The sequence below is a fragment of the Sorex fumeus genome, unplaced genomic scaffold (assembly GCF_029834395.1).
Source record: "Sorex fumeus unplaced genomic scaffold, SorFum_2.1 ptg000098l, whole genome shotgun sequence".
Taxonomy (NCBI): Eukaryota; Metazoa; Chordata; class Mammalia; order Eulipotyphla; family Soricidae; genus Sorex; species Sorex fumeus.
Genome location: NW_026606155.1, coordinates 18,538,161 through 18,608,985, shown reverse-complemented (window position 1 = coordinate 18,608,985; position 70,825 = coordinate 18,538,161). Strand labels below are relative to the sequence as shown.

General features: G+C 45.9%; 3 protein-coding genes and 1 pseudogene across 3 annotated transcripts; 1 reads left to right on the top strand and 3 right to left on the bottom strand.

Moving 5' to 3' along the window:
* Window positions 1-6,053: 6,053 nt before the first annotated feature.
* Window positions 6,054-6,153, bottom strand: LOC130042183 (uncharacterized; annotated as a pseudogene).
* An 11,007-nt stretch (window positions 6,154-17,160) lies between these two features.
* ALKBH1 (alkB homolog 1, histone H2A dioxygenase) lies at window positions 17,161-32,835 on the bottom strand. Its single transcript, XM_056134060.1, has 6 exons — window positions 32,628-32,835; window positions 31,116-31,224; window positions 28,201-28,363; window positions 21,712-21,802; window positions 19,233-19,426; window positions 17,161-17,605 (listed from the first exon to the last, which is right to left on the bottom strand). The coding sequence occupies exons 1-6, from the start codon at window positions 32,808-32,810 to the stop codon at window positions 17,176-17,178; spliced, it is 1,170 nt and encodes a 389-aa protein (XP_055990035.1). The 5' UTR covers window positions 32,811-32,835; the 3' UTR covers window positions 17,161-17,175.
* A 36-nt stretch (window positions 32,836-32,871) lies between these two features.
* SLIRP (SRA stem-loop interacting RNA binding protein) lies at window positions 32,872-41,277 on the top strand. Its single transcript, XM_056133382.1, has 4 exons — window positions 32,872-33,010; window positions 35,352-35,410; window positions 39,923-40,030; window positions 41,181-41,277. The coding sequence occupies exons 1-4, from the start codon at window positions 32,914-32,916 to the stop codon at window positions 41,250-41,252; spliced, it is 336 nt and encodes a 111-aa protein (XP_055989357.1). The 5' UTR covers window positions 32,872-32,913; the 3' UTR covers window positions 41,253-41,277.
* Window positions 41,278-41,356: 79 nt separating this feature from the next.
* On the bottom strand, window positions 41,357-69,592 carry SNW1 (SNW domain containing 1). The gene is made up of 14 exons (XM_056133381.1): window positions 69,555-69,592; window positions 63,516-63,669; window positions 59,252-59,413; window positions 53,888-53,983; window positions 53,692-53,798; window positions 52,092-52,196; window positions 51,162-51,231; window positions 50,341-50,406; window positions 48,554-48,670; window positions 47,474-47,615; window positions 46,380-46,476; window positions 43,148-43,265; window positions 42,045-42,208; window positions 41,357-41,961 (listed from the first exon to the last, which is right to left on the bottom strand). The coding sequence occupies exons 1-14, from the start codon at window positions 69,566-69,568 to the stop codon at window positions 41,763-41,765; spliced, it is 1,611 nt and encodes a 536-aa protein (XP_055989356.1). The 5' UTR covers window positions 69,569-69,592; the 3' UTR covers window positions 41,357-41,762.
* Window positions 69,593-70,825: the final 1,233 nt, after the last annotated feature.

Here is a 70,825-nt window from a genome sequence, read left to right as displayed (position 1 = left end):
AGGGCACTGCCAAGTGTCTGCCATCCCTGGATACTGCCAAGACAGCAACAAAGGAAAGGGAAAGGGTGGGAGGGGGGACGGACAAAGCACGTGGAATGGGCTCTGAGTGGGTCAGTCAGAGCAAGAAGAACAAACAAGAGGTTTGCTTTTCTGCTGGGGACACGGGGCTGGGGTCATGCTTCTGGCAAGTGGGGGAGATGGAGATTCTCGCACCGGGGCATCAGGGGTCAGGGAAGGGGTTGCCCTTCGGGGGAGCTCCCGGGCAGACCGGGACGTGTGCTGAACTCTGGGGAGGGTGCAGGGGTCAAGGAGGGCACCGCGTCCACACACCCAGCCCAGGCCACATGCCCAGCTCCTCTTCACCTGTGACGTGACCCGGTGGCTGTCCGGGCCTCTGGGGTGACCGAGAGCACTGAGGGGCCTCTGAGCCGGCCACGGGTCCCGGATGTGCTCAGGACACATCCACTGTCCCTGAGAAGCCAGGATCTCCCCAGGGGGGCTGCAGAAGGGCAGAAGGGAGCCTGGCTTGAGGCTGTGTGGGAAACTGCTCAATTGACAAAAGCCGGGTCTGGGGGGGGGGGGGTGAGGGAGAGACAGAGACAGAGGGAGACAGAGACAGAGAAAGAGAGAAAAGAGAGAGAGGAGAGGGAAAGACAGGGAGACACAGAGAGGGGGAGAGAGACAGAGACAGAAACAACAAAAAAAGAGAGACAGAAAAACAGAGAGGGGGGGGGAGAGAGACAGAGAGACCGAGAGGAGAGATACAGAGAAAGAGAGAGAGAAGAAGAGAGAGACAGAGAGAGGAGGAGGAGAGAGAGAGAGAATGAGAGAGGGATACAGAGAGAGAAAGAGAGACAGAGACAGCCAGAGAGATAGAGAAAGAGAGACGAGAGGGGGAGAGAACGCGGCCTCCGCGTGGCCCTGGGATGGAAACCAAACATAATCTGACTTCACAGTGGAGCAAGCCCTTGTGAAGCAGCCCAGGACTTGGACTCGCGTCTTTTCCTGGAAGCCCCCCCCCCGGGGAAGGTGAAATACTCTGTTTTGTTGTCGAGGTTTCCAGGCGATGACCGCAGGCTCAGGTCCCAGTGGAGGAGAGCAGTTTCTGGAAGCCACATGCGCTGGGGAGAGCTGCCAGGATGCCGCGCCTGCTGTTCCCGGACCGGCCACTAGAGGGCGTCCGGGGCTCAGAAGTGGAGCTGGGGGTCCCCACGGAGGAGAAGGGTAGGTGGCTGCACCCCCACTCTCACAGCAGCCCCTCACATAGGCTATAGGGATGCTCCGTGCTTAGACACGGGTGCCGTCGAGCTCGGTAGACAAGAGGGACCCCGGGTGCGTGGGAACTGTCACCTCCAGGACCCCACAGCCCCTCCTTCCCTCTCCCACCCCGAGACCCTCTTTCTCTTCCCCGACCAGGACCCTTAGCCTGTACCACGTCTGTCCCCGCTCCCGCCCAGGAGCCCGCATTACACTCTGGCCCGGGGAGCAGACCAGGCCTCGCCAGCCCCCAGAGGGCCCTGCGGGCTCCGGGAGGCCCTTCCCGGGCTTGTGGCTCTGATACTGCAGGTGGGGGCCCGGGACTCAGTGGGGATGGCGGTGAGTCCTCTATCAACCACGTCTGTCCCCGAATCTGGGACCTGCTGCCCCAAGGTCAATGTTGGAGAGGCAAGAGCTGGTTTCGAGATGGATCAGAAAAGCGGGCTTAGGGAGCTGGAGTGATAGCACACAGCAGGTAGGGTGTTTGCTTTACATGCGACTGACCGGGGTTCGATCCCCAGCATCCCATATGGTCCCCCGAGCACCGCCAGGAGTAATTCCTGAGTGCAGAGCCAGGAATAACCCCTGTGCATCGCTGGGTGTGACCCAAGATCTTAAAAAAAAACAAAGAAAAGAAAAAAGAAAAGTAGGTTTATCCAGGTGCTGGTGCCAGGAGAAGGTGAGAGAATCAGGGGGCTGGGGGTTAGTTAGCAAAGGTTGGAGAAGGAGGAGCAGGACACGCAACAGTCCTGTTCCAAAGGGTCCTATTGCCCCTAAGTTCCTGGGAGGGTGCCCAGCTGTCTGGGCTGGTGTGTGTGTGTGTGTGTGTGTGTGTGTATAGTGGAGCCCGTTACTGCTGGGTTGTTGGTGATTTGCTGAGGGTTGTCGTGAGTATGGTTGTCTGAGATGGAAGCGAGACCGTGGACACGATGGGGTCCTACACAAGGATTTCTGCCAAACATGCATGTGTGTGTCTGTGTGGTTCTAGGTGCGTGTGATCGTGACCATCTGGACGACTGCATGTAGGTGATTCTGAGTGTGTTATCTTGGCTGGGTGGATGTGGATGATTGGATGTGTGACTGTGTGATTGTGCGTGTGTGTGTGTGTGTGTGTGCGTGTGCGCGCCCGTGTGAGCTGCTGACAAGTTCCCTGTGCCCGTGTGCGGATGTGGCCCCACCTAGGATATGTGCTGTTAAATGAAGCAAGGCATCGCCATGGCAACCCAGCTCCCTGCTCCCAGCCAGATGCCAAGCCCTTAAATTATATTTTTCTGGCTGAAAGCGCCTCGATTGCCTCTGGTCTCCAAAGCAAGGGACTGTGGGGTACCAGATGCCTCTCCCTCATCTCCAGCCCTTTGACAGAGCCTGGGGTGGGGGGGCGGACAGGATGCTGGGGCACTGATGGCTTCTTTGGAGGACAGAGTAGCCTCGGGGAGGGGCGGGGCGGGGAGAGGCAGTGGGGCCACTTCTCTTACCTCCTGGTGCCGTGATCTGGGCTTCACAATCTCCAGCTTCTTGCTGGAGAAAGGAGAAGCATACAGTGAATGTTAATGGCGATGCCTCCATGCAGCTCGCCTTCCCTCCCAGACACTGTCCCTCTGCTGGGGGCGCACCGGGACACAGCCTGGCCCTCCCTGACACAGCTGACTCTGTGAGGCCCGAGCTGCAAGCAGGAGAAGCAGCTCGATTCTTCTTCCAGCTGTGTGGGTCTGAGTGAATTACGTAAACGCAGCCAGCCGGGGAGAGGCTGGGCTGAAGGGGGCGTTGCTGGGCAGGCCTGCATGAGTCAGAGCAGTTAAGGAGAGTTCCAGCCAGGCAGAGGGGCTGTGAGAGGTGATGCAGAAGGGAACGGCGGAGGCGGTGGGCCCCCCCGGGGTCCCCGAGGCCTGGCTCACCACGAGTGCGGCTGCCTGGGCCTCCCTGGCCGGCTTTGTGTGACTCAACAGGATTGTGTCTTGTGTTCTAAGGCACAGAAGCACTTGACTAGGGATTGGCCGGTGATGCCAGGAGGGCCGTGGCCAGCTCAGGATGGGCACTGAAGTCCGGGGAAGAGGCTGCAAGCCATGCAGGTGTCCCCGTGCCCTCCCCCTATGGCTAAGGCCTTTACCAAGGACTTCCAGGAGGGACAAGGTCACAGGCAGAGATAAGAAATAAGGTTGTCTTCAGGCCCGAGAGAGTACAGGAGCTAAGGTGCTGGGTTTGTATGCTATAAACGCTGGGTCTGTCCCCAGAAGCACATATAGTTCCCCCAGCACAGAGGAGTTACTCTTGGGGGAGGAAGGAAGGAAGGAAAGAAGGATGGAAGGAAGAGGAAAGGAAGGAAGAGGGAAGAAAGGAAGGGAAGGAAAGAGGGAGGGAGGGAGGGAGGGAGGGAGAAGGACGAGAGAAGGAAGGAAAAAAGGAAGGAAGAAAGGGAGGGAAGTGGGAAAGAAGGAAGGAGCTGGAGAGATAGTCCAGTGGGCAGGATATCTCCGAATGCAACATCTATGTGCACCTAGGTCGAGAAGTCAACATGACAAATGACCTGGCACCCGAGCTGTGCAGAAGTAAGAGAGGGGCTTGGAACACCTTCAAGAGCATCGAAGAAATAGCTAAGAGGACGAAGAACCTCCAGCTCCGGGCACATCTCTTTGATTCCACTGTTCTTCCTGCATTAACATATGCCTCAGAGACCTGGGCCCTACGCAAACAGGATGAGAACGCTATTCAGGTCTCCCAAAGAAGAATTGAAAGAGCTATGCTTGGAATATCACATTTCACTAAATGAGAGAAAGAATCCGGAGTTCCGACCTCCGTCGACGATCAAGAATCAGGGACGCTGTCTCATTTGCCAAGGTGTCAAAAATCAGATGGGCTGGTCACGTAATGAGATTTAAAGACGACCGCTGGACTAGAGCTGTTACCGACTGAATTCCACGGGATGTCAAAAGACCGCGTGGGCGCCCACCTACTAGATGGTCAGACTTCTTCATCAAGATCATGAACGATCGGTTTGAGACTCTTTGTGTTCCTAGAGAGAACAGACGCCATTGGGCTACACTAGCACGCGACAGCGACAAATGGAGACGTTACTGGCGCCCGCTTGAGCAAATTGCCGATTAACGGGAAGTCAAGTGATCAAGTGATCAAGTGATGGCCATCTCAGGTTTGGTCCTTGGCACCCCATATGGTCCCCTGAGCCCCACCAGGAGTGATCCCTGAGCACAGAGCCAGGAGTAAGCCCTGAGCAAAGCTGGGTGTAGTCCAAAAATGAAAAGAAAAAAAGGAGGGAGGGAGGAAGGAAGGAAGGAAGGAAGGAAGGAAGGAAGGAAGGAAAGAAGGAAGGAGGGAAGGAAGGAAATTGTCTGGGCGCTGTGTCACCGTGCAGCGGTTCTGTCCCAGGCAGGAAGCCAGGTGTCCTAAGCAAAGACTTGCCCTCAGTGAACTTCTTTAAACACCCTGGAGCAAGAGCTCCAACAGTGCTGCTCATCCAAGGTAAATGCAATTGTGCAAAACCATGAAGGTTCCAAGGCCCTCAGGGGTCAGGGGCTGGAACTCAGGGCCCTGGGACACACCCTGGGATCACTCTCCAGCCTTCACAAGAAGTGAAATCAAATTAAGTAAGGTTGTCTAAGGGACTGGAGTCATAGTCCAGCAACTAAGACATTTGTCTTGCAGGCCGCCAACCCGGGTTCCATCCCCGGCATCCCAGATGTTCCCTTGAGACCACCAGCGGAGCCAGGAGGAAACCGTGAGCAACACTGAGTGTGACCAGATTGATTGCTTGCTTGCTTGATTAATTTCTTAAGTCTTCTGAGGCGTCCAGATGCTTTCTTTCTCACAGGCCTGCTGAAGTAACAGGGCTAACATACGCTTTTCTTACTCGTCAATTTTTTCGCTGCTGGTGGTATTTCTGGTTTTCTGGCCACATCCTACTGTCCTCAGGGCTTACTCCTGGCCCCATACTCAGGGATCGACCACTCCTGGCGGTGCTCAGGGGCCCATGTCCATCCGGGTCAGCGCCTACCCACGGTACTCTCTCTCGAGCCCACTGGTCATTTTCACGCAGGGGTCCCTCCCGCTGGGCCTTGCCCTTGGCCCGACGCTGCATACCCCCATCTCCCCTTCCCCCTGCAGATGAATCTTCCTGGCTGGAAACTGCTCACATCCCTGCATCTCCGGGCTCCCTAACTGCAGACCTGCCAGGAACGGAAGCACCGAGCGTGCCGGGAGCAGGGGTGCTGAGGAGTCACGAGGCATTCAACCTGCCGCCTCACGCTAGCTAGTGACATAGGCCAGTTGGCCCCTGGTGGCCACCTCTCCCCTGCCCCCAACATTGCCCACCTGATTGCCCACTGGTGTTTCCCTCTCTTGCCTCAGGCCCGAGGGCAGAAACGCCACGCCTGTCACAGTCCCGCCTCAGCAGGCCTGCAGGTCCCTCCCAGAGGCGCTGGCTGTCCTGCTGGGTGATCAGACAGGAAGGGCAGGTGCCCGGGGGATGGCATCAGCGCAGACGCTGAGTTCACCCCTCTGAGGAATTCTCCACGCACGCTGGGCTGTCTTCATGGCTAGAGGCCCAGAAGAGCTGTTTTCTTGCTCTTAAGCCTGGTCTTATTTTTTCCCTTTATTTTTTAATTTTTTTGGTTTTTTTTGGGGGGGGTCTCACCCGACGATGCTGAGGAGTTACCTCTGGCTCTGTACTCAGGAATTACTCCTGGCGGTGCTCGGGGGACCATATGGGATGCTGGGAATCGAACCCGGGTTGGCCGCGTGCAAGGCAAATGCCCTACCCGCTGTGCTATTGCTCCAGCCCCCCTTTATTTTTTTAAAACTTTTTTATTGAATCCTTGCGCATGGACCACGCTAATCTTCTGTGTATTGTTCCAATTTTAGTATATGTGCTGCCAAAGTGAGCACATATTGAATCAGACTGGAGCCATAGCACAGGGGGTAGGGCGTTTCTCTTGCACGTGGCCGAACAGGTCAACCTGAGTTCTATTCCTCCGCCCCTCTCTGAGAGCCCGGCAAGCTACCAAGAGTATCTCGCCCGCACAGCAAAGCCTGGCAAGCTACCCGTGATGTGTTCGATATGCCAAACACAGTAACAAGTCTCACAATGGAGACGTTACTGGTGCCCGCTCGAGCAAATCGATAAACAATGGGAGGACAGTGCTACAGTGCTTTATTGAATCACTGTGAGGTAGACCCTTACAAAGCTATTCAGGATTGGATTTGTCATACAGTATTTCAACACCCATCCCTCCATCAGTGTATATTTCCCAGCACCAATGTCCCCAGTTTCCCTCCCATCACCCCTCACCCCCTGCCTGCCTCTATGGCAGGTGCTTTTCTTCTCTCTCTCTGTCTCTCTCTTCTCTCTCCCCCACCTCTCCTTTCGGGTATTGTAGTTTGCAATATTGATACTGAAAAGTTCTCAAGAAAATCCCTTTACCTACCTTTAACCTTCAGCTCTTGTCCAGTGTGACCATTCCCAGCTATTATTGTCATACTGTTCTCTTCTCTATCTTACCTGCCCTCAGCCCCCCACACACTTGGGGTTAGTTCCAACCATCGACCAGTCCTCCTAACCCCTGTTTTCCCTGGCCATGGATATTAGTCTTCTACTGTCACTGTCACTGTCCTCCCGTTGTTCATCGATTTGCTCGAGCGGGCCCAGTGATGTCTCCATTGTGACAATTGTTACTGTGTTTGGCATATCGAATACATCACGGGGAGCTTGCCAGGTTTTGCCGTGTGGGCGAGATACTCTCAGTAGCTTGCTGGGCTCTCCGAGAGGAGAGGAGAAATCAAACCCAGGTTGGCCAGGCCGGCCATGTGCAAGGCAAATGCCCTACCTGCTGTTCTATCGCTCCAGCCCAGTCTTATATATATTTTATATACCACAAATGAGTGCAGTCAGTTTATATCTGCTCCTGTCCTTTTGACTCATTTCACTCAGCATGATACTCTCCATGTCCATCCATTTATAGGCAAATTTTATGACTTCATCTCTCCTAACAGCTGCATAGTATTCCAGTGTGTTGCTGTCCTGGCTCTTTTTTATTTTTACTTATTTTATTTATTTATTTGCTTTTTGGGTCACACCTGGCGATGCACAGGAGTTACTCCTGGCTCATGCACTCAGGAATTACTCCTGGTGGTGCTCAGGCGACCATATGGGATGCTGGGAATCGAACTCTGGTCAGCCATGTGCAAGGCAAACTCCCTACCCCCTGTGCTATCACTCCAGCCCCTTGGCCCTTTTTTAAAAGCCAAGTTGGGAAATGCAGAGGTAGCCAGTGGGAGCCCGAGGGGATCAGCACCTGGGCGGACACCATCTGAAGGTCTCTCTGCCCTGGGGACAGGACACGATGATTAACAGGCTCAGGAACCAGAGAAAGCACCAGGCACTGCATGCAAGAGGCGCAGGTTCCACCCCCAGCACCTCCTGTTCCCCTGAGGAGCACCAAGAGCAAAGAGCGGGAGTAGCACCAAGGGAGGCATCCGAACACCAAATGGATGTGAAGCATCCTGGGTGTGTGTGTGTGGGGGGGACTAAAGGCTGGATCACATGTTTCACGGCAGGAGACCAGGTTCTGATTCCCCAGCACTCTATGGAACCCCCCAAGTGCTGCCTCCTGTGGCCACCCCCATAAATAAAAGCCACATGTCCTCATCTAGTGAATTCTGCTGAGTCACAGTGCCAGGCTGGGGCGATAGCACAACCGTAGGGCATTTGCCTTGCACACAGCCAACCTGGTCGACCTGAGTTCGATTCCTTCACCCCTCTCGGAGAGTCCAGCAAGCTCCCAAGAGTATCTCGCCCGCCCGGCAAAGCCTGGCAAGCTCCCCATGACGTATTCAATATGCCAAGCACAGTATCAACAAGTCTCACAATGTTACTGGGCCTGCTGGAGCAAATCGATGAACGACGGGAGGACAGTGACAGTGTTACAGTGCCAGGGAAGCGGACTGAACAGGAAGGCTGGGATGGAAATTCTCAAGGGCGCAGCCAGGGAAAGGGCAGGAGGAGAGGGCGCCGTCCAGCAGAGAGGGGTCCCAGTGCTCAGGGGCACAGCCAGGAGGCCAGTGCGGCTTGAAGAGAGTGGGGAGGGGGTTGAGAGGAGAGGGGGTGGGGGGCAGGGGCTTGCAGGCACTGATAAGCCTGAGGTTGAGAGCACAGAAGCTGTCTAGAGCCCAATGCTGAGAAGACCCTGATGGGTTTGTTTGTATGGGGGGGTGGGGAGGACAACTGAGCAGGAGGGTTGGGGGTCTCTGTGCCCCACTGAGGGATGGAGGAGCTTGGGTTGGGAGAACAGAAGGCTGGCTTTGGTTCTGGATACTTCCATTCCATATGTTCTGGAGTTTGAGAAGCTGCGGCAAGTGTAGGAGTCAAGGGACTGTTGTGTCCACACTGGCCAGATGGTGGTCACCAGCGGACACCTCAGAGCTGCCATCTGCATTTTCCCAGCACCCCGTCAGGGCGGCATTTGCAGCTTTACTGGCAGTTGGTGTGTTTTCTTCCCGACCTTTCCCGTAGGCAGGCATTTGATTTCCTGACCGGAAGTCCTGTCTGCGTGGGCACTGCACAGACCAATGATGCTCTTGTCTGTGGCCTCCTTTGGCACTCTCCCCTGTGGCTCTCAGGTTCGTGTCTCTGAGAAGCAGAGTGTCCCTGGGTCGGGCGTCATTACCGATGAGATAGCTGGAGTTCAGGAAGCTTCATGGGGGCTCTGATAAGTGACTTTTTCCAGGTCCCACAGTCAAGCACTGCGGCTGTCGGAGAGATGGAATTTTCCAGGACTCAGAAGTGCCCTAAGGGGCACAAAGCTCAGGCTTTGCATGCCAGAGTTCGAATTCAAAGCCTAGCACCTATTGGGTGGGGTCCCCGCGGCCCCCAAGATTGTGATTTCCTGATAATCCCTCTCGTGTACTCCACTGTATGGTGTTACCTCATTAAGAGATCTGCTCTGTGGGGCTGGAGACAGTAAAGCAGGTGGGGTGCTTGCTTTGCAGACACCCATCAGGGTTCCTTCCCGACACCCCTTATGGTCCCCAGCCAGGAGTAAGCCCTGAGCACAGCTGAATGGGGCCCCAAACAACAAGAAATCTGTTTGGCCATAAGCCCTATCGAGGGCCAACACACTCCATCTGCATGAGGGTCCAGGTTGGGGGTTGGGCGGGAGGGTCAGAGGGAACTGGAGCTTGTGATGCACTGGCTCCTTCCTTGGTACCACATGGCTCCCTGAGCATGGAGCCTTGTGGGGCCTGGCCACTCCAAACCAACAACAGTAACAATCTCTGAGCTAGCTTGGCACAGAAGAATGATCAGTAAAGATGTCTGGGCCAGAATATTTCTTCATAGTTGGAAGCCTGCGTCATGAGCTGGGGGAGATGAAAGCTAGGATAGAGAAGGAATCACTAAGTCAATGATGGTTGGAGGGATCGCTTGGGATGGGAGATGTGGCTGGAAGTAGACAAAGGACCAAACGTGATATCCTCTCAGTATCTGTATTGCAAACCATAATGCCCACAAGTAAAGAGAGAGTAGCACTGTCTGTAGCACTGTCCTCCCATTGTTCATCGATTTGCTTGAGTGGGCACCAGTAACGTCTCATAACAAATTGTGAGACTTGTTGTAACTGTTTTTGGCATATTGAATACTTCATGGGGAGCTTGTCAGGCTTTGCTGTCCAGGTGAGATACTCTCGGTAGCTTGTCGGGCTCTCCGAGAGGAGTGGAGGACTCGAACCCGGGTCAGCCGCGTGCAAGGCAAATGCCCTACCCACTGTGCTATCGCTCCAGCCCAGAGAGTATGGGGGAAACTGTCTGCCATAGAGGCAGGGGAGGGTTAGAAAGGATAGGGGGATACTAGGGACATTGGTGGTGGAGAATGTGCACTAGTGGAAGGATGGGTGTTCGATCACTGTATGACTGAAACTCAATCATGAAAGTGTTGTCAATATGACGCCCGCCATGGCCAGGCCACCGGACTCCGTGCTAGGCTGTTTCACCCGGGGCACCCCAGAAGGGGTGGGTGAGGGCCCTCCCTGCCTCAAGGGACCCAGCCCTGGCAGCTGAAAACCTCCAGAACCCAACCACCGCCACGCTTAAGGCCACTCCCCACACACTCGGGCCAAACCTCATGTATGAGTGAATGGATTCCTGAACTGCATAGCCGCGACATATCATAAGATGGTTTTCCGTAACAGACAATGCAAAATATATTAGTTTGGTTGTGCTTTGGGACAGGGATTGGGGCTTGGAATGGAAATATCCTAAATTTGGTGGTGGGAAGGTGTAATGGTGGTGGGATTGGTGTTTGAATATTAACTGTAATCAAATATTTTGAACCACCTATGCTTGGGGTATCAAGTTTCACTCAAATGAGAGAAAGAATCTGGAGTTCTGACCTCCATCGACGATCAAGAATCAGGGACGCTGTCTCATTTGCCAAGGTGTCAAAAATCAGATGGGCTGGACACATAATGAGATTTGGAGAGGACTGCTGGACTAGAGCTGTTACCGACTGGATTCCACGGGATGTCAAAAGACCGCGTGGCCGCCCACCTACCAGATGGTCAGACTTCTTCATCAAGATCCTGAACAATCGTTTTGAGGCTCTTCGTGTTCCTAGAACGAACAGATGCCATTGGGCTACACTAGCATGTGACAGGGGACAAATGGAGACATTACTGGCGCCCGCTCGAGCAAATCTACGATTAACAGGAAGTCAAGTGACCAAATGATCACCTTATAAAATAAAAATTTTTTTTAAAATTAAAGTTTTGTAACTATATCTCACAATGATTCAATTAAAAAAAAGGAATAATAAAAAAAATTAAAGACAACTGGCCCAACCTAAGAAACAACTCAGGAGAAAGAGGTGGGGTGCTTCTTTCCTCCAGCCCCTTCATGCTGAGACCAGTTCCGTTCACCAACCCCCTTTCTGCCTCATTACCATGCTGATTTGCCTTGTAGCAATCTACCTAGGAGATCAGGCTTTCATATAATTTTTTTCCCCACTCTAATAAACCAAGCTTTTAGATAGAAGGGAAACAGGGATAAAACCAGCTAATCTTAGTGAAAAAGGAATTGAGAAAATGAGAACATAATAAGCCAAGTCTTGTTGAATCTGTTCTATTCAGCAAAACAGTCCTGTCTCACTGCGGGTCTGGGATCCTTCCAGAAAAACCTAGCGTCAGGGTGGGGGAACCCCAGATGAGAGTCTGCACCAGCATAATATTTGGTAAGGCCAGTTTGAGAGACAGCACAGTGAGTAAGGAGCTTGCCTTGCACGAGGTCAATCTAGGTCTGGTCCCCTGTGCCCCATAGGGTCCTCCGAGCCTCTCAGGGGTGACCCCTGAGCCCAGAGCATAAGCCCTGAGCCCAGCCTGGTGTGACTCAAAAACCCAAACTGAAAGGCAATGAGGAGCAAGGCCACAGAGTCAGGCCAAGAAGGGCGGACACTTGGACCCAGAGTGATAGCACAGTGGGTAGGGCATTTGCCTTGCACGTGGCAGACCTGGGTTCAATTCCCAGCATCCCATATGGTCACCCAGAACCACCAGGAGTAATTTCTGAGTGCAGAGCCAGGAGTAACCCCTGTGCATCACCAGGTATGACTCAAAAAGAAAAAAAAGAGGTGGACACTGAGGCACACACGCAGGGGAGGGGACAACTGACAAAGTGGCCATGGGGCTCTGTGTGGGCCTCCCCTGCCCGCTTCCAGAAAGATCACCAAGGCCCTCTTCAAAGGAGCAGTTTCTGCAGCTGTGGGAAAGGGGAGCGGCACCAGGACAGTCGCCCCAGCGTTTCCTGCATACGGACAGGCCGTGCAGACGGAATCCCCGAGGGCTGCTTGGCATCCTGCTTCCAGGCCCGCTTTCTCACTAACACTTGCTTTCCTTCTTTTCGAATACCTGGAACACAACTGACGGGGGCACAGGACGCTTTATTATAAAAACCCACTCCCCATCCCCCATCCCACCCTGCCTCGATGGGTGTTTGATCATTGTACAATTGAAACCCAAGCACAAAAATTTGTAAATCTACAACTGTACCTCATGTTGTTTCACTCACAAAAATTAAAAAAAAGTAAATGATGGAGAATGGGCACTGGTGGAGGGATGGTACTGGATCATTGTGTAACTGAAACCCAAGCACAAAAATTTGTAAGTCTACACCTGTACCTCATGGTGTTTCACGAATAAAAATTAAAAAAAAAAAAGTTCTGTAACTAAACTACAAAAAAACAAAACAAAACAAAACCATCTGGTCAAAAAAGTCCCCTGCTTATGCCAGTCCTGTGTGCCCAGATCTGCATTCTGGCAAATTTCAGGTAGAGATAGAAGTATTAGGAGAAAGAGAATTTACTCACTGGAAGTGTTCATGGGTTCCGAGTGGTGGTGTGAGCTGCATGTATGGTAAGGCCTAAACCCCTGCACTGTTTCTGACCCCTGAAAGTAGATCACTTCTTCTTCTTTTTTTTTTTTTTCAGTCATACCGGCAATGCTCATGGGTTACTCCTGGCTCTGCACTCAGGAATCACTCCTGGCAGTGCTGGCAGACCATATGGCATGCCGGGGATCGAACCCAGGTCGCCCACATGCAAGGCAAACACCCTACCTGCTGTACTATCTCTCCGACCCCGGTAGATCACTTCTGAGAGGAAACTGTGTCGCCAACCAGGTCCGCAGGATGTGAGCTATCCAATATATCACTGTGCTTAGAATTTCCAGCCCAAGAGCAGAATTTGAGGGACCCAATTTTCTAAGGCACATTTGTGACTCGACACCATACTGAGTATCTATCTACTTGGGCATTTTAATTTCTTCCTTTAGTGTAAAAATAACAAGGGAAAAAAGAGAAACAAAGTCCCTTCTTCTGATTTCAGGTTTCTTTCTTGGGGTTGCCTTTCCTTGCTGTTTTTGGGTTTTGGGCTACAGCTAGCAGTGCTCAGGGATCACTCCTGACAGTGCTCAAGGGACCATATGGGATACGAGGGATTGAACTCAATTTGGCCACATGAAAGGCAAATGCCTTACCCACTGTACTATCTCTCTGTCCCTATCCTTCCCATTTAGTTGCAGGCAAATTTTTCCCATAAAAGATCCAATCAATATCTCTCGGCTCTACAGGCAATTCTTAAACTCTCATTTTAGCATCAGAGTAGCTACAGATAATCTAAATAAGAGTGCACTGTATTCTAATAAAACTATATAAATATGAAATTTAAAGTGGGGACAAGGAACTAGCTTGAAGGGCTGGAGTATGTGCCTGGCACGCCAATGGCCCAGCATTTGATCCCTGCACTGCACGGTCCCCCCAGAACCACTGGGTGTGGTCCTGGTGGTCCCCAACACCTCTGAGTAAGTCTCCTCAAAAATTATTTTTGTTTTTGAGTCACATGCTGCAGAGCTTGGGGGGACCCATGGTGCCAGGGACTGAGCCTGGCCTCTTGGTGCAGAGTCCATCGGGCTCTCCAGCCTTTGGGGTTCATTTTTGTTGTTTTTGGGCCACATCTGGTGGGCTCAGGGGACCATGTGGGAGTCTACAGTTGGACGCATGCAAGGTAAGCACCTTACTTGCTGTTCTATAACTCCAGGTTCCCCCTTCATTCTTGGGGTCGTGCTGGGATTGAATCTCACACATGCAAGCCAGGTGGTCACCGACACCCTCTGGCCTTTCCTCTTCCGGGTCTCCTCGTCTTCTTCAGTTTCCTCTTGCCCAGAATTAAATCTAGGGCTCCCACGTGAGAACATTTGCTCCAAGTCCAGAAATTTTTACTTTTACATCCTTCTCATGTGCCACAAATATGTGCTTTGTTTCTGAGTCATTCTCATCCCCACACAACTTCCTTTGATTTTTCTCACTTAGAAATGTAAGGATGAGTCTGAGTATGTGGGCAGGACAAAACAGGAGGTAGGTAGGTTTCCCATGCCTACTTCAGCTAACTTAGGGCAATGATCATGGAAATGGAGGAAAATTGGCATTTTTACTTTTTTCCCCCCTAAATTACATAATTTCCTGATTACTGTCAAAGCAGAGTTACATTCCGTGTATCTGTAATTATGTCTCACAAAAAAGAATTGTGGAAACAGTTCTGCTCGCCCTCCCCGAGGAAGCCTCTGCAGGCAGAGAAACCTGCTCTTCTCACAGGGGACTCCACTTTGTGAGTGTGATGGATCAATGTGTCGCCACCTTCGAATGTGAACCGTTTATGCTGGAGGTATAGCTTTCCTGACAGCAGGCTGCTTCATGACACAGCAGCGCAGGATGGGCATTTAGTTTTATTTTTTGGGCGGGGCATCCCTGATGATGCTCAGGGGTTACTCCTGGCTCTGACTCAGGAATTGTTCCTGGTGATCAGGGGACCATATAGGATAGAACCTGGGTCAGCCATGTGCAAAGCAAATTTCCTACCTGCTGTTATTATCATTCTGGCTCCACATTTTAAGACTTTTTTTTTTTTTGAAAGAGACTGGGGCAGCTTGGGGTTAATAGCTTCCTGGACTGAGACCCCAAGGACTGTCCTGAGCTTACTCTATTTATTGATTAGAACCATTAAACATCAGAACTACAGACACTGTTTAGTTGGATTAGACTTTTCCATTATCTGAGGGTGTTGGTCAAATGTAAACACATAGTAAAGTATAAAAATAAACATGGGGTTAACAACATAAAAGCCTTCCTTCAGGGGAAATTCTTCAGGGAGATCCACCCAGGGATGTCATCATTCCAGATTCTGGTCCTCAACATCTCCCCCTTCTTATTTTGTTGTTCTGTGACTGGACGGCTTCCAAGCCTTGACTGGGTTGCGTTGGCTCCTCTGGATATCCTTGGGCAGAGGGAACGTTATGATTCACTCTAGTTGATCCTCAGTGGTGAATCTACTGAATGTCCACTGATTTTAAGATTTTTATTATTAAAATTTTCCTACCATGCACTAATTTTATTTTTTAAACCATTTTTTGGTGGGGAAGGGGTTGGGGCGATACCAGGTAGTGCTCAGGGATTGAACCAGGGTGAGCTGAAGTGGCAGATGGCAAGGCAAGTGCTGTAACTCCTGTACTATCTTTTTGGGGTTCACACTCAGAGTTCCTCCTGGCTCTGCACTAAGAAATTCTCCAGGTGATGCTCAAACCTGGCAGGCTACCGAATGTAACCTGCCCACATGGCAGAGTCTGGCAAACTCCCCGTGGTGTACCCAATATGCCAAATACCAGTAACAACGATGGGTCTCATTCTACTAATCCTGAAAGAGCCTTGAATATGGCACTTTTTAAAATCTCAGGGATAGGGTGAAGGAGACATTACTGGTGCCTGCTCGAGGCAATCGACGAACAACAGGATGATCGTGACCGTGCTCAGTCACATGGGATGCTGAGAACAGAATCCAAGTGGGATTCCTGTAAGGAGTATCCCACTGTATTAACTCTCTGGCCCTCATGCACTAATTTTAGAACGCAGTTATATATAAAGAATAAATTCTGGGCCTGGGGAGTTAGTATAGGGGCTAAGACACTTGCCTTGCATATAGCCTACCCGGGTTTCATCCCCAGCATTACACACAGTCCCATAAACATCACCAAGAGTGACCCCTAAGCACAGAGCCAGGAGTAAGCCCTGAACAGCATCAGGTGTGGTCCAAAAATTGAACAAAAAATTCAAGAACAAATTTGTTAGCACCAAATCCTGAGGACATATAAACTCCATATAAAATGCTGGTAAAGGGAAAAAAACAAACATGGGGCCGGAGAGATAACAGACTAGATCACATGCTAGTGCGCAGGAGGCCCAGGTTTGGTTCCTGGCACCACCTGGTCCCCTGAGGACTGCCAGAAGTGATTTCTAGGAAGAGCAGACTTGAGCACTGCTGGGTGTGCCCTCAAAGCAAAAACAAGAGAAAGAAAAGGAAGTTGGCAGGAGAAAAGCGAATGCTAATCAAGAGGCAGGCTATCAACTTTGCCCAGCCAGGCCTCCACCACAACAAATATATTAAAGTCACGAAATACTGGCACCGTACTTTCCTAGAATGGAAGCCCGGATTCCCACTGACACCTGAAATATCAGCATCCTTTTAAGAACATGGCAGTAACGATCTTTATTTCATGAAGGAGGACACTGAGGTCCAGAGAAATGCAAAGTCATTTAGCTCAGAGTACTGGAAGTTAGTGAGGATATAAAGATTAAAATTCGAAAGTTTCAAGCCTTTTCCAGACCCTTCACCATCACAAACAACAGGACGGTGCAGGGATCGGAATAGATAGCAAAGAATATCCTCTGTGAGACAGCCACAGAGAACGCTCAGAACAATCCAGCAAATACAAATAGGAAAGGAGTCCCAGCTAAGCAGGCCTCAAAGACAGATACGGATCTTTAATTTAAAATCAAATTGGTTTATTCACGGAGAAAAGAGTCACAGAACATCCTCAGGACTTCTTCAAGTCCAACAGTTACAGCTGCATTTAAAAGCCCACAGGGAGAGTCGAGAGACCCCGGCAGCCGAGCTGCTGCTATTCCCCTTTCCCTGGGTTGAGACAGTCACCTTCCAGGCAACAGCTGGGATGAAGTTCTTTGCGATGAGATTTCCAGTTCTGTTGTCTTAATCTGCACCGCATTCTCTGAAGCCAGGAAAGGAGACCAAAGAGTCTGATGTTGATGGGACCAATGGAGAGGCTGTGGTTGCTTCTTGGCACGGGGACACACAGAGTGCATTACTAGTCACAGCGGGGGTCTGATAGGCCCCATTAGGAACGCCTGAGCCATCTACAAGGACTCATGGACATGGAGTCTGGCTCCTGTTTCCCGCAGAGACTGCGGCCAGGCCCGGCGAGCTGTGGGGGAGGCCTCCCTGCGCTCAGTGATACGCTTCTGGCTCGGGACTCTGACGGTCTCCCGGGACACCTGTGAGTCGCAGAGCGCCGTGTCCCCGTCTCAGCTGCCGGGGTCTAGCCTGGCTCGTTTCACCGGGCTCTCCTGATCACGCGGGTGGAGGGGCCCTTCGGCGGCGAGCTCTCCTCTGGGCTGCGCCGTGGGCTCCGGGGGGAAGCTCTGGTCTGGGGCCAGCACCTGGCGGACGGTCATGTTCACCCGCGCCGTCCTCAGGTAAGCGGCACACACCCGCCGGTCGTCCTCGGAGCAGGGCTCCACCAGCGCGTCTGCGGGCAGGCCGGAGGGCAGGGGCGCTTCCAGGCAGGGAGGCAGGCTGGCGCTCTCGGGGCTCGGGAGGACGCGGGGGACCGCGTGGTTCAACAGGCGGCTGAAGCCCGACATGACCATGATGTCCCCACTGTGCATGAACATGGCCGTGGGGGCTTCGTCTCTCTTCAGGCCTCCCAGGAGGAAGATGGCCGATTGTCCGAAGCTGCGAGAACACAAGGCAAGCAATGAGAACGCGAAGGTTCTGGAGCTGACCACTGGAGGACGCCTGTGACAACTGCGCCCCGGATGTCCCCTTCCCCTCACTCGAATTCATTGTGCTCAAATCCTGTTTTATGGTTTTTTGCCATGCTGAGATGAAGTCCAGAACCCCACATGAGACGGGGGCCTTACCACCGCGCTACAGCCCTGGCTCCAATTTTCTGGGTTTTTTAATTTTGCAGGGGTGGGGAGTACTGGGGGGGAGTGGGGACCACATCTGATGTGGTCAAGGGCTACTCCTGGGTCTATGCTCAGGGACCATACATAGGGCTGGGGGTCAAACTAGGGTTAATCGCATGCAGGGCAAGTGCCAGGCCTTGTGCACTGCCCCTCCCCCCACTGCACCAATCTTCTATTTAAAACTGTGCTAAAACCATTAAGGGGGGGAGAGAGAGAGAGGGAGAAGAGGAGAGGGAGAGAGAGGAAGGGAGAGGGAGACAGAAGAAAAGTGTTTCCCATAGAGTCAGGTGGGGAGAGATGGGGGGCAGGAGGGAAACTGGGACCACTGGTGGTGGGAAAAGTACACTGGTGAAGGGACAGGTGTTGGAACATTATAAGACTGAAACCCAATCGTGGTCAACTTTGTAAATGTGTATATCACTGTGATTCAGTAGCACTGTAGAACTGTCCTCCCGTTGTTCATCGATTTGCTCAAGTGGGCCCAGTAACGTCTTCATTGTGAGACTTCTTACTGTGTTTGGCATATTAAATACATCACGCCACGGGGAGCTTGTCAGGCTGTGCCGTGCGGGCGAGATACTCTCAGTAGCTTGCCGGGCTCTCTGAGAGGGGCAGAGGAATCAAACCCAGCTCAGATGGGCTGGCTGCGTACAAGGCAAATGCCCTACCGCTGTGCTATCGCTCCAGCCCCAAACCAAACCAAAAACAACAAAGCTGCATTCAGGGGCCTGAGAGATAACATAGCTGGTGGTTGGGCACTTGTTCAGTCTCTGGCATCCCATATGGTCCCCAAAGCCAACCAGGAATAAACCATGAGCACTGCTGGGTGTGGCCCAAAAACAAAACAAAACTCCACAAGCCAGAGTGATAGTACAATGGGAAGGGCGTTTGTCTTGCACACGGGTCAACTAGGGTTTAATCCCCGACATCCCATAAGATCCCTTGAGCACCACTAGGAGTAATTCCTGAGTGCAGAGCCAGGAGTAACCCCCGAGAATTGCTGGGTGTGACCCCCCGCAAAGAAAGCAAAACCCAAACCAAACCAAACACCAATCCCCTTGCCGCCCCCCAACCCAGTTACATTTAGAGAGACAAGGAGAGTGAACTACTCAGACTTTGTCCTGCTCTTGCCATTATCCAAAAGGGTTTGTCACTTCGCCTCCCTCTTTCCTAAGAATGATTTCTCTTTGCCAAAGCATAATCCACGGGCTTAAGCAAAAATGTTTCCCGTCATGTGCAAGGGTGTTTAAGCGATAGAGCCAACACCACTGAAAATAATGTCTAGGAAGACACTCAGCAGCAGAAGAGCAGAGTCCAACCGACCACTCATAAAAGTGCTCTGGGGAAGGAAAGGGAGCTGGACAAAGCTGCCCCAGGCAGAGACGGCTCACCTGAACGACAGCAGGGGTTTGGAGTGATCAAGTTCCGATCTGTCAACATGGATCCCCAGCGTGGAGTCCAGCCGGTAGTAGTTCAGGATCCCTGCCTCGGCGCGGAAACCCTGAAATCCACAGGCCGCGGCGACTTGCTCTGAGAGGAAAGCCAGGTCAGAAGGGAAAGGTGTATAATGATCTGCTGAGTATTGCTTCGGTAAAAGTAGGGAAAATAAGAAAAATAAACAATGATCTCAGGAACACTTGAAACGGTGGCATAAGAAAAACAACTGCTGTAAAATCCTCTGCCTCGTGTGTCCTACGAACAAAGCAACGCTTCTGTGTTCATTCCGAACACATCTGCTAATCTAACGGGCTGTTCAACACTTCACCCCCGTGTGGCAGGGCTCCCCCAGACCATCAGGCTGCACGGGAAGCAGCCCTCTCTGGGCGGCAGGCCCTCGAAACTGTTAGGGGGTGTTGAAGGGAGACATGGCAACTCGACGTGACTCAGTGCCCTCTCTGGGAGGCTGGCTCTCGAAACTGTTAGGAGGGGTCGAAGGGAAACACGGCAACTCGATGTGCCTCTTTAGATTGAAGAACCTGCAGATTTTCTCTTCAATATTTAGTCAGTCCTTCAGCTGATCAACCACCCACAGCCACTGCTTTAGTGTATATTGATTCTGCTTGAATGAAGGAATTAATTCCCTTTTGGGCTCTCAACTCTATTCTTGTTATTAGCGTTGTTGACTTTTTTAGGGCCACACCAGCTGTGCTCAGGGATCACTCCTAGAAGGAACTGAGGAAGCATAAATGTTGCCGGGGCTGAACCCAGGTTGGCTGCACGCAAGGCAGGGGCACCCTACCTGCCATCCCACTGCTCTCTTGGCATTTTGGGGCCACACTTGGCAGTGCTGGGGGACCATCTGTGGGCTGCAGCTACCAGCTAACCTTTGTACTACCTCTTTGGCCTTGTCTATGTACTATCTTAATTTTGTTTCATTCTCTGATTATACATTCGAATTTTTTGGGTGGTGTGAGAGAGGGGGTTGGTTGGGTCACACCTGCTAGTGCTCAGGGCTTATACGTAAGGCTGTACATTGGGAAAACACAAGTGGTAGTGGGGATTGAACCAGGACAGTCTTATGTAAGGCAAGCAAGCCCCCAAATTCCTGTACTATTTCTCTGACCCCAGAGTCGTCCACCCCCCTCGCCCCAATACACACACACACACACACACACACACACACACACACACACAGCAGGAATCCTGGCAGGGATCAGGGAACCGGAGTGCTAAGGATTGAATCTGGATTGATCAACTGCAAGGGAAGGCCCTGCCCTTAGAGTTCTTGGTCATTTTCAGTCTCCATTTTCTTTATTTCCTTTTTGTGGTTGTATTTTTTTGGTTTCGGCCTACAATAGGCTGTGCTCAGGGCTTACTTCTGGGTCTGCTGTGCTCAGGGATTTTTCCTGGCAGGCCCTGGGCAGGCTGACATATGGGGTGCTGGGGATCAAACCAAGGTTGGCTGAGTACATACCTCCCCCATTTGTACTGTTCTTGCCCCATTATACAATTCCTTTTTTTTTTTTTCTTTGGTTTTGTTTTGGGCCACATCTGATGTGCTCAGAGTTTACTCTTGGTTCTGTTCTTACAAGTCACTAGTGGTGGCTCAGGGTACCATATGGGATGCCGGAGAGCAAACCCAGGCTGGCCATGTGCAAGGCAAGTGCCTCACATGCTGGACTATTGCTCTGGCCTTCCTGTCTCCACTTAGTGAATGAAACTAACTTGTTGGGGCCTACCTGGTAACACTCAGGGCTCACCCTTGGCCTGGAAGGCCATATGCAGTGCAAGGGATTAAATAAGTGCTGGCAGAATGCAAAGCAACATCTTAAACCTCATACTATCTCTCCAGCACCAGAGAAACTAAGGTTTTTTATTTTTATTTTTTTGAATAACAGTTCAGCAGCTACTCCGGGCAGTGTTCAGCCCCTAGCTGCAGACCATTCTTTCTCTTTCCTTGCTTGCTTAGACCTCACAAGGCTGAGAAAGACGTACCTAGGTCTTGAACATTCTTTTCTGAGTCAAGGGAAGAGAGTATCAGAAGTGTGAGAGGCTTTATTTACTCCTGGCAAATTATTCTGTAGAAAATAAATGCTCAACACTAACCCCTAGTAGAAATAAAAATAATAATGGAGAACTGTTCTGGAATGCAGTGAAAGAAGAGCTACGGCCTAGAAATTCACCTACTGTGAGGAAGCACTGAACTGAGGACATCTGGGGGAAATAATACAACCTGAGGGCAAACAAAGAAGAAAAATGTTCACAATAGATTAGCCAGACCTCTTGAGATAAAGGGTCAAGAGGACTTCAGGGGAAACAGATGAGATACTCCCACAAACATATATTTTAAAACTTAGCTTGGAAGAACTCCAACTATGTGGGATCAAGAAGCATAAAAATGGGGAAGAATGTTTAACAGAATCCAGATACCTTACTGTCCCAGTTATAATGGTAGCCTAGGGTCACCCACCGCAACTTCTCTATCAAACTTCGGGGTCTTCGTTTATTCATGTCCTTATTGCTGCAGAGATGGAAGAAAAGAGAGGATCAATTAATTTCAAATGGCAACAATCCCATTCACAGACCCTGGAGTCTAAACTTGATATTCCACAGTATATGCTGTTACCTCAATCTTGATAGAGAAAATCAACAACTTAATAAAATGATCAAGGATGCATTACTATCTGGGACAGGAGCAATAGTACAGCAAGTAGGGCGCTTGCTTTGTATGTAGCTGACCTGGATTTGATCTCTGCAGCACCCCAGGTGGTCCCTCTGAGTCCTACCAGGAGTGAGCACAGAGCCAGGAGCCCATTCAGCCCCGAGCACCACCAGGTTTGCCCCCCCCCCCAAAACAAAAACAAAGAATATAATCATTAAAAGCATGTTAGCACTTCAAATCTCTCGTCCTTGGCTCTAAATCCTTTGTTGAATGGGATCAATTTTAAGTGGCAAATTTCCAGCAGCTCAATAATGATAAAACAAGAATGACAACAGAAATGTCTTTACCTATCTATGGGAAATGGAACTGAGAACACTACGGGCAATGGAAAATTGGCTAATAGACTATGTTCAATTTGGCTGTTACAGCGAAGTCTGATTAATCACAGCAATAACTAGGTCCAGAATGATAGCAGTTTCCCAGAATTGCAGGTTGGAGGGAATAAAAGTTTGGCAAAATATAGTCTACAATTAAAAATGACTGGTCTAATATGAATTCTTTAACCCTGTGTAACAGAGCTTGGATAATTGAGGCTTAGCTCACAATCAAGGATCAACTGTAATTGATTTGGTTTCTGAAATCTTGCTTCAGCCACAGGAGGTTGCCTTAAAACAGAGGCATTTTCTCTGCAGTTCCAGCGCGTCTGATCGAGCAGACTGATTTACTACTCTCTAAATAGAAAGCTTACTGAACTGAATTCTAAAATACCTAAAAATATGAGGAGACTGGGCCTAATTACTTTTTCTTTGTAATCTGCATCATTAATCAAAAAAGATATTCTGGTCCAAGAACCAATGCTACTTTAAAAAAAAAGAACAAAAAGATAAAAATTAAAGATTAGACTGTTTAGAGTTTATATTCTGATGGGCGCTAATACATCACGTACGAGAAGTGGGGAGAAAATTCATGGCAGTATATACTAGCATTCAACAGAACAGAGAGACACTGCGAGGGTCTCTAGAATTCAGAAAAAGGAAAGCCCACGGTCCAGTTAGCTACAGCCTCACAGCAGTGTTGGAAGGGGGGATGGCCCTCCGAATGCAGGCTGGCATCCGACGGGGTGCAGGCAGGGGGTACTCGGCCCACGCGGAAGCAGAGGGCTGCTAAGAGGTCACCACACTGTGAATGGTGTGACAGAGATTGTCTTAAAGATTCATTTTTTAAATTTATTATTATTATTATTTTCTGGCTTTTTGGGCCACACTAGCAATGCTCAGGGGTTACTCCTGCTCTGCATTCAGAAGTTACTGGAGGTGCTGGAGGACCACATGGGATGCCGGCGATCAAACCCGGGTTGGCCTCGTGCAAGGCAAATGCCCTACCGGCTATACTATCGCTCTGATCCAAGAACTGTTCTATTTTCTTTTGGTGCCACACCTAGCCAGTGCTCAGGACTTACTCCTGGCTTGTGCCCAGCTCTGTGCCCAAAGATCCCTCCTGATTGGCTCAGGAGACCATATGGGATACTGCAGATTGAACCCGGACTGGCCGAGTGTAAGGTCCAACTCACTGTACTTTGCTCTGGCCCCAGAACTGGTAAGAAATTTACTTGAAGATATTCTGGTTTGGTCAGTGACTAAAATGAGTTGAGATAAAGTTACTATGGATAATCACTGTTATCGACGCTTGCCATGTATAAACAAAGCTGACAACAAAAAATGTAATGTAGGGCTGGAGCAATAGCACAGCCGGTAGGGCATTTGCCTTGCATGCGGCTGACCGGGATTCGATCTCAGCATCCCATATGGTCCCCTGAGCACCGCCAGGGTTAATCCTTGAGTTCAGAGTCAGGAGTAAGCCCTGTGCATCGCTGGGTGTGACCTCCCCACCCCCCCAAAAAATATAATGTAGTTAATATGACCTGAGTTTGTCCAAGATTTCATCAGCTAAAGGTACTAAAACAATTCACTGTTCCTTTCTCATGTAGACTTAATTCACGTAACCTTGTTCAGAAAAGTAAGTGCATCTGATTTCTATACTCATAATTGTGGTCAAATGTAAAATACCTGTATCTTCAGAGTTACCCACAGACTGCAAAGGAGAGCCAATCTCAGCCATCACCGTCATGCAGAAATTGGTGGCTATGTCTTAACCTTTTTTCTCTCAATTGTCACAGTCCCTGATCATGAAGCTCTATTGACATTCTTTTTTTTTTTTTTTTTGCAGGGGTTCTGAGCAACACTCAGGTGTGCTCAGGGCGTACTTTTGGCTCTGCACTCAGGCTCACTCCTGGTGGGGCTTGAGAGACCATACTGGATGCCAGGGATTAGGTCTTATCATCCTTTGTAAAGATTATTTAGCTAGATTCTTAATTGTGCTTTTGTTTATTTGCTGCTGTTGGTGGCTATGTTTAGGATTAAATCCAGAGTATTACACATGCAGAATTGATTTCTTTGGTTTTGGGGACATATCCTGAACTGCTCAGGACTTACCCGAGCTCTGCATTCAGGAATCACTCCTGGTGATGCTGGGGGGGCAATATAGGATAGTGATGATCGAATCCAGATCAACTGTGTGCAAGACAAGCGCTCCGCCCACTGTACTATCTCTCCAGCCATAGAAGTTATCTTTCTAAAGTGAAAATCCAGTTACTGATCTTGAAAAACTGCCACCATATATAGGGCAGAGTCTTCATTTTTCTATATGGCACAGTTGACTGGGTGTGGCCACCAAACCAATTCTCTCCTCTCCCCAGACTGGAAAGGCCATGCTGTGGCTCTCTTCTACTGCTGGGGCGTATGTCCCGCTTGATCTCAGTCTCCTATCAATCGACCTTATTTGTTTGTCATTACAATGCTACAAAGATGCTTATATCTGCTAAACTCTTATTCTTGTCCAGGAATCTCTAGTCACACCATTCACTGACAATATATAGAATTTGGAATATACAGAATTTAGGAACCGAAATTTTGTGAACAGACCTCCTTTTGCTTCTAAGTACTTCTCTTTCTCTGATCACAAAAACCTAGAACGGTTATTTTCAACTACTGATGTGCAAGCAGGGTAGGTCCAAAGTGTAGGAATTTGAGAACCCTGGTCGAGCTCTGGGCTAGAACTGCTAGAGACTGGGTCCTGGCCAGGGTCTACTCTGCAGGTATAAACAGGCTGAAAACAACTGAAGTTGCAAAAGGCTCCCGAGAGGTCCTCTAGTTCTATGGTTCTAAAGGTGGGTGTTACGGTAGATAATTATAATCTCTAGAATTTTATGGAACTGCAGCTCTTTCTGACATTCAATAGGAAAATGGGAAAAACTGATCCATGTTATCAGGGTGACCCTCCACGATTCAACCACCTTGGGAGTCTTATCCAGCCCAACTCCTTTGTTCCCCAGCTGAGAAAAAGAGAAAGCAAACAAGGACTCTAATCGATATTCAATGTAGTCAGCGATGTCTGAGCATATCAATCTTTCCCGCCTATGACAACAGAAGGTAGGGCCAGCACAATTTTTATTCTTGCTGATTTATCTGACCAAAAAAAAAAAAGTATCTTCTCTTGTTTTCAGGATGATTTATTAAAGAGATTCATCTGAGTTATCTTAGATGATGACAACTGGGGTTTTTGCAAAGTCATTTATCAGAAGAAAAAAATCAATTACTTGAAAACACTGGCTGGTTTAATAATAAGCGTTAAGTTCTCTTGGGTTAATGTCACACAGTCATGATCTTTGCTCTCAGTGCTAAGGATGATACTTAGTCTTCAGTCTCTACCATAAAGTACAGACCAAGAAGGCTTCAGAGAAAAAAATAGTTCCTTAGTATAAATTTTATATTCGTTTTTGGGTCATATCTGGGTAATGTTCAGGGCTGCTCTGGGGGTAACATGGGATGATGGGGATCAAACCTCGCCAGTTGTGTGCAAAGCAAGTGCCCTATCCACTGTACTATCGCTCCACTTACCTCAACCCTCACCCCCGCTCCACAGCTTGAATTTTAGTTTACTTTTTCAACTAAAGAAAATCTTCTATTTTCCCTGTTTGAACCAGCATGAGTTTCTGGAAACTGTTTTAGTACAAACGGAGTGCAACAATAAGTATAGCTGGAATTTGAACCCAAACAATAGGACTCCAGAATTAGTGCTCCACATCACTAATCCCCTATAACTTGGCCCTACCTTTGTTTTTTTGTTTTAGGGTGACACCTGGCGGTACTTAGGAATGAGTACTGCTCTGCTTTCAGGGATCACTCCTGACTGAGTAGAAGGACCATATGGGGATTGAACCCTGGCAGGCTTCATGCAAGCCAAGTTCCCTCCCTGTTGTACTATCTCTGCAGCCGCCACTGCCTTATCTTTTTTTTTTTTTTTTGGGTCATACCCGGCCATGCTCAGGAGTTGCTCCTGGCTCTGCACTCAGGAATCACTCATGGTGGTGCTCTGGGGACCATATGGGATGTCGGGGATCGAACCCCAGTCAGTTGTGTGCAAGGCAAATGCCCTCCGTGCTGCACTATTGCTCCGGCCTGGCCCTACCTTTCTGATGTCATCTCTGGTCAGTTCTCACAATCCAGCTCCACTCAAGTCACCTGAATGACTACCCTATATGAATTCTCTCTCTGTGCCTGCTGAACTGACTTTAATTATATGTTTACATGATGTCTTTTAAAATACAAAGTCCTTGAAGTCAGGAACTGTGATACCTGGCAGAAACTCAACAGTGTTTGCTGAGTAGACACATAAATATACTACATAGTAGCTCACAGAACAACTTACTGTCTTATATACTACATTTTTACACAGACTGCTTTTTCTATCCAAAACAGTTTTTCTAAAAAAAAAAAAAAAGTCTGTTTTTGACTCAGGAATGCTTAGTTCTTTGAAGCCATGCCCTGCGGAGCTCAGGGTACTGTGCTTGGGGTTGTTCTCGGTGGTGTTTGTGGTGACAGATCTGGACGTCTGGCAGGCAAAGCCTGCACTCAGTCCACTGTGCTAATTCCAGTCCTATTCATCATATTTCTTGTCCCTCTTTTTCTGATTTTGGGGCCACACATGGGCTTATTTCTGACTCTATGGTTTGGGATTACTCCTGGTGTTGTTTGGGGGTCTGTATTTGGTGCTGGGAATCAAACTGGGGTCAGCCACACACAAGGCCAGTGCCTTAACTCCTGTGCTATCTTGCTAGCCTCCTTTTGATAATTTTTGAAGGCTCAGTTCAAATAGGCAGAGAAAATAAGAGAATACTGGGCCCAATTAAATATCATTTTACCTTTTTTTCCATACTTCCTCCTTGCATGACTATTTCCAGGGCCCAGGGAGATGGCTCAAGGGGCTAGAATACATGCTTTCTTTCTTTTTTCCCCATACCTGGCTGTGCTCTGAGCTTACTCCTGGCACTACACTCTGGGATCACTCCTGGCAAGCTTGGGGGACCAGATCGGATGCCAGGAATCAAACCTGGGTCAGCCATGTGCAAGGCAAGCACCTTATCTGCTGTACTATTGCTCTGACTCCTAGAATGCATGCTTCCCACATGACAGGCCTGGTTTTAGTTTCTGGCACTGCATGGTCCATGAGTACAGTTACAGATAGACCCTGAGCACCATCAAGGGTTGCCCAAAATAAGACAAAAGAAATATTCCTTTTATCCCAGAGCATTTCTCTGAACAGCTACTGCAGTTTTTTTCTGAGGTCTATTATAATTACCCCTATTGAAACTGAACTTCTTTAGACTATACACTCATGGGTGCAGGGAAAACCTCTTTGCATCTCTCATGTTTAGCATCATACCCAGTGTACAACTGACCCTCAATAAATACAGGGGGCATGAATGAATGCTGAAGCTTTAAGGCACATACATCACTTCCTACAAACAGTAGCTTAGATGGGCACAGAACAGTTAATGGCACTGGCTGCTTCTCAGAGAAGTAGAGCTTTCACTGCAGTTCTACTTTTTAACCCAGGATATCACGAGGTTCCAAAGACACTCACTTTATATAGAAAAAAAAAGGGCTGCAGAAGAATGAAATGGATCCTCTGATGATTAATGAGGATGGGCTCATATCTCAGCTATCAAAAGCAGAATCTTGAAAATGGATCTCAATGTAATATAACTGTCAATGCAACTGTCCGGCTGTTCCGTTGCGTTGTGTTTGCATGGAAAGGAAAGGAAACAAGCAGCCCAGGCCCCAGCCGTCTGCTGCTCGAGAGGAGACCCCTGAATAGCAGGGCGAGCACTGGCCCTGGGCTTTGCTGGGTAGGCTTACCGGAGGGACTCTTTGCTCTGCTCCCACAGGTCACAGGTCTCTTCCTTTGTCATGTGCTTGTCCAGGTTACATACGTTAGGTTTCTGGCAGTATGACTTAAGGCACTGCTTCACCCAGTGCCACTGGTAACCGGGGAGGAAGGGGTTTGGGATAAAGATAAATCCTATGCCAAAAAAAAGGGGGGGGAAAAGTGAGAAAAGGGGAGAGTGAAAAGTCTCTGTTCATTAAACACCAGGTATTGTTGGTATCCCCATTACTATTTGGTTTTTTTGGGGGGGAGGGGGTTGATTGCTTTGGCAACACTCAGGGCTTACTCCTGGCTGCTCTGCCCTCACTCCTGGTAGTGCTTGGGGACTGTATCAGATACTGAGGATTGAATGTGGGTCTGCCATGTGCATGGCATGTGCCCTACCTGCTGTACTATTTCTTGGGCCCCACACTTATTATTACTTTTGTATATGCTTCCAGGGGCCTCCAGGTTAAAAGTAAATATTCTCATTCCTGTTCTCCAGTTTCACAAGGCAAGTTTCTTCAAATTAATGTAAAGCTGATGATGAAGAAGCAAACATCTGTTTTTTAAAATTTTTTCTTAAAAAAAAAATAAAATACACAAAATAGTATTTCACATAGCATGAAATTTGACAAATCAAATTTCTGTTCCATAGTTAATGTGAATGTTAATTGGTTTGCTCTCTATGGAGAACAATGTGGAGCCTTCTCAAAACACTAAGAGCCTCCAATATGACCAAGCAACTGTACCTCTTGGCTTCTATCCCAATGACCAGGAGGCACCATTTTTAAGACATCTGCATTTTGATGTTCATTATAGCACTATTCACAGTAGTCAAGATCTGGAAATAACTCACGGATCAATGAGTGGATAAATAAATTGTGGTATATAAAAAAAATTTTTTTTGACAAATCAGGCGGGAGCCATTATACAGTGGGTGGGGCACACATCTTACATGAGGCCAAGCCGGGTTTGATCCTTGGCACCCCATAATAGTTCCCCGAGTCCACCAGGAGTAAGTACTGAGCATTGCTGGATGTGGTTAAGAAAACAAAACAAAAACACCAAAAACTGACAATTCAAAGGTTATGTGTCCCAACTCACCAGGTGTAAAAAGGCAAAGCAGTTATTAAAACCGATAGTATGTTCAATATTCAAAACCAGTTTGTAGAGCTGGAGTGATAGTACAGTGGGTAGGGAATTTGTCTTGCATGCTGCTGACCTGGGCTGGAGCGATAGCACAGCGGTAGGGTGTTTGCCTTGCAAGCGGCCAACATGGCTGACCTGAGTTTGATTCCTCTGCCCCTCTCGAAGAGGCTGGTAAGCTACTGAGAGTATCTCGCCCGCACGGCAAAGCCTGGCAAGCTACCCGTGACGTATTCAATATACAGTAACAACAAGTCTCACGATGGAGACGTTACTGGGCCCGCTCGAGCAAATCGATGAACAACAGGAGGACCACGACCGTGACCGCTGCTGACCTGGGTTCGATCCTCAGCGTCCCAAATGGTCCCCTGAGCACCGCCAGGAGTAACTGCTTGAGTGGAGAGCCAGAAATAACCCAAGCATCGTTGGCTGTGACTCAAAAAGCTCCTCACTCTCAAATAAATAAAATAAAGCCAGTTTGTAACCGCGAGAACATTTAAATTCTTAATTAAAAAACACAAATGAGGTGAGAGCTTTAAAGGGGTACATTCTTCACACCCATATTTCAAGTTTGGAAATGCATATTTGCAGCAATACAAAAGTGTTCATGGGCTGGAGAGAACAGTACAGCGGTAGGGCACTTGTCTTACATGTGGCTGACCCGGGTTCAATCCCTAGCATCCCAGACGGTCCCTCAAGCACTGCCAGGAGTAATTCAATACCTGGCACCACATATGGTCCCTCAATCACAAGGGGTCACTCCTGAACAGAATTATTTCTGCATGTGGCCCAAACTGTCACAATCTCCCCTCCACCCATCACTAATTATTTTCTCTAAGATCAGCTACACAACATCAATAAAATGTAGAAGAGCTTCCTATATGACAGACAGACAGTACTGAGGTTCAGGCACTTGCCTAGAATGCAGCCATCCGCAGTTTGCAGTCTGATCTCAGGCACTACATGGTCCCTTGAGCACTGTGACAAGATCAACCCTCGAGCACAGAGCACTAGAATACAGCTAGGTATAGGTGAAAAACCCCAAATAAAACAAAATTTTCTTAAAAAAAAATCAAGATTCTAGATTAGAACTTCCAATTTCAATATCTCTAATTCTCCTTCTCAGTCCTGATGAAGGGAACAAGTTTAAGCAGTTGCTCTGACACTGGAGAATGCAGGGAATGTGTGAGCAGTGTGGGTGTTGTGAGTTAACTCTATCACTGCAGGCAGCCCTTTCGTGGGAGCGGGTGTTGAGAGTGCAGTGGCCGGGAGCCCAGAGTCAGTGGCTCTAACGTTTCTGTCGGTCCAGTGTGTCACTTTCTGCACTATCAGGTGGGCATGACTGAATCCTATATTGTCCTCTGGGAATGTTCAAAAAACGGAAATACTCGATAGGGCAGAATTTAGGATGGCCTTGGGAGCAAAACATTTTTGTGTTCTGTTTTCTCCTCTGGGCTGGAGCGATAGCACAGTGGGTAGGGCGTTTGTCTTGCACGCGGCTGACCCGGGTTTGATTCCTCCGCCCCTCCCAGAGAGCCCGGCAAGCTACCGAGTATCCCGCCCACACGGCAGAGCCTGGCAAGCTCCCCGTGGCATATTCGATATGCCAAAAACAGTAACAAGTCTCACAATGGAGACGTTACTGGTGCCCGCTCAAGCAAATCGATGAACAATGGGAGGACAGTGCTACAGTGCTACATTTTTTCCTCTGTCCACTGACTTGCCCATCTGCCTCCGGGGTTTGTCTCGCAGCACTCACCGGGGTAGCCCTCGAGGCCATAGGCCCGCCACGCGCTGACAGGCCGCAGTCCCACCCGGCGGGCATCATGTTCACTGACCGAGGACATGCTCAGCGGAGACTTGACCACCTGCAGGAAGAAACTCCAGTCAGAGAGCTAAAGCTCAAAGGTGAAGTCAGAGAACCTCGGGCCTCTAAAGACATTTCTGGACTAGGACAAGGTTAGCACTGACAAGTCCAGGCTCCTAAACTTAGCTCTATCACTTAGCTAAGGGGACACCTTTGGATATGTCACTTTGTAAGGTTGAAGCAGGGCTATAACAGACTTCACTTGGGGCTGGAGAGATAGCACAGCAGGTAGGGCGTTTGCCTTGCACACAGCCGACCCGGGTTCGATTCCCAGCATCCCATATGGTCTCCTGAGCATTGCCAGGAGTAACTCTTGAGTGCAGAGCCAGGAATAATCCCTGAGCATCGCTGGGTGTGACCCCCCAAAAACCAAACTTCACTTTAAAAAAAATTTAATTGAATCACCATGAGATACAGTTACAATCTTTCATGTAGAGTTACAATCACACAATGATCAAATATCCATCCCTCCACCAGTGCACATTCCCCACCACCAATCTCCCCAGGATATCTCCCCTCTTCCCTCCCTCCCACTTAACTTTAAGGCTGAAACAGGCAGTAGGCCTCAGTTTGTTTCCCCATTCCCCTCCCCAAAGAATTCCCCAAGGCTGTCCTTGGCCAAAGCTGGAAATCCCCTGGGCGCCTCTAGCCAGTCCTGTGAAAAGTAGGGTATCTCTGGGCACAGAAGATGGGCATGACCAATTAACTCAGACTTGGAGACTTGGGACTGCTTCATTGCAATTTTTTTTTTTTTTTGCTTTCTGGGTCATACCCCGTGATGCACAGTGGTTACTCTTTGCTCGTGCACTCAGTAATTACTCCTGGAGGTGCTGGGGGACCCTATGGGATGCTGGGAATCGAACCCGGGTCCTCCACGTGCAAGGGAAAATCGCAATTCTTGGGAAAACTGCCAATGATGCTTCTGTAACGATATGCCATAGAATGTTCCCGGGAACTTGTCAAGAGTCGTACCCCAGCTCCAGCTAGCGATAAAAAGTACCTTGCATTTTGGGGGCTGGAGCTATATAGCACAGCTGGTAGGGCGGCTGCCTTGCGCGAGGCCAACCCGGGTACGATTCCCAGCATAACCATATGGTCCCCCCGGCACAGCCAGGAATAATTCCTAAGTGCATGAGCCAGGAGTAACCCCTGTACATTGCCGGGTGTGACCCCAAATTATTTAAAAAAAAAAAAAAGAGTGCCTTGCATTTTTTGCATCCTCAGGTCTGGTCTGGGCAATGTGCGAGTGAAACTTCCTTCCCGAGGACATAGCAACTTAACAATCTAGCATCTCGGCTGCCAGGCCCAGAGCGAGCTCAGCGGGAGACCCGGGTCAGGAGCGCGGAGGGCGCGGCGGCCGGTCCCCGAGGGCCGGGATGAGCTCGCCATCGCCTCGCTCCGTACCTTGAGCGCCGCGGGCCCGGTGCCGCAGGCCGGGTGGGCCGCCGAGAAGTCGATGACCCCTCCCAGGTCCGTGGTCCCCAGGCGGCTCTGCCGGTAGAAGCGGAAAAGCTTCCGAAAGGCGTCTTCCCCCGGCTCCGCCGCCAGCGTCGCCATGGGGCCCACGGCCGCCGCCATCTTTCCCATGTCGCTGCCGCCACCTCCTCTGACCCGGAAGTCGGGCGGCTGGCGCCAGGTTCTTCCGGGTCGCGACCGGGGCGGGGGTCACGGAGAGCCCGCGGGCCTAGCGATGGCGGCGTCGGTGGCGAGGTCCGCGCTGGCGGCGCGGGCGGGCGTGGGCCGGCACGTGGCGTTCGTGCGGAGGATTCCCTGGACCGCGGCCGCCAGTGAGTGACGGTGGGGCCGGGGTGGGACGCGTCGCCCGCGCGAGGCCTCCGAGCTCCGCTTTCTGCGGCGCACGGGAGTCTGAGCGCGCGGCGCTTGCCCAGGGAAACGGTTTTTTTTTTTTGCTTCTGAGCTGGCAGTGAACACCGAGAGATTGGGGGGGACAGTCATACTTTGAGGGTGGGGGACACGCAGGGCACGGCCTCCTGGGCTTCGGAGTGATGGGCCAGAGGTTTGTGAAGTGTGTTTGGAGGCCTGCAAGGCAGCGGCAGGGGCATAGCACAGTGCTAGCAGGGGGTTCTGTGCAGCGAGTTTATATGCAAGCTTTTTTTTTTTTTTTAAGATTCTGTGCTTGAAACGGGCTCCGTAATCAATAAGTCATGGATCCATAGATCTTTTCACGAGTACAAAAACGGGACCTATAGGACGTTTGGAGAAACCGCGGAAATCTCAATCCACATCCTTTTTGGTTAGCATGAGCCTTTGAGACTATATATATAGTCTATATATTTTTTTTTAACATTGCTACGATTAAAAGAAAAAATTTTTTTTGACCTAGTTTCTCTGGAGGTCCTGGGTTCAATTCCCAACACGCAGAAATGAGTAAAGATTCTTGGGGGCTGGAGTGATAGCACAGCGGTCAGGGCATTTGCCTTGCACGCGGCAGACCTGGGTTCCATTCCCAGCACCCAATATGGTCCCCTGAGCTACCATCAGGAGTGATTCCTGAGTGCAAAGCCAGGAGTAACCCCTGAGCATTGCCAGGTGTGACCCCCCCCAAAAAAAAAGCAAAAAAAAAAAAAAAGAAGTAAAGATTCTTGACTTGTCACTTTTGCTTACATGTGGGGGCCACGCCCAGCTGTGGTCAGGAGCTGCCCCTGGCTTACTGCTGGGGTGTCTCAGTGTTTGGGGCAGGTGAGGGTGTGGGCACCCTACCTTAGGAGGGGAATTGAACCCAGGCCTGGGCCATGCTTCTCTCCAGCCTTCTCCTCAGCCTCCTGTTACCTTTGTAGATGGGGATGTGTCAGATCAGCCACTCTCACTGCACTGCAGTGTCACTGCAGTTGTTCATTGATTTGCTCTTGTGGGCACCATTGTGAGACTTGTTACTGTTTTTGGCATATCCAATACATCAAGGGTAGCTCGGATAGCTCGGAGCCCTTGTAAGGAAAAGAATGGGAGGGGTTACTTCCACCCCTCACCCCTTCTCCTGGTTTTTTTTTTTTTTTTTTTGGCTGCAGCGATAGCACAGTGGGTAGGGCGTTCACCTTACAAGCAGCCAACATGGCCGACCCGAGTTCGATTCCTCCTCCCCTCTCGGAGAGCCCGGCAAGCTACCGAGAGTATTCGATATGCCAGACACAGTAACAACAAAGTCTCCAATGGAGACGTTACTGGGCCCGCTCGAGCAAATCGACGATCAACGGGAGGGCCTTTACCTTTACCTTTACCTTTTTTTTTTTTTTTAGTGGTTCATTGATGAGTGCAGTACTCTGGGCTTACTCCTGGCTCTGCTCAGGAATTACTCCTTGCAGTGGTTGGCCACAATAGAAAGAGGCTTGATCGTGGGCAAGACAAATACCTTCATTCCTATAAACTGTTTCTAGGTTTGGGGCTGGAGAGGTTTTTTTTTGTCTTTTAAGATAAAAGTAGTTGGGTTTGACCGGGATCTTAAAGGATAGTTAGAAGTTAGGAGAAGATCGATTTCAAGAGAAAATCTGACATTTCCAGGGGGAAAGGATGAATAGAAATAGAGGGATTCGCAGGACCTGGCATTCCATTTTCTGTCCTTGAGAGTGACTGGGCGTCCATGGGAAACACAACAACACACTTTAGCGTGCCGTTTTCCCACCTCCCACTTTAAATCCGGGAAGGGAAGGGATTTCACTGGGTAACTGACAAACAACACACCAAATTGTGGTTTTGTCTCAGGGATAATACTCCATGTACCTTGCATAATACACTTGCATAATACATAATATGATGAAGACACTCCGTGTTTGCTGGGTCCGAAGACAGCTTCTGTAGTATTAACTCCCCACTTTGCTGCTTCCCCTGACTGGCACATTTGCCTCCTTTGGGGTAGTCTCGCGGCTGTTTCCTAGGTCCTCCTCAGGAGGTGGGAGGTGCCGGTGTTAGACCCTGGGTCTGAGCTGGGGAAGCTTGCCTCCAGCATCCTGGCCTGCTTCCTGAATCCTGAGGCTTGGAGGAAATCCTAAGTGGCGCCTCTTCATAAGAAGTCTGGGACCTTGAGGAATTCCTTTGATTTCTGTTTGCAATGGAGAATGGAAAATGTAAGAAAATACATTCATTATCTTTTTTGTGTTTTCCTTTCTTATACAGATGAGTTGAGAGAACACTTTGCACAGTTTGGTCATGTACGAAAGTGCACCCTGCCTTTCGTGAGTATCGCATTTTATTTTAATTAAAGGATTCATAAGATCAGGGCTTGCTCTGGTTCTGTGCTCAGGGATCACTCCTGGCGGGGCTCAGGGACTTTATGTGGTGCAGGGATTGAACCTAGGTCAGGCGGAGGGACATACATACCTGGCCCCCTCCGAGGTGCAATCACCTGGTATGGGGTGCAGTGACATCTCTGTGGTGTGCTGCTCTCGAGTCTCTGATTTTGATTTCTTGGGAGATTTCTTTGAATCTCTGAAGCAAGGCTGATAAATGAGCTTGTATGGCTGAGCCAGAGGTGGTTCGTGGGCATGCTCCCCCATACCTAGCTTTTGGCTGTTAAATTTCTCAGGAAACTCGGTCCCAAGTTGTTGGGGTCTGGCCAGAGGCACATTGGCAATTTTGGGCTATTAGAAAGCCTGAGGCACCATCAGGCTGCTGATGCACTCGCCCTGCAGGTACAGCCTGACCTGCTGGGCGGCACTGTACCTCCTTAATCTCACTTAAATGACTTTCTAATATACTAAGCTGTTTGCTGTTTTTTCCTTCTTGTTGGTGGTGTTTTGATTTTGGGTCACACCAGAGTGCTCATGGTTTAGTTCTGGTGGGCTGGGGACTCTGTGGGGTTCCAGGGCTCTGCTTGCATCCGGGCTCCCAGCACCAGGTACTGCGGTTCCTCCCTGCCTGGCTGCTCTGCAGGCTCTGGCCCTCACCCAGTCCCTTGGCTGCTTAGACAGTTATTTTTTTGTTTTCTTTTTGGGTCACACCTAGCATTGCTCAGGGGTTACTCCTGGCAGTGCCTGGGGACCATATAGGATGCTGGGGATTGAACCCTGGTCAGCCGCTTGCAAGGCAAATGTCCTACCTGCTGTACTATTGCTCCAGCCTGACTTGGATAATTCTTACTGAGTCTCCAACAGGGGAGCAGCGTCCTGTCTGTTTTGCGCGGTCATAGTTTCTGCCTAGACTCAGGAAGGACTTATCCTAGGAGGTAGTGGGGGCTTCGTGGAGACTGAGCTCTCATGATTCTGCACGCCACTAGGTTCTCGGGGAACCTGAGGTGGGTGGAGAGTCTCATAACACAGACTGGCAGAGAATACCTTATTTTAAGATTGATCCTTGATTGCCGTTTTGAAAGTGTTTCCTTCGCTTACTCATGATATTAATCTGAACTACTTTATCCTGCGCTGTGGGGTCTATTCTGTGGGCTTTCTAAGATTACTGGGCTTTCTTCTTTCTTTTCTGTTTTTTTGCTAGTGTGTTTGTTTGGGCCACATAGGGGCAGGGTGGAATGGAGAGCGGGGGTGCTCAGGCTATTCGTGGCTATCCTCTGGGATCACTCTTTGCAAGCTCAGGGGACCATATGTGGTGCTGGGGATTGAACCTAGGTCTTCTGCATGTTAGGCAAATCCTCCCTGCTGGCTTGATGCTCTGGCCCTGGTTACTGGGGTTTCTTGAGAGTGATTATTAATTCTTGGCTGAACGACACCTGCCTTTGAAAGATCTATCAGATCACCCTTATCTAGTGCAAGTGACGGTGAAAGCACACTTGTATTCAAATTTTTCAGACATTGATCTTCATCTTTTATTTCTCAATGGTAATTTGGCAAAAAAATTTTTTTTTCTCAGAATTGATAGTTTTCATTGAATCTAGCAATTCCATTTGTAACAATTCTACAGAAATGTGTAGGCAGGAATGTTCTAAGTGGCACTTTCCATTTTTCTAAATGATTTTTTAATCTTTATTGAAGTACTGAGATACAGTATTACAAACGATGATTCTGTGTATACTTGATTCTAAAACCAGAGTACTTGATTTCCTCCTGCAGGCCCCTCCCTTTCAATCTCCCCCTATGCTTTCCCCTAACTCAGTTCTTGGATCAACTCTCGCTTTCTTTTTTTTACTTACTATTATTAAAAACAATTTTTTTTTGGGGGCCGCACCTGGTGATAACCCCTGGCTCACTTCTGGCATTGCTCAGGGAACCAAATGGAGTGCTGGAGATTGAACTTGGGTCCGCTGTGTGCAAAGTGAGGGCCTTACCCACTGTACTATTGCTCTAGCTGCTCACTCTCCTCTTCTATTGCCTTTGGCCCTTTGTTGTTACCTGGCTGTATAAGTCTAACGTATGAAAGACATCATTCTCTACCTACCCCTTTTTTTGACTGACTTGACTTAGCATATGCTTTCGTTCCATCTGTGTCATGGTAAAATGCATGCTTTTGTGTTTTCTTAGTGCTCATAGCATTCCATTATGTATATCTACCACAACTTCCATACCCACCAGTACTCAGGATGTATTCCTAGTGGAGCTTGGGGACCATCTGGGGTGCCAGGGATCGAACCCAGGTTGGTCGTGTGCATGGTAAAAGTGCACTGTACCATCACTCCTGCCCTATACCACTACTTCTTGATCCATCCATCTGCAGTGGGGCATTTGACTGTTTCCGAATCTTTGCTGTTGTGGTAAGCACTGTGATGAGCATAGGTTGTGCATATATCCTTTTGAATTAATGTTCTCTATATTGGGGTAGGGACAGAGATTTGTTGTTACTGTGTCTGGCATATCCAATACATCACGGGTGGCTTGCCAGGCTCTGCCGTGCGGGCGAGATACTCTCGGCAGCTTGCCGGGCTCTCCGAGAGGGGCGGAGGAATCTGAACTCGGGTCGGCCATGTTGTCCGCTTGCAAGGCAAATGCCCTACCGCGATAGCACAGCGGTAGGGAGTTTGCCTTGCACGCAGCCAACATGGCCGACCTGGGTTCGATTCCTCCGCCCCTCTCGGAGAGCCCGGCAAGCTACCGAGAGTATCTCGCCCGCACGGCAGAGCCTGGCAAGCTCCCCGTGACGTATTCGATATGCCAGACACAGTAACAACAAGTCTCATGATGGAGACGTTACTGGGCCCCCTCGAGCAAATATTGGGGTAGATGCCAAGAAGTGAAATCACCAAGAGAGATGAAGGGGAGAGGAGGAGGAAGGGGAAGAGAGAGAGGAAGAGCAAGAGGGAGATAATCTCCCATATGTGTGATAAAAAAGAAACATTCTAAGGGAACAGCAAAGGTCAAAGTCTTCAGAAGAATTTGTCTGTAAAACTGAGTCAATGGGGATGTGTGTGGCAGGGGGGAAGTTTGAGAGGGGTCCTTTAGACACCTGCACCTCAATTTTTTATGATTAAAAAATAAAAATAGAATTAAAAAAAACTGGAATCACCAACGCAGTTTTCACCAGTGCATCTGAAAGAACTTAAAATGTTCATCAGTAGAATAGATGAAATAGCTATTCAGTGATGAAAAAGAACTTTATTTGATTGATAAAAAGAATGAGGTATGTGTATTATGGGCATAAAATCTTTCTATACACTTAATTTTACAAAATATGAAATTTGCATTTCTTGAACATTAATGGGGTTTCTCTGAAAAAAAAATAACATACTTAGTGGTTGCTTTTTTTACTTCTTAAAAGTATAAACAGAAATACTTAGGGCCTGAAGTTGAATCTTGGGTTTAGTTTTTTGCTTTTTGGGTCACACCTGGCGATGCACAGGGGTTACTCCTGGCTCTGCACTCAGGAGTTACTCCTGGCGGTGCTCAGGGGACCATATGGGATGCTGGGAATCGAACCCAGGTCGGCCACGTGCAAGGCAAACGCCCTACCCGCTGTGCTATCTCTCCAGGCCCGAATATTAGATTCTTAATCAAAAAAAGGCTTTAATTCATGGTGACACAAAATAAGGAATACATAAAAAGTAAATGTCTAGCCAGGTAGTTACAGGGAGTTTGAACATGTGCCCTGCTCACGACTGACTCCTGTTAAATTCCTGTTCCCACATACCTTCTCTCAAGCTCTGCCAGGAGTGAACCCCAAACACAGCTGGTTGTGGCCCAAACCCCTTTCCCCAAAATGAATTTCTTCTGAAATTCATTATGGAAGTCCAGGTTCCTATTTGAGATGCATGGTATCTACTAGCATTTAACAAATTTCTTATTGCCGTATAGAAATGTTTACACATGGAGATGCTTTAGAAATTGTTATATCTGAACTGGGGCTTCACCAGCACATTACCAAAAATTAGGTTCATACAAAGTTATCTTTTGAGTATAGGGTATTTCTGAAAATTTGGGGTTTTGGTGGTTTTGGGTCACACCTGGTGTGTGGCTAACACAAGGGCTAACTCCTTGTGGGCTTGGGAGAACATGTAGGGGACGGGGGATCGAACTTGGGTCAGTCGTGTGCAAGGCAAGTGCCACATCTGCTGTATTATATCTCAGGCCCCTAAAATTTGATGTTGAGGTCACAGCAGATAAGCTAACTTTAGTCACTTGATCACCCACGTAAGCTGTGTGCAAGGCAAGCGTCTTCCATCACTCCGTCCTTAAAGCTAGGATTTTAACATTTACTGAATATGCTTGTCACCCTATTTTGGCAGATGAAAAAATTGGTAGTTTGGGAGCTCATGGAAACATTCTTAAGTTCATGATTAATCTTTACTCTGAATTTTGAATTTTTAGGATAAAGAGACTGGCTTTCACAGAGGTATGGCCTGGGTTCAGTTTTCTACAGAAGAAGAACTTCATAATGCACTGCAACAGGAAAATCATATTATCGATGGAGTAAAGGTGAATATTTTTACATTATTTCTAGATAATGACCAGAAATTTAGGAGATTTGGGGTAGGGGGAAGGAAGGGTTGAGCAACACCTGGTGATGCTCAGGGAACCATAAGCAGTGCTGGGATTCCAGTTAGTGATGTCCCTGCAGCTGCATGCTAGGTGCCTTGATCTTTTTTTTTTTTTCTTTTGGCCACACTGAGAAGTGCTCAGGGATCACTCCTGCAGGAAATTGGGGTGAGGGAGGCCATGTGAGGTGTCGGGGATCTAATGTCCTACACTCGTACTATCGTATCATATAGGACTTGTACTATCCTTTCTGCCTCTTTTTAGTTTTTGGGTCCCACCTTGCAAAGTTCAGGGCTTACTCTTGGCTCCACACTCAGGGATCATTCCTGGCAGAGCTCAGGGAGTCATTTGGGATGCCACGGATCAAACCCACCTCGGGCGTATGTAAGGCAAGTGCCCTGCCTGCTGTTATGGTTCTAACCCTGTGCCTTACTCTCTCTGTCCCAACTTTGGGAGATTTGTAAGTGAAGTTTGTAAACTGTCAATGAATTGTAAATAAATTTTTTAAAATGATTTATAAGTGAAGAGCAGTATCCAGGCTGGGAATATGGTTCAAATGGTTGAGTCCAAGCATAGGATATATGAGGCGATGAGTTTGACCCTATTTACCTCATGGTCCCCCAAGGACTGGCAAATGTGCATCCTACTTGGAAAACAAAAGTGCAAACGGTAGAGTTGGGTTAAAATCTTGTTTTTTTTCTGATGTTCAGGAGTTATTCCTGGATTTTGAATCATAAATTTATTCCTGGTGGTGCTCAGGGACCAGTCAGGATGCCAGGGATTGGATCTGGGTCAGCAGCGTGCAAAGCAAATGCCCTTCTGGTTGTACTGAGTCCAGCCCTAGATCTGCAATTTTTATTACTTTTGGAGCCACATTGGTCTGCTCACTGCTTTCGACTCCAAGCCAGAGATGGAACCAAGCGTCCTGCATGCAAAGGTGTACGGTCCAGCCTGTTGAACTATCTTTCTGGCCCTGATTTAAAATTTCCAGTTGAAATTCAGGAAAAACACATAGCAAATTCTCTTCAAGTGCCAATTTTCAGTTTCAATACTTCTTGCAAACATCTTTTCTTTTTTTCCCCTTTCCCAGCTCCATGTTCAAGTTCGAAGACCAAAAAACTTACAAGCGGATCAAACAACCGATGAAGAGAAAGATTTTTGAGACTGTAACTGTATATTAAATAATGTAAAGAAAACGAAAGTTTTGTCTAAATGTTTTTAATTTGAAACAAATAGCTGCATCAAGCAAGAGCTTACTTTCCTCTGACTCCAAATCCAGATAGCGTAATAGGGGCAGATGTTATTTGGCAGGATTGTTCCCATACATAAACATCCTTCTCACTGTTGTTGGGGTAATATGCAGCCTTTCTTGTGCAAAATATTAACCCCAAAGTACTAATACACACACAAAAAAGTGGTCTTAATTTCACATGGGGTGGGGGGGAGTATGTTCTATAAATGCCAAAAGGTAGGACAAACACAACCCATTCTTTAAAAAAAATCAGCTCAAAGTAGAGTTTTCCACCCCCCATTTCTCGTAATAAAAAGTAGCACTGGGTTCTGACACCCAGATTTGGTTTTTATTCTGGTTGCTCATAGATAAAGTGTTGCCCTACATGACTTGCATCACATCACTGAGTAACACAGTTCATTCACTCCCAGAGAGGTGCGTCTACTCCTTTCGTCTCTTCTTGCCTTCGTGCTCATGTTCCTTGGGGCGGCTGCTATCTGAAGGTCTTTTTGAGCCACCGTGTTGTTTGGCTTCTTCCAAAAACTTGTCCAAACCAAAAGGATCTTCTTCAAATTGAACTGGTCCTTCTCGGCCTCGCTGCCTACGATCTGAACCAGAAAACTCCTTATCTGGAACAAATCTAGGAGAGAAGAGAAAGTCCTATGAACTACTTTATTTTCATTAGTGCAACACTGAAACTGAGTTGTGCGCTCTGGTTTGTACCTGTTGGTCTTTATTCTGGCTTCGAGGTCATCACCATACATATCCTTGTCCAAGTTTTTACTGGGCCTGTAAATGTTGTGGGCCATATCTTTACCACCTCTCCATGCTTGGTCGTAAACATTGTAAATTTCATCTTCTCCTCCTGCAAAACCACTGTCCATACCCTGAAGGAAAAGTGGCATTAAATAAAAATGTATTATTAAAAAGTGATGATGCTCAAGATAAATTCTTACTCAGTTACAGCTCACATTTTTAACAACCAACTGTATATTAAAAGAGATCCTGATAAAACACACTTGTACTAAGCGGACAAACTTAGGTTTATTACCATCCTTGAGTTTTTTTTCTGGGCCACACTTGGCTGTGCCCAGGGCTCACTCCTGGCAAGCTGCCATACTATCTCCAACCCCATCCCTGGTATTTTTTGTCTTTTTTTTTTTTTTGGCCGCACCCATCAGTGTTTTGGGATATCTCCTGGTTTGGGCTTAGGTGACCACACAGGCCAACCCAGGCTTGATCCCAGGGTCCCTGAGCCTGCCCTGAGTGCAGTCAGGAGTAAGTCCTGAACACTACGTGGTGACTCAAAAACCAAAAATAAATAAAAATAAAACATAAAATTCCCAAGTTTATTGTGGTTTATAGTATAAAATTTTTTCCCCCAAAGATCTTTGTGGGACACTGGCTCTATTTTAGAAACCAAAGACTGACCCGCCAGATTCAAATTTCTTGGTATTTTTTTTTCCATAAGTGTCTCAAATCTTAGCCAATTTTAAGGGTCTAAAGTGGGGCTGTCATCTCACCAGTCTTTATATATTACCTAATTAATGCCTTAGGGTCCACCTAACAGTGCTTAGTGTTCTGGGGCTGCCCCTGGCACTGATTTAGGGACTCAGCGGTGCCAGGAATTGAATAAATGCCACCCTCAGAGCCATTTCCTCAGTCTCCAATTTTACCTGCCTTTTAAACTATTAACACAAATCTAATTTTTCTGTCGTCATGCAGAACATCTTAGGATGATCCAAATATGTAGCATTCATTTTCTTTTCTCTGAGGTGTGGCACTCTTGTCAACACTTAGATATGCTATTTTTAAATTCCTCATACCTTGGTTTGGTTGAAGAGCCTCTGGTCGTACTGAACATCATTGGAAGTCCGAGGGTTGGGCACACCGAGTGCAATAACTTCACTGATATCTCGGTTTTCGTTTCTCTGAAGTTTAGACCTGTTTAGAAATGCACATCATTAATGGAAAACTCAACAAAGACAAGCTGAATTTCAATTTACAGCCAATCTCGGAGGTAAAGGAAATGAGTCCTCTTGTGAACGGAAGGTCTTTGACAATGCATAATCAGGTACAAGACTGTCAGAAGAGGCAGGTTTACAATCGGGCTGTCCTGGGAGCTGAAAGAACTGCCACATGACTAATATGTGAATTGGAAGACTTCAATATTTGTGATCATCTAACAACCCGTGCTGCGAAAGAAACTGCGACGGTCTATAGTTGTGATTATGAGGGTGGTGGAGGGGACTGGATACAAATTAGATGTATCCCATGAATCACTGTCAGTAAGCAAGCATTCGGTAATTTTTTTTATCCTGCTAGAATTTTTCTTTGAGGTTGTGGGGGGTTTGGAGGTCACACCTGGCAGTGCTCGGGGGCTCTGATGAGGTGTCATGTGATCAAACCCAGATCTACTGTATGCTCTCCAGCCCTCTGAGCTACCTCCCAAGCCACGCTCCTTGATTTCAAGAAAAACTTGTCAATGACTGGATGATTCAGTGTATGTTTTGATGTTTGGATTAATTCCCTTCCTATCAGAGTAGAATGCAACCCACACACAACAGAATCATTACTTATTTTACCAGAAGCTCAAATTTTAAAATGATTTCTATAGACAACCTGACTTCATTCAATCACAAGTTCACAGCTTTTCTGCTATCATCTCTCATAGCTACTTAACTAGTCTTAAGGGCCCAATTAGTCTACAGGAACATTCTGACTTACAGCTTAGGAATTTCAGATCAGTATTGTTATTAATTGCACATGTTCACAATTCATTAATTTCTTTTATACTGTGGGTTTATCCATAACTCCTAGTTCATATATTTTATTTTCAACTCCAAAGGGACCAAATAAATATGCATTAGACAATAAAGAACACCTTTGTAAGAATCTTTATTTTTATTTTGGTCTTTGGGCCACAACTGAAGTATACAGGACTTAATTTGCCTCTGAACTCAAGGGTCTTTCTTGGTGGGCTTGGGGAACCATACGTGGTGCCACACGGATAGAACCTGGGGTTGGCTGTGTGCAAGCCAAGTGCTCTACCTATTCCCTCTTATATTTATATATTTTATGTTTAAGAAATAATTTGAAAAAAATGGAATTGAATCAGATCACAGGCAGATGAAAATCAATTTATTTAGAAAAATATGCTTTATCTATGTATTTAAATCTAAGTCAGAATCCCACCTCCACATTATAGCATTTCTTTAGCTTCTCAGAACTTTAGCTTTTGTTTCATGACAATCTGCACTTTATTCTAAGTCTCCATTCATATATTCAGTTTGTTTTATACAAGTCTGTACAAGAGAATTTTGCGAATATTCTCAAGCCACTTTATATTATAGCTTTATCTTTTGAACAGACTGGTCATGAGAAGTAGATTCTTTAATTTCTTTTTTTGGGGGGACCAGAACCAGCAATGCTCAGGAGTTACTCTTGGCTCTGCACTCAGGAATTACTCCTGGTGGTGCTCATGGGATGCCATGGATAAAACCCAGGTTAGCCACATTGCAAGGAAGCACCCTACCTGCTACACTGTCGCTTGGCCCCTAAATTCTGCAATTCCTAATAAAACATAATTCTATCCTACTATACTCAGTACAATATTCTTTATGTAAAGGGACTTCAAAAAAGTGTGGTTTGTTTCTTGTCTAGAGGATAGGTAAATAACAAATGTCTCACCACCATTTGAACTAGGAACATAACAAATCAGAACAGTCCTATCCACTGGCACCCCATTTCTTGCCAAGGGGGCCCACACTTGGCAATACTCAGGAATACTCTATGCTGTGGTGAGGAGGGGGTATGCTAGAAATCAAATGCTGGCCTGCCTCATGCAAAGTATGAGCGCAATATGGCACTTCCACTATTTTCTTTACAGAAACATGATCTCAATTTCCTCTTATTCATCCCCATCACTGTCAATTCTAGATACTCCACAGGTGACAGAAGAAAATGTTGCTTCTGGGCAACAGACCATTTTTCTGCTTAAGACTAAGTAGTTAAGTGAAAGAAATTAAGTTCAGATTTATTAACTTTTCAGACTAAAGAGGAAAGGGACTGAAAGTAAAACCAACCTTAGTAGACTAACGTGCTCTCTATAAAGGCACTCTTCACTGAAATTCATCTTAACGCCATCTTCCTTTTTCATTCTATGCCCATCTCAGACCCCTGTGAAGGCCACCCTGGCTTACCCAGTGGGGCAGCCCTGGGAGAAAGAGGCAGGCTCCAAGATGCCTGATGTAAAGTGAGCCTGGGGATGGGTGGCAGTGTAAAACTCTCTCCTCTCTAAGCAGGAGCCAGGATCTTGCTCCAAACACCAGTACTGTATCCATGCCTCAATCTTTTAGTGATATTCTCAGAGGATGAAGAGGGACCCCAGACACTCCACGCCCATGACCCCACACATGCAGAGACCTCAGACACTCATCACACACACACAACTTTGCACCTACAAAGATGAATCCACCAGCCAAAATAATATGTGCGCGTGCACACACACACACACACACACACACACACACACACACACGCACACGCACACGCACACGCACACACAGATTGCAAACTTAATTCTATCTCAGCAGGATCTCACATTCTTTGACAAGTGCCCTTCCCGCTATACTATCTCCACAGACCCATATTTCTTCAGACTGCCACACATGGAAAAGTCCAGTTAGAATACCCACCTGCATGCCCCCCACCTCCAGAGGTCCAAAGCACTTCTCTCCAAGATAAATAGGGACTCCTGATATAGGAGTCCCAAAATGGGGGGACCCTAAGAGGCCTCCTGCCCTGAGGTCCTCCAACATAAAGATTGTTGCGCAGACAGATGGAACTTAAACTACAAGTTTCCCCTAGATGTCCCCCACAATTCCTGTGGACACCACCCCTCTTTGACTCTTCATTCAACCATCACTGCCGTGCCATGCAAGCTTCCACCAGAAGCCTTCCCAATAGGCTGAGCACCAGAACAGACACCCAGGAAACTGGCTGTGGGCACACGATGAGCCCATGTGGCAAGGGTGGTTGGTGAGCACCAGAACCTACCTTTTATCAGGTGCTGCCCTGGAAAGATTCCGGTCATGCTGTCTCTCTTTCCGCCTGTCATGCCGGATTTCATCTCTCTCGCGTGCCTCTCCATCCTCTGTAAGCAACAGACAGAACTGGAATTACTTCCGCACTTTCCCATTTATACTTGGAACAAGAGAACATTCTTTATTTACCTTAGAAAACTCCAAGAGCAAATGTGTATGAGGTAAAGCATACTGAACCTCATCAAAGTAGTAGACTGATAGAGGGACAGATAAGACAGATGGGTAGATGTCCGATAATGTCAATTTAGTAATGTTAACTATACAAAACAGCTGTAGAGGGTCACTAAGATGCTCAATGGGCTGGAACACATGCTTTGCATATAGAAACCCCAGATTCAACCCCTTGCACAGAGTCAAGGTCAGCCCTATCTGAAACAGCAGAAAAAGAATAGCTAAATATGCGTCTTAAGTGATAGCACAGTGGGTAGGGCGTTTGCCTTGCACGCGGCTGACCTGGGTTTGATTCCCAGCATCCCATATGGTGCTCAGGAGCAATTCCTGAGTGCATGAGCCACAAGTAACCCCCGTGCATTGCCAGGTGTGACCCAAAAAGAGAGAGAAAAAAAAAAGAACTATAAGCACTAGTGGGGGGCCAGGTTTGAGTCATACCCGGATTTGCACTGTTTCCAAAGAATAGACCGACACCTCCTCTCTCAGAGCGTACAGAGCAATTAGGTTAGTTGCCCAGACCACTTTGCTCATCTGATCATGGAAACAGGTTAGGGTCCCCACACCAGATCACACTGCTCTTCTGGCATAGAAATAGGATTTGAAGCCAGACAGGCTGACCCCAAAGCTCTTTCTCTTGACTATACTATGTATACCTTCAGCTTAGAAAGGATAGATTATTTAAATAGACATATGCACCAGGCAGACTTCAAAATGCAGCAAGCCCGTGTGGACCATGAACAACAAACTCTTCATATTAATTTACATTTAGATACTTTATATATAGTGTACTAAATTTATATGCAGTGAAAAAAGGAATTTCTAAAATGAGACCTACTGTTCACAAAGTAAATCAATTCAGCAAAGGGCATGTTCTACCTTTTTCCACGTGGGTTTTGATGCCAGCTCTTCTCTCTCTGGCTTTCTGGGCCATTTCCCTCAGCTTCTCTTCATGTTTCTCCTTTTCTTTTTGAGCCATTTTTCTCTCTACTTGAGCACGCATTTCCACAGCTTCACGAGCCTGTTATTAAAGTCAGATATTAAAACTCCCAGATTAAATAAATTCCATTTTAAAAGAGCAGTTAATAAAGAATTCTGATTTGTAACTGCTAATTAAAACAAAAATTCCTGTCCATGAAAACAGAGCTTGTCTTAAAGACATCACAAACTTAGCTTTTTTACTCTGGAAATGCATTAGATGTTGAAACCAGTGACCCAAATCAATTTTATAATGCAGTGACTCAGTAAGCAGGGTAGGGGACATCTGTTCTTTGGGCTTTGTGGCCTAGTCCTAGTACATGAGAGCAAAGACATACATGGTTCTTGTCAGATGCCTGTGACCCATTTGCCCAGAGTATATGGCCCACAAAGTTGTTACATATCCAAACAGTCCTTGGCAGAAAAATGATAACCTGTCCCTGCACCAAAGCTTTTTGAGAATATGAAATGAACAAGATTTCAATGAAATAATTTTCAACATCAATAGCATATAAGAGTTGTTTTCAAAATCAATCAAGGCAATCAAGACAGTGTTAACCTATGACTGCAAGAGACAATTGTTTATAAAGGCTGCTTAGTGTGATACAGTTCTACTTCCTTCACAAGGTTATATATTAAAACAATAGCTGATAGAATGAATACCACTTTCTGAAGCACTCATTCAGTAGCATTAGAATGCCTTTCTCTGATCTTTTGGAAACATCTACATTTAAAATAGAGGGAAATTATGAAACTTAGAATAGTAGCTAGCAATCTTCACAAAATGGGTTTATTTGGGGAATTGTTATTCAGGAACGATGTGAAAAACTGGATCATTGGAGTCGGGTTTAAGTCTAGAACTAAGTGCAGGTAGACGAGCTACACCATAGGGTAATCTGTACAATTCAGAACATCTCAGCAAAACAAAAAGCAATTTACAGATGTTCAAGGCATTAAACAATTAAGTTATGACAGACTAACCTTCCGATCAGCAATGTACAGTGCTTCAGCCAGCTTGGCAAAGTTTTCATTGATGTGAACGGTCTGCAGTCCTCTTCCATCAGCAGCCAGGCGTTTGTCTAATGGAATTGTATAACCCTAGTGCAGCAGCAGACAAGTCACAAAAGAGTAACAGAAGATTCTTAAAACTTAGACTTATGGGTCAGGAGATAGAACAGTGGTTTAATTCTTGGGTTCAATTCTCAGCACCACACGGTCCCCTGAGCACAGGTGGGTGTGACCCTGCATCAAACCACTGGTTTGGTTGATCAACGATTGCCAGTAGGACCCCAGGCCTGCTAAGCACGGCTTTGGAAGGCATCCCCTTCACCCCCCTAGTTAAGATTTAAATGCCAGCTAGTTCAAATGTTTTAAATTATATTTGCTTTCTTCAAGTTAATGCAATAGTAGCAACAGCCAACACTGTATGCTCTGCAGCTAAGGCTTGCCTCACTGTCGCCTTTTGGACTGTACTACTGTTGTTTCCCTTTGACAGATGAAGTTACTGAGGCAGAGAGCTTAGGTTATGTACCCATTGTCATACCTAAGCTTGGGTAAGTGTGGCTTTAAAGCCCAAAGAAAATAGATTTCAGAACAATAGATTCTCATATGAGGAACTAAGGATAACTGTGGACTGTAAAAATGACCAACAAATAATGAATACAACAGTCATATCAAAGGTGGAACAAGTGATAGTACTTACAGGTAGTTTAATCTGTCATTTAAAAAATTTAATCTGTTTTTGTGGGGGGGAGCTCCCATTTTACAAAAAAGGAAGTATTATAGAATGATCTCAAGAAGCCACATAATTGCAGATATAATAATCAATCCAAATCAGATCATTCAATCTTCTTTTTGTAGTAGAGTAAGTAAATAACTGGCTTTAAATAAATTATATTTAATTTTTGGAATAAAGTAATCTTCATCTATCAAAAACAATTATGAAAAATGATTTGGGAAAAGTGACAACAGTGGACACCTATTTCACAACATTTATAGCTCCTGAAAGTTTTGGTGATTTGCAAAGATAGGAAAGATTTTTACTTTTTATTTTTTATCTTATTTTTCCTTCTTTTTGGGTCACACCCAGCGATGCACAAGGGTTCCTCCTGGCTCTGCACTCAGGAATTACTCCTGGCAGTGCTTGGGGACCGTATGGGATTCTGGGAATTGAACCTGGGTTGGCCTCGTGCAAGGCAAATGCCCTCCCCGCTGTGCTATCGCTCCAGCTCTGGATGTTATAAACATAAACATGAAATTAAAAAATTAAAGCACTAGGGATTAGAGCTGGAAAGATAGGAGGAATCTCCAGGTTCAATGCCCACTACCAAGTGGGGAGCAACCCTCAAGCACTGTTTTGTGCCTCCAGGACCAAAACCCAAATCCCAAAACCCAAAAGAACAAGCAAAAATCCTACTATGTACCAAACATCTGCTGCCTAGTCACGTATCATTTGAAATGGCTTATTTCTTTCAGAAATAAATGTTAGATGTAGATGAGTTATTCAAAAGACTATCTTTCATACTTTTGACTTGTACTCATTCCTCCTCTATGTACTAATAAGCTATTTCAAACTATTTGGTTAGAAAGACTATGCGCCTTGACACACTGATGTTCACGCATTGACATATTCATATTCACATTATATCAAAAAATGTGACATATGTTCTTTTTAAAAACATTCAAAGAAATGAGGTGGGAATATTTTCCCGGGTGTTTTCCAGTAGGTTCTAATGTTAAAAAATTGTTTTTCATAATAACTTAATTACCTTTGCGTTTTTCCAGTTTGAAATACAAGGAGGAATCTTCCATTCTTGTTGTTCCTTAACAGTCATCTGAATTGGAAAAATAAGAGTGGAAAAAGAGACATCTTCAGATTTGCAATGTGATTAATTAAAAACACAAATTAAGTCTTTCTTTTCAAAGACAGCTCTATACAAAGTGAAACAGATTTAGTCAAAGGTCAAATTGCCATTTGTTTGATAGCACTATATGCTTATGTTTCTGTTCCCATAGTGATAATTCTAATAATTTATTAGTAAAAATGAAAATTTAAGTTATTTTGGATAGTTGAAGATATTCATGAGTATTCTCCATGTTTAAAGTGAGATGACTTGATATTAAAAAACAGTTCAGGCTGATGCTCTGATTTGATTTCTATCACCAAAATACAAAACAAACAAAATCTGTTCTTTTAATTAGGCAATGAAACAAACCTAAAAAAAACAAGCGACTTCAGTTATCAGAGACCTAATGATCCCATGTACTCATTTCCTAAAACTATTATCATCCTTCATTTCAAACAGCAGATTCTGTTCATTCTATAAAAAGCAGTAGTTAGGTTAATAATAATATTGTAACAAATTTAACATTTCACATAAATTTTCCTAAGTACTCTATAATACATTATATTCTTGAGTGGATCTCTTTTTGCTTTTTAAAATGAAATGAAAAACAAAAAAAAAAGAAAAATATCAAGTGTGGTGAAATATATCTACTATAAAATATCGACTTTAATTCTTTGAGCGGTTACTTAGAAAATCAGTAATGATTTGTACAAAAATAGATTCCAGACTATACTAAACATTACCTTCCGGCTAGGAGAATGCATAACAGGTGCAGGAGGAGAAGGTGGTCCCCGAGGAATTTTCTTATTAATTCTGAAGATAAGTCAAAGTAGATATACATATTAACATACATACATATATTTTTCTCCTTTTAATTACTTCATCAAGTAAATAGTGACCATATACACAGGACATACAAGAATGTAGCATGCATGTATGACGTGCAGCAAATATAAACAAGAATTACTGAAACAGTCGATCTTGTTGGCCTCACTACCTACTAATTACTTTGAAAGTATCAGTCATTGTATACTGTAATATACTTTTTCTTTCTAAAAATCCTATTTTTAAGGTACAACTGTCATGCTAAGTATCAAGGTTACTATTTAAGTTTCAATACAGGCATACACCTGTGAAGCCATCACGACAACTGATGAAGTTATCTGCCATGTACCACCCAAAGCTTCTGCATGTCTCTCGCCTGCCCTCCTTGCTCTTCTCATCAACTCTGTCTTCTTGTACTTTCCCATAGGTAACCACTGACCTTCTTCTATCACTACATTAGTCTGATTTTCTGGAGTTTTATGTAAATGGAATTATACTGTACTAAGCGTGTTTTTGTCTTGATTCTTTCAGCATAAAAGATTCACCCATATTACTGCATTTACTAATAGCTTATTTTTTTTTTACTGCTCATAGAATTCCATGCATAGATAAACCATAACTTATCAGTAATCTACTGAGAGACAAATCGGACAATTTTTCTTCCTTTTCCCCCCACCGATTTTTTGGGGACATACCCAGTGCTCAGGGAACCATATGAGGTGCCAGGGATGATGGCAGTGTGCAATGCCAAGTGCCCTATGCACTATATTACCCACACTCAGGCCCTGATGTGTTTTTTTCTTTTTTTTTTTTAAAGAAGGTTTATTTTCAGGAAACCACAAACTTACTTGAATCTTGGAGGCTCCATGGGATCTTTCTGCATTTCCACCATGCGAATAACCCTCTGTTTAGCTCCAGAGTTGAAAGCCACCCCTTGTTGAGATGGAGTATATCTGGAGAGTACAGATAAAACTAAAGATGTGACGAGTTCATACGCCCAACAGGTATTTTACTTTATTCTATTTCTAATCTTGTCTATAGTTTCAATTCCTTTCACAAGGATTTAAGAGAAAACTGAAAAATGTTTAGACAGAGATTATAAGAGATTAGAGTAAATAACAACTGATAATCACCAGCAAAATGTAAACTAGTTTGCAACAATGCATCCCTGTTTTCCACCACAGAAGGCCAAGTTCAACTTCAGAGATAAGAGTTCTATAAAACAGTACTATTTTTAAGTTGACATTTGAGGGAAAAAATGCCCCAAAATATTGTCAAGAGGTAACTTAAAGTGAATAGCTTTGCACTAATCATAGGCTATAACTCAGAAAAAGAATAATGGCATCAATTCTGCATTTTTCCTTTCTAAAAGTTATTATAATAATGTTTATCATTATAACATAAATTATATTTAAATAGCATACAATCATAACAGCATACTGTCACTGCCACTGTCACTGTCCTCCTGTTGTTCATCGGTTTGCTCAAGCAAACCCAGTAACGTCTTCATTGTGAGACTTATTACTGTGTTTGGCATATCAAATACATCACGGGGAGCTTGCCAGGCTTTGCCGTGCGGGCAAGACACTCTCAGTAGCTTGCCGGGCACTCCGAGAGGGGAGGAGGAACCGAACTTGGGCTGGCAATGTTGGCTGCGTGGAAGGCAAATGCCCTACCCGCTGTGCTACCGCTCCAGCCCATAACAGCTTACTAAATATATTAACGCCACTTATGAAAACAACATATTATAAAGTCTATTATGTATAAATGTAAAGCTATAAATAATTGTGGGATAGATCATATTCCACATTAATTTCCATAAACAAAAATATATTTTGGATATAATAAGGTAATTTTTGGGGGGGGGGGCTTTCTGAGGTACACCTAGAGATTCTCTGGCTCTGCACTCAGGAATTACTTCTGGCGGTGCTCAGGGAACCATATGGGATGCTGGGGATCGAACCTGGGTCAGCAGCATGTAAGGCTAACCCTACCTGCTGTACTATTGCTCCAGTCCCAAATAAGCTAAAATCTTAAAAATGGCTGTCTTGGACCAAGGAGATGGCTCAGAAGGCTGAGCACAGACTCAGCATGCAGGAGGCCCAGGTTCAATTCCTGGCACTGCAGAGTCCTTCGAACGCAATGGGACTAGTCCCCAAACACCACCAAGTGTGGCCCTCAAAGAAACAAAAATGGCTATCTTAAGAAGCCTGGGCTGTGGTTCAAGAGGTAGAGCACATGCTTAGTACTTGCAAGCACCCAGCACCGCACCGCAAACACAACCTTCCAAGCAGACTGCTCTGTGTGGCCCCTATAAAAACAAGCAAAACTTCAAACTGCATTTGTGATTAAGGAGAATAATGGGGGAAAAAACCAAAACACAAAGTAGAATCACCACCCCCCAATCATGTTCAACATGATACCAAGACTCCCAGGCACAATTCCTACCGGATATACTGAGCAGGAGCCAGCTTATCAGCCGCTCGAACAGGCATGGCTGCAGCCACCTTCTGAGACACAGATTTCTCTAAGGCTACTCTGGTCTTTTCTGTTATCTGAAACAAGAAATCACCACAATGAGTGAATTAACAAGCATGGAAAAGTCGTCTAAAATAATCACATATAAAAATCAATTTCCACTGACCTCTTTAATGGCTTCCTCATCGGGTCTTTGCAGGTCTGGGTCATCTGCATTCATGACTTCTTTGGGAACCAGGTCACTGTATTTGCTATAAATAACCTAAAATGTTAAAATACAAGTAGATTGAGGAAAAGCAGACAATGAAAAGAAACTCAACCAATCAGTCATTCCACAAGACAACATGTCCTTTCAAGCATGTTTATCAATTTAGGACACAGGTTTTGTTTTTTTCCCCCCTTCTTTTTGGGGGTCACACCCGGTGATACTGAGGGGTTACTCCTGGCTCTGCACTTAGGAGTTAGTTCTAAAGGGACCATATGGGATGCTGGGATCACATGCAAGGCAAATGCCCTACCTGCTGTACAATTGCCCCAGCCCCTCATTCATATTTCTAAAAGCTTGAAATATACACACAAATTGCTGTCCTGGCTATGAAATTATAGTAATTTTTCTTCGCCCATATGCATTCAAATTACTAAAATCCAAATATATTATGCAACAAAATTCTATGCATAATGGGGCCGAAGCCATAGTATAGGGCATTTGCCTTGCACGTGGCTGACCCATGTTCAATCCTGGCTGGGCCACATCCAGCAGTGCTCAGGGTTTATTCCTGATTCTGCACTCAGGGATCACTCCTGGTGGTCCTTGGGGGAGTATGTGGTGCTGGATATCAAATCCAGGTCAGCTGTGTGCAAGGCAAGCACCCTACCTGCGTACCTTGGCTCTGGCCGCTCTGCTTTCACTTTTCTTGACACTACATATATCCCCCAATCCTGGGTCTTTACAGAACTGTTGGGGGTCCTCCAAGTGGGTTGTGCACAGTGGAAGGCCTCCTGATACCTGGCAGCCACCTGGCCCCAGTCACTCATACCGTACTCTACTTATACTCTGCTGAGCACTGCTCACAGTACTACTTACTTTTCCACTTCCTGTCTCCCCACTAAAGAATATCAAGTACAATAGCAGCCACTTCTTAAATTTTGTGTCAGTGTCCTTTTCCTTATAAATGTCAGCTCATTTAACCTTCAGATCAACCCTATGTAGTATGCAAAGAAAGATTATGTCTCAGGATTAAAGCTGATGAGGAATCATTAATTCATCAAAGTGTTTTAGTGTGCCTATCAATGACTCCCACAGGAGGTATTCAATAAAAATGTTCTGTACAAATAAATGAATTTTAGATATGCTCTATTGCATACTAAAAATGCTTACATTTTAGTCCCCAAGGAATATTTTACATAAGCTTTTTGCTTCCAGAAAAACACTTCTCTTGGCTGTACACTGGTATCTCTAGCTTGTTTCTTCTCAGGAATAAGAAAAGGGATCAAGTAAGAAAGCGGAGGCAATTTACAACAAAAGGTGCACTACTGATTTATTTGTGAGCTATTAATGTCACCATCCCCTCGGTGTTCTTTTGGTGAAGCAAGATAGCTTGTTTTGGGGACAAGCGTGGTGGTGCTCAGGGGCTACTCTTGGCTTTGCACTCAAAAACTACTCTTGGTGAGCTTGGGGAAACCACATGGGGTGCTGGAGATTGAATCCAGGTGGGCCACGAGCAAGGCAAGTAAGTGTCCCACCCGCTGAACTATCTCGACAGCCAGCCCCGAAGCAAGATGGTGATTTATTTTATTGAAACTTATTTAGAAAGATGTGAGGATAGAGAAAGAGAAAAATTCATGTTTGAGAGAGCATATAGGTTTCTCCAGAGTGGAAATAGGCAAGCAAAGAAACACTGAGCCAAGCAAGCGAGGTATGTGTTCAAGGAAAAACAGGGGCTTGACAAAGCAAGCCTTGGGACTCATTTTGGAAGGGATCCTAAAGCTTCCAAAAGTGAGAAGACAAGGCTCAGTGCAAGGTTTCATGGCTTATCTTTTTTTTGGGGGGGTCACATCTGGCAATGTACAGGGGTTACTCCTGGCTTTGCACTCAGGAATTACTCCTGGCGGTACTTGGGGTACCATATTGGATGCTGGGAATCGAACCTGCATTGGCCGCGTGCAAGGCGAACGCCCTACACGCTGTGCTATTGTTCCAGCCCCTATAATTTATTTTTGATTGCAAAATTTTTATTTCTTTTCAAGATGAAAACATCTACAAAAATTTAAATTACATGACAATACTCTAGAAAATGAACCAAGACAATGAAGAGTTAATTACTTTTACACAGCAATCGTTGCAGAAAGGAATGCTAAGTAAATGGCACCCTGGTAGTCATATGTGCTCAACATAGAGTCTCAGTACTCATTTAGCATACGAGAGCCATTTGCTGCTGCTTATTTGGGTACTCCAAAGTTAATAACCCTTTAAATGAGCATCAGTAAGATCCTAGCCTCTCGGAAAGCTTGAGTGAAGGACATCTGAAGAGCAAGATTCCTCTATGGCAAGTAACCATAAAACACCAAATTTTTGCTGCTTGAGAAGCAAATGTGAAGAAATACATCCCAGAAAGCTAAAGAGTCAAGGAGAATTATATGAAAAATACACTATGACTCTTGAAGGTACTAAATGCATAAATAAGCTTTGTGGCAAGATAAAGCAATAATCTGCCTGTGAAATAGGGCTCTGGGGGCCACACACAGTGGTGATCCGTGGACCATGTGGTGCTAGGGACTGAACCAGGGACTAACGCAGATGAAGTATGCTCTAGTCCTGTGAGGAATCTAACCAACCTTCAACGATGAAGAATATTTTGTTTTCATTTGATTTCACATATTTAGTCAATAACATCAATAACAAGTGCAAGTGTCATAAACAGACCTGTGCACAAAATGTCTGAGTTAGTGAAATGTAACCCAGCTGAAGACACAGAAGAGTATAAGTACATTAGTACAGAAGGCATGAAAAGGAAAACAAAACAAACCAGTTACAGCCTGAGATATAAACTGTTTAACTGTGGGTCGGGAGAGAGTACAGCAGGCAGGGTGCTTGACTTGCACGCAGCTGACTTGGGTTCTGTGCCTGGCATCCTGAGCACCCGTCAGGAATGATCTCTGAAGGGAGAGCCAAGAATTAAGCCCTGAGCCCCAGTGTGGCCTAAAAACAAAAAAACCCCAAACAAAACCAAACAAAAACCCCACAGAAACTGTGTAACTGTTACCTCCAAAATTTAGCAGCCACGATATAGGAGTAAAGACAGAATGGGTTACCATCTGTGCTATTTAGAAAATATTTGGGAGACAGAATAAAATTAAAATGTTTGGAGGAGATGGACAAAGAATAGGTATTCAACACTCAAGTACTCTTCAGTTCCGTTTCCCACCTTTCCTTTTCTTTCATTTCTGGGTCACACCCGCTGTACTCAGGGATCATTCCTGGCAGTGCACACACAGGGAAGCAGATGGAGATTGCTGAGTGCTTGGCAGGTGCCCTACCCACTATACTCTCTCCCTGGCCTGCTTCTTCAGTTCTAAAGGGACCGTGTACTTCTGTTTGGAGCATTCACTTGTAAGAAAGAAAACTAGGTCTCAAAAATAGCTTCTTGGTTCCAAGAGTAACTGCTCTGTAGTAAGATTATTTTACATCAACTTTTAATAAGTTCTGGGTTACACTGTAGGCCTAAGTTAGGTTAAATTATAGGCCTAACTCTAAATTGGATAGTGCCATCTTTGCACTTACAACAGGAAAGAAGCATTATATTCAAAATGAACTTAATTTTTAAATATTATTAATTAAAATAATTATTTGTGGAAGCACTCTGTAGCTATATGAAGGAGAACTAGAAAAAACTATTGACAGAACTAAATTTTTATTTTCTTTGGGTATTGAGGGGCTGGAGCGATAGCACAGTGGGTAGGGCATTTGCCTTGCATGCAGCCGACCTCCGGGTTCCATTCCTCTGACCCTCTTAGAGAGTCCGGCAAGCTACGGAGACTATCTCGCCCCCATGGCAGAGCCTGGCAAGCTACCCGTGACGTATTCGATATGCCAAACACAGTAACAAGTCTCACAATGGAGAAGTTACTGGGCCTGCTCGAGCAAATCGATGAACAACGGAGGACAGCGACAGTGACAGGCTGTTGAGTTGTAGGCTTTACTTTCTGGGAGGTCTCCCAAGCAGTGCTCAATTAGTCCTGGGTAACCCCACCATTCCTGGTCAACAGGGCAAGCCATTCAGTGCAAGGACCTGAGGATGTGATGTTGCTCAGGGGGCCTTCAGGGTTTTACCTGGCAGCATTAGGGACCCCCAGGACTATACCTGGCAGTGCCTGGGCCTCCAGGATTGGTGGAATTGGAATCCAAATAAGGTGCATGTTGGGAATGCATCCAGACCACTATATTACCTCCGTATTACCTCTGGACGATTGTAGATCTGGAAAATTTTGCTAGCATTTAAAAATATCAGTACTGGAGCAATAGTAAGCGTCCCCAGGTTCCATCTCTGGCATCCCCTGATCACCACCAGGAATAATTCCTGAGCACAGAGCCAAGAGTAACCCACGAGCTTCACCAGGTGTAGCTCAAAATAAAACCCCAAAATAAAAAATCAGTACTATATAATAATTATTTTCTACATTTGTTTTAGGGATACACTTGATGGACCTTGGGACCTATTTCCAGATCAGTACTTGGGATGGAACCCGTCTTCTGTATGCAAAGCATGTGCTCCAGATCCTTTAAGTTCTATTCCTGGCCCCCAAATAATTGTTTTATATATATATATATATATATATAGAGAGAGAGAGAGAGAGAGAGAGAGAGAGTGTGAGCGAGCAAGTAAATAAAACTCTAAGTACACAAGCTATTAATTTGGTGACTTCTGAAGTCATTAACTTCAGTTAGCCTAAGTATCCTGCTACCCTTCCCATAAAGTAAATGATTAGAGACTTTTCACTTCCACACAATTAACAATAACAAGAACAGCGCTGAAGAACAGCGCCTGCCTTGCAAGCATTTGGCCGTGAGTCGAAAGCCCTTGTGACCTCCAACTGTCGAGGAGAGTCTGGGCAGCTCTGCTCCCTGTGATCCTTGGCACAACCAGTGATCTGACTGACTGCAACCAGCTGCACGTTAACATGACTCCCAGTAAGCGCCACAACTAAAAGGAAGTGAAAATGCCATGGCTAGAAAGGGCAACTGCTGGCACGCACTTCCGTGAGACCAGAGAGTCCACTGCAAGTGCCATCACCCGTGCGTCTCAGCTAAGAGTTACGAAGGGTGGCCGCCTGCAAGCACATGTGCGAGCACTGCAGCCTGATGTGTGATGACTGTGATAGCTGAAAATGTGTGAATACCAGCCAGGCATGTGTGCCACCCTAGCCATCAAAACAGTGACACTACAACAACAAAGAAGGGAGAGAAGAGAGAGGTAACAACAAGAAACACATCTTAAATACTGAGAAAAGAGGAAATCAATGAGCAAGATACCTTGTCTTTTGACTGTCCTTGTCGAGCGATTGCATCGTACTTGATTTTCCCTTCAGCATCCACCTGAATGGCCAGAGCATTTGACATTTTTTTCTTCCGTCCCATATCCAGTGGATACTGGGCCACATGGATCTCTGGAAAAGCACCTCCATCTCCAAAATCCTACATACATACATACACAGATACAGATATTAAAAAATAAAAAGATAAAACAAAAAATCATCTTGATATTCAGAGCTTTCTTTTAACAAATCATTGAGCTTTTCTTATGCTAAATACAAGAAATATTGCAAGTAAATGGTGATCCTGGATCTTGTGGCATCCACATTCCAGTGAATAAAGATCAAAAAAAGAGTAATTTTGGACTTGTAATAAAAATAATAATGGGAATGGGGACTAAGTTTGATACTATCTCTGAGGTGGATTTTGAGTTAAGGAGCTGAAGACTGAATGATGAGAAACCAGTCATCAGACAATCCAAGGGAAGCATCTTCTAGACTAATGAAAACACCTGAGCTTGCTTTTGAAGAAATGAGAGTCAAGAGTGGTAGCAGCTTGGAACACACTGTGCTCAGGACTTATTCCAGGCTCTGCACTAAGGGATTACACCTGGCAGTGTTCAGGGGATGTTACATTGGTGAAGAAATTGATCCCAGGTCATCGCCTGCATGCAACACAAGCATCTGATCCACTGTATTATTTATCTAGCCCCCAAAGGCACAATTTCATTCCCTCAACAATAGGGAATTATTCCATTTTATATGCACACACATCCTTTTCTCATTCAGTTATCTGGGTTGATTCCATGTTTCAGCTTTATAGCTTTTCAAATGGGTGTTTTCATATCCTTTGGATAAATGCCTTAGGAATGGTATCTCACTGGATTATATGGTATTTCCTTTAAGAAAAAAACTTTTTTAAAGGAATCTCCACTCTTTCTATAGCTGCCTCAATGTACACTGAATTGATATTATGACTCCTTTTATTTGGGGTCGGGGTGGAGGAAGAAGGTGGGCTTACTCCTGAGCTCTGCAATCCAGGATCACTGCTTGTGAGTGCAGGAGATCATATGGGATGCACGGGATCCAACCTTGGTCGGTTGGGTGTAAGGCAAGCGTCCTACCTGTTGTACTACTACTCCAGCCCAGAATTTCTTCTCTCATCCTACATCCTCCCCAATGTTTGTTATCTCTGATATTTTTGATATAGGGCATTTTCACAATTGTGAGGTGGTATTTTGATTTGTGTTTCCCTAACAGTACCTGATGCTAACACTTTTTTCTGGCATTGGGTCATTTTGTATGTCTTCTTGAGGGATGTCTATTCAGGTCCCCCCCAACCCCCGCCCTTTTTTAAAGTTGCTTGCTTTGTTGTTATTGAGTTGTACGTGTCTTTATATATTCTGGATGCCAACTCCTTGTCAAATGTACAATGTACAAAAATCTCTTCCCAACTGCTAGATTTTCTTTTTCTGTTTTGTTTTTGTGGTTGTTTCTTTTACTAAATAAGTTTTTTTATTTGATGGAGTGTCATTTATTTTATTTGTGCTTTTGTTTCCCCTACCAATGGAGCTGAATCTCCCATTTACTTCTCTGAGGTTGAGGTTCTACAGAGTGTTCTATGTTCTCTTTTCTGTATTTCACGGTTTGGGAATCTAGCTCTAGGGGCTAGAGCGACAGTACAAGAGGTAGGGAGCTTGCCTTGTGCATGGCTGACCCAGGCTTGATCCCTGGCATCCCATATGGTCCCATGAGTCTGCCAGGAGAGATTCTAGAGTTCAAGGTCAGGAGTAATCCCTAAGCATGACCAGGTGTGGCCCCAAAACAAAACAAACAAAAATAATCCAGAACTCAAAAAAAAACTCACATGTGAGCACAATTCACAATAGCCAAAATTTGTAAACACCCAACTGCCCAAAAACAGACAAGTGGATAAAGAAACTATGGTATATCTACAGAATGGAACACTATGGAACCATTAGAAAAAATATGAAGTCATGAAATTTGCTAGAACATGGATGAACATGCAGAGTATCAAGCTGAATGACTTGAATCAGAGAGAGAGAGGGACAGACAGGATGATCACACACATTTGTGAAATATAAACACGGTAGAAGAATAATACCCACAAATAGAAATGAAGGCCAGGAGGACTGGTCCTTAGTAGAAAGCATGCCGTAATTGTGGGGAGGGTGGTTAGGTCAGAGAAGGGAACAGTAAGAGAATGGTAGAAGTGGTCACTCTGGGCAAAAACTGGGAGCTGAATGGAGGTAAAGTGATATGCACTATACCCTTTGAGTAAAGTATTGCAAGCCAAGTGCCTCAAAGGAAAAAAGCAAAGGATCTGCCACAGAGTCAGGCTGGGGTTGGGGGGCATGAGGGAAACTGGTGGACATTGACGGAGGGCAGTAACACTGGTGAAGGATGGGTGATCCAACACTGTAAGACTGAATCTCAATCATGAACAACTGTGTAGCTTTGAATCTTATGGTGATTCAATAAATACTTTTTTTTTAAAAAAAGGTTTCTACTAGAGTATCTTTTAGGTCAAAAGGGCAAATCAGTACTAAGAAATGTAGAAAAATATATTAAAATAAATCATTTGGGAGGGTTGATGAAAAAATTTTAAAATAACCACTTTAATAAGACCGCCAAAATATTTTATTAGATTCTGGATATATGTTTTATTCGGTATAATAAGAATCTCTCTCTTTTTTTCTTGTGGGCCACACTTGACAGTGCTCAGGGATATTTCTGCATCATGTGGTGCCTGGGTACCAAATTGAAGCTGGCCATGTGCAAGACAACTGAAATGCCTAAACACCTGCACTAAGCTTACTCCAGTTATATGCTTACTTCTTGAGGAAGGTTTGACTTTCTTTAAACAAACAATAAAGCTGAGGGAGATAATTTCTTATAAATCAGGAAAAAACTGTTAAAGCACTTCCAAGAAAGGTACTACCTGTACCTAAGTCATCAATCTGACACATGTTCAAATTTGCTAGGGTTTTCCAACTTATAATAAGTGCTTCAGAACTGTGGATGTGGTCATTAAGTTTGCCAGAAAAATCATAGCTTTTACTCTGAAAACTAGAACAAACGTTTTCTTCTAGAGAACAGTCCTTTCCCACAAAAAGCATTCATGATATGGTATTTCCAGAACAGCTAGCCATTTTGCCTTGATTTTCAAATAAGCCATTCTGCTCCATCAAGATATGAAGTCTTTCATAGTCAAGTGTGACAAAAAAAAAAAAAACTAAGAGCATTGTATTTTATAATGCAGAGAAAAAAACGGAAGCAAGAACGCAATTTCTATTCTACTTTAAAATAATGGCTGCCTCCCCCACTCTATAATTTATCGAGGTCAAGGGAACATATTCCTTCAAAGAGACACTCAATTCCTCTATTAGATAATACCAATCACCATCTTTCTGTGCCAAAAAGGGGGGCATTATAATCTCCTTCATAACCTTTAATTTGCTCTGCTTTTCACAATGTATACGTAAAATCAATGCCAATAGGGCAGGAGCAATTATACCGTGCAAAGAACGCTTGCCTTGCACATAGCAGACCACAAATGCATCTCTATAGATCCAAAAAAGTTCATATTTATCAGATGTGTATTAACATGTCCAAATGAAGAAAAGATAAAGATTTTCCTGGGGGGGGGGGGTGGTGGGAGATGGGTTGGCTGTGAAGGGTAGTTCCACATATATAAGTAGTAACTTAACTATGATAAAAAGCAATTTAGGGAGGAGGAGAGAAAAGGCATCTCAACATAATAATCTTTACATTTTCTTCTTTCCTCCATAATTTTCCATATTCTATATGGACTAATATGGATTTCCATATGCTGTATGGATTAATTCATATGCCCTGGATTAATAAATATTAGATCCAATTTTGTACATGTATGAAAATGAAAAAAAAGGCAAAAGCTTGGTACAATTTTTTCAATGCTCACAGCATGACGAGAAAAGACTGAGCTAGAGATAGCTCAAGGGCTAAGTGCATGCTTTGCATGTGTAAGAGGCCAGGTTCAATGTCTGGCACTGCTTACCCCTGCAGCCAACAAAACAAAACAAAACAAAACAAAACAAAACAGAAAGATCAGTCTTCTGAGGAGTATGTGTCTTAAGCACTCATCACCCAATTTCTACCATAACTGACATTCACTTCCCAAAATCCTAGGGCTTAACTTTATTCTAGAAGGGTATTACAACAAATTTCAACACAACAAATTCAAACTGAAGACTCATATTTACCTCTAATAACCGAGGTATCCAACCTTTCCTGTACCCGTATGGTGGAGGTTCCCTTCGGGAGGAAACCAGTGAGGTCTGTCGTGACCGCTGGGATCTTGCCTTTTCTTCAGCCTCAAGCTGGTCCTGAGAGAGCTGAGTTGGTGCAGGTAAAAAGCTATAAGCAAAGACAATAAAAGAATTAAAAGAAAAACTTTCATATTTAATTAGATTACTGCAATTTGACTCGAGAGACTATTTTCCTTAATACATTTTCCTTTGAGCAAATAAAGCAAAAATGTCAACGATTTATAGTAATTTTCAGTATCAATTTATTTTGCTTAGAAAGAAATGAATACTCATGGGCACAGAGAAATAATTCAAAGCTTAGAGCACCTGCCTTACAAGTGTATGGGCACCAATTCAAATCCCTAGTATTTTAAGTCATTCCCAAGCACGATCAGGTCCACCACCTGCAGCACCCCTCACCAAAATAAAAAAAAAAAAAGGGAGTACAAGCAAGCACAGTTCAATGATAGGATGACAGCAAATGGTATCCAAATAAAGTAATAAGAAGATACTTAAACTACAGGGTTTTATGCCTCCAACTTTCCTTTTTGGAGGAGTGAGCAGGACTCCTAACGTGTGCCCAGGATGCCAGGGGTCACTCCTGGAGGTACTGAAACAACCAGTCAGGGGATATTTCTGCAGTGATTATTCATCCTAAAAGTTGGTAGGGGGAGGGACTTCAAAACTACACTCAACAATGCTTGGGAGGTCACACGCTGCACTCAAGCCAAGCTAGGTCTGTGCCCTAATCCTGTACCCTATGGGCCCTCACAGTTCACCGTCAAGTACTTAGGAATCAACTGTTCAATATGTTTCTCATAGTGTCCTGGCTTATATTTCTTACTTTAAGTATCTTTCCCTATGGTTATCTAGTTCAGAACCCAATTTAAAATTTTAGAGGTCAAAGATTCAAAGCAGAATCTCTGAAGCTGTAATTTGCTATTCTTTAATCAAAGCAGCTTTCTTTACTAAAATGTTCTTAACTTTTAAGTATGATCAGTATAATTATAGAGCTACTCCAAAGTATCACAAAAGAATTCCTGTAGATGAATATGTTTAAAGGAAAAGTTAAGGTTCTTTTATGATCCCTTTGCTAGTAAGCATATTTCAACAAGCTGTATTAAAAAATGCTTATTGATCATATGAATTAGCTCTCATTTATTTACTGATTCCCTGGGTGCAGACACAGCACTTAGCAGGAAGAGACTAGAAACAGAGATAATTTACACTCTTTCAGGACAGACAGTCAAATATACAGTGTCCCACTTAACAATGGTCTGAAGTTTAATTAGTGACTTTTCAACTCTATAATGGCACAAAAGAAATAGACATTTAAAAGAAATCTAATAAAAGTCTTTCCAAGCAGTTGCAGTATGTATGATACTCTATCACAATGCTGGGCCACTAATTTACTAAATGATCTAAAGGGTAAACTACCAATACTCTAACCAATTACTAAAACCATAACTTAAATAGCTTTTTTTAAAAATTTCATTAGTGAAACACCATGAGGTACAGTTGTAGACTTATAAATTTTTGTGCTTGGGTTTCAGTTATACAATGATCCAGTATAAATAGTTTTTTAAAGAAATGATAAATGTGGTGCTTAAGTTACCTGAGCCTATGTGTTGCTGCCAAGCACATGTGTCACCCCATCTCCTCTCTTGAGAACTGTACTTGCACAATCAATATTGGGATGTGTACTGGGGTTCCCTCTCCACTTTGAAAAAGTGCTCTCCCCCATCCCTCACCTCCTCAAAACTGATATAAACCTGTTAGACTTAAAAACATTTAAAAAATCCTACCATACTCTATAGATCTGTTTTTATTTTCTTCTTCTTTTTTTTTTTTTTTTTTGGTTTTTTGGGTCACACCTGGTGATGCACAGGGGTTACTCCTGGCGCATGCATTCAGGAATCACTCCTAGCGATGCTCGGAGGACCATATGGGATTCTGGGAATCGAACCTGGGTCGACCGCGTTCAAGGCAAATGCCCTACCCGCTGTGCTATCACTCCAGCCCCATTTTTACTTTTAATACAGCATTTAATAGTTTCATAAGATAGTCACCACTTTATTACAAAATATACTTTGTGTGGGGCTGGAGCAATAGCATAGCAGGCAGGGCGTTTGCCTTGCATGCAGCCAACATGGCCAACCCGAGTTCGATTCTTCTGCCCCTCTGGAAGAGCCCAGCAAGCTACCGAGAGTATCTCGCCCGCATGGCAAAGCCTGGCATGCTACCCATGATGTATGTAATATGCCGAACACAGTAACAAGTCTCACAATGTTACTGGGTCCACTTGAGCAAATCGATGAACAAGGGGAGGACAGTGACAGTGACAGTGATACTTTGTGGGGCAAGAGGGGTATTTGGCTGACCCAGGTTTGATCCCCGGCATCCCACTGGTCCCCCAAGCACTGCCAATAGTAATTCCTGAGTGCAGAGCTTGGCATAACCGCTGAGCACTCCTGGGTGTGGCATTTTTGCCCCATCCCCCCGCAAAGAACTCCAGTTATCGTATTTGAAATGACAGATCAAAAGACTATTTACTTGGGTTTTTTTTTTTTGGGGGGGGGGGGATGGAGTTCACACCCAGCTGTGCTCAGGGTGCATTCCTGGTTCTGTGCTCAGATACCAGGGACTGAACCCGGACTGGCTACATGTAAGTAAGCACCCTACTTTCTGTCCACTTGGGGGTTGGGGAGAAAGCTTCAAGGATTGGAGTACGTGCACTGAATGCAGGAAGCCCAAGTTCATCTCCAGGGCTGCATAGTCCTAACAGCTTCAGAAGTGACCCGACACTTTGCCTGGAGGAGCCCACAGGCCTAGTGTGGCTCAAAAAACAACCACCAAAGACTATCTCCCTGGTACAGTTGTTATAAGTATTAAATTTAAAAGTTAATTTAACCTTACAAGTATAAAAAAACAAACAAAACAATCAACTAAACAACAACAACAACAAAAGTCCACGAACCACTTGGCACAAACCTGATTGATAAAGACAGCTGCTCCTTAGGTAACTGGACCTGCTCCATAACTTCCCAGTTTGGATTAGTTGGTACCCATCCACATTCCCACAGATCCTGTGTACCACCACTGCAACATCTATTACTGTATTGCACTGATCTAGTCACTTAGCCCACTAGTAACGTTCCAGCAGAACTACTTCTTTCATGCCTCTTTAGCAATTGCCTAGCATATAGCTAGTGTACATAAATTCATCCCATTCTTTGCACTCACCATGTTTACAGTTCCTCCAGTCTTCACACCATTTCTTAAAGAAAGTCATATCAGGATTATTTCCATTTGTTATTGCCTTTGTCACAAAATATTCTGCTTATATTTTTCCCCCTCAAGTGCTTTAATGGAAATAACTGCCCATTTTAGTGACTGCTTGCTAGCATTCATGTTTCTGCTGAATGACACCACCTGAGAGCTATTTTCTGACCTTTGTCTAAACCCAGCACTTGGGTAACTCTCTAGCCCTTTATTTTCATTCCTAGTCCTTATCACATGAAGTTGTATCACTGATTTGTTTACTCAGAAATGAACCCCTTTACCGTAAGAATGTAAAGCTCTGTGAGGACAAGGAGGCTGCTTGACTAAATACTATCAAATCAGCACTAGAATAGTGAGGGGCACCTGGCAGATCTTTAACAGATACAAAAGAATGGATGGAGGCCAAAGTTTTAGGCTTCTACCATAGTCGACTTTGAGTAAAGCATATACACAGAACACATAAGGACAAAAAGACAATTACGGAGAAGCCCAAGTATCAACCCTGGTAGAGGGGGTCAGAGAGAGAGAGAGAGAGAGAGAGAGAGACAGAGAGACAGAGAACAGCGGGTAGGGCGTTTGCCTTCCAGTCGGCCCACAAGAGTTTGATCCCTGGCATCCCATAAGATGTCCTGAGGACCATCAGGCGTGATCGCTGAGGGCAGGGCCGGGTATACACTCTGAGCATTGCTGGGTGTGGCCAAAAAAAAAAAAACCAAAACAAAAAGAACCCCAGTAGATCTTGGTGATGCCGTTTCACCTGGAAACCTGAACCCATCTCTCAAAAGTCACTTAGACCTCAATACCATCCCCACTCAAAAGTAACACATACAGAACTTAATTCCACCCCGAGACACTTTAAAGTAATTCAGAACTCAACACCATCCTGAGACTCTCGGAAGTAACTCAGCCCTCAATGCCATCCCAAGACTCTTGGAAATAACTCAGAACTTAACCCCATCCTGAGACACTCGAAAATCAGAACTCAAAACTATCCCAAGACTCTCGAAAGTAACTCAGAGGCACATATAATGCCCCCAGCACCTCCAGGAGTGACCCCTGTGCACAGAGCCAGGACTATGGCCTGAGCCCAGCCAGGTGTGACCCAAAACAAAAATCCACCCCCCCCCAAAAAAATCCTCCTATGCAAACATTAAAGATTCGAGAGTAAAAAAAAAAAAAAAAGAAAGTAACTCAGAACCCAATACCATCATAAGATTTTCGGAAGTAACTCTGAATTCAACCCCATCTAGAGACTCTCAAAAGTAACTCTGAACTCAACCCTGTCCTAAGACGCTGAAAGTAACTCAGAACCCAATACCATCATAAGATTCTCGGAAGTAACTCTGAATTCAACCCCATCTAGAGACTCTCAAAAGTAACTCTGAACTCAACCCTGTCCTAAGACGCTGAAAGTAACTCAGAACTCAACCCCATCGGAGATTCTCAGAAGTAACTGAAAACTCGACACCATCCCGAGACACTCAAAGTAATTCAGAACTCAACCCCTTCCCGATCCGAACTCAACATCATCCTGAGATTTTTGCAAAAGCAAATCAGAACTCAGCACCACCCCGAGACTGGGGATTAACTTAGAACTCAACCCCATCCCAGGACTCTAGAAAAGTAACTCAGAACTCAACCCCATCCCGAGACGCTCAAAGGAAACTCAGCACTCAGCACCATTTCGAGACACTCAAGAGTAGTTAACACCATCCTGAGATTCTGGAAAGTCCATTCAGAACTCAGCAGCATCCCGCGACTCTTAGAAGTAACTCAAGAGAGCTCACTCCAATCCCAAGACATTGATTAAAAAACTGCGCTCTGCCGGGGGCACCGTCCGGCACCACTCAGCGCCCACCACTCACGACATTTCTCGTTTCCCTTGGGTGCCCTCTTCCAATTTCGCCTTCCCCACCAGCCCCAGCGGTCACTGTCTCCTAAAAAGTAGCGACGAGAAACCTCGCGCCGATTCCCGCTCATCCCGCCTCACTCGCTTGGCACTTGGGTTCCTGCTCGCCAACGACGCATGCATCATCTTCCTTCCCTACGCACACAAGCCCCAAGACAGCGCTAACGATATTAATAATAATAAAAAATAATAATGGTGGGGGGAAAAAAAACACACCAAAACCCATCTCCAGGCCTGGGAACGACCATCCGGCGGCGGGCCCGATGCTAGCCCCGCTGGACGCCCCCGCCAAGTGTCCCGGGCGCAAAGTTACATAACTCCGGAGCGGCTTTCCCCGTGGGGGGGAACCACTCCGGCCCACGCGGCGCGCGGCCGGCGGTTGCTAAGGCAACGGGTCCAGCAAAAACATCGGAAGCGATTCCACGGCCCGGCGTGAAATTCTAAGGTCCCGCGTCCGACAGGGGGGCCGACCCCGCTGGACAGCGGCCGGCAAGAGCCCGGCGCCTCCTCCCAGACGCGGGGCCGGGGCGGGCCGGAGAGACCCGGGCAGACGGCGGCGCGCGCGTGCGCTGCCCTCCCCGCGCCGCGGCTCCCCCGGCCCGGGAAGCCACTTGGGAAAGCGCCCGGCGCCGGCGAGGCCTAGCTTGCCCCAGTGGGAGTGGGGCCAGCTCGCGGCGGCGGCGGCCCGCCACCCCGGCCCCCGATCCCTCCCGGAAAGTGAGAATAAAGAAAAGAAACATGGGGGGTTGGAGGGGGGGGTACTCCCGGACGTTTCCGTACCGAGGCCCGAATCAACAACCCACCTGGTGAGCGCCATCTTCTTCCGCTTCTTCCAGCGAGAGTGACGGGGAGGAGGAAGACGTGCGCACTGCGCAGGCGCGCTCGCCAAGTGCCTTCTGGGATTTGTAGTTCTTTGAGAGACAGTACGAAAGAGGGTTTTGTCTGAACAGAGCCAGCAGCAAGTTGCCTGCCAGAAATGGAAATGCCCGGGGTTCGATTCTTTTGCTCCTCTTGGAGAGCCCGGCAATCTACTGAGAGTATCTCACCGGCACGGCCAGAGCCTGGCAAGCTTCCCGTGGTGTATTTGATATGCCAAAAACAGTAACAAGTCTCAAAAAAAAAAAAGTCACAATTTGTTGTGAGATGTTACTGGTGCCTGCTCGAGCAAATCGATGAACAAATGGGAGGACAGTGCTACAGTGCTACTAGCTGAGGAAAGAAGAAAGCAACACACCCTGGATGGAATCCCACCCTTGAGTGGATCTCCGAGTAATCTGGAGTAATCTTCTTAGATAAGATTTAGACATGGTAGGGCGTGGGCAACATAGAGAAGTTTATATCTCTTTTAAAGCAATTTCTTAAAAAAAATTTTTTTTAATTGAATAGATACCCAGTTACTAGGTTGTTCATGATTGGATTTCAGTCATATAATGTTCCTACACCGGTTCCTTCATCAGTCTATATTTCCCACCACCAATGTCCCCAGTTTCCTTCCTGCTTCCCTCCTCACTTTACTGGTTCTAAGTAATAAATACAGCAAGCTGAGGATAGTTAAGGCTCTGTGCGGGGTTGTTAGCCCCCAAATCCTGTGCTTCCCCCCCCCCCCATTTCTGTGATTAATTTTCACAAATCACACAAATCATCCTGTTATTCGTCGATTGCCTCGAGCAGGCCCCAGTAACGTCTCTTTCATCCTAGCCCTGAGATTATATTCAAGGCTCTTTAGGAGAATGAGACCCATCATTGTTACTGGTATTTGGCATATTGGGTACGCCACGGGAAGTTTGCCAGACTCTTATTATGACATCTTATTATCTCATTCCTACTTTGGACAAACTGGCAGGCTACCGAATGTAGCCTGCCCACACAGCAGAGTCTGGCAAACTCCCCGTGATTAATTTTATTGTTATTAATACTCATTTTGCCCCTGCTTCAGGCCTGTTCACGCAGGCTGGTTCCAGTGAACACGGCACCCCAGAATCACACTTCTAGGAAGATAGCTGATCTTACTTACTTTTAGGACACTCTATATGTGTATTTTGTGCCAATTTTTTTTTCTGTACGTAACTGTGTA

Bases quoted from the DNA above. Each gene is read 5' to 3' on its own strand.
- SNW1 (XM_056133381.1), bottom strand. The intron at 51,232-52,091 runs GTAAGTTTGTGG...ACTTATCTTCAG, and splicing joins ATGGAGCCTCCAAGATTCAA to AATTAATAAGAAAATTCCTC. The intron at 42,209-43,147 runs GTATGAGGAATT...CTTTTCCTTCAG, and splicing joins GGCTCTTCAACCAAACCAAG to GGTATGGACAGTGGTTTTGC.
- SLIRP (XM_056133382.1), top strand. From the start codon at position 32,914: ATGGCGGCGTCGGTGGCGAGGTCCGCGCTGGCGGCGCGGGCGGGCGTG. The intron at 35,411-39,922 runs GTGAGTATCGCA...TTGAATTTTTAG, and splicing joins GAAAGTGCACCCTGCCTTTC to GATAAAGAGACTGGCTTTCA. The intron at 40,031-41,180 runs GTGAATATTTTT...CCCCTTTCCCAG, and splicing joins ATATTATCGATGGAGTAAAG to CTCCATGTTCAAGTTCGAAG.
- ALKBH1 (XM_056134060.1), bottom strand. From the start codon at position 32,810: ATGGGAAAGATGGCGGCGGCCGTGGGCCCCATGGCGACGCTGGCGGCG. The intron at 28,364-31,115 runs GTGAGTGCTGCG...TTTTTGGCATAG, and splicing joins TGGCCTCGAGGGCTACCCCG to GATTTATCTTTATCCCAAAC. The intron at 21,803-28,200 runs GTAAGCCTACCC...CCATCTCTGCAG, and splicing joins CAGAGCAAAGAGTCCCTCCG to CAATAAGGACATGAATAAAC.